Source organism: Rhipicephalus microplus, chromosome 1 (assembly GCF_043290135.1).
Source record: "Rhipicephalus microplus isolate Deutch F79 chromosome 1, USDA_Rmic, whole genome shotgun sequence".
Classification (NCBI taxonomy): Eukaryota; Metazoa; Arthropoda; class Arachnida; order Ixodida; family Ixodidae; genus Rhipicephalus; species Rhipicephalus microplus.
The window spans coordinates 188714237-188786325 of NC_134700.1; the positions used below are offsets into that span (position 1 = coordinate 188714237).

At 46.0% G+C, this 72089-nt stretch overlaps 2 protein-coding genes across 2 annotated transcripts in view; both read right to left on the reverse strand.

Annotated features, from left to right (window-relative positions):
• Positions 1-19441: 19441 nt before the first annotated feature.
• Positions 19442-39638, reverse strand: LOC119178133 (uncharacterized). Its single transcript, XM_037429295.2, has 5 exons — positions 39436-39638; positions 36512-36663; positions 25493-25560; positions 22214-22300; positions 19442-19869 (listed from the first exon to the last, which is right to left on the reverse strand). Exons 1-5 carry the CDS (start codon positions 39550-39552, stop codon positions 19733-19735), a joined length of 561 nt encoding a protein of 186 aa, XP_037285192.2. The 5' UTR covers positions 39553-39638; the 3' UTR covers positions 19442-19732.
• A 23631-nt stretch (positions 39639-63269) lies between these two features.
• LOC119178132 (uncharacterized) overlaps positions 63270-72089 on the reverse strand; it is a 15154-nt gene continuing 6334 nt past the window's right edge. The window contains exons 4-5 of the mRNA XM_037429294.2: positions 66345-66431; positions 63270-63502 (exon numbers count right to left, since the gene is read on the reverse strand). Coding sequence (XP_037285191.2) covers positions 63366-63502; positions 66345-66431 — 224 coding nt within the window. The 3' untranslated portion in view covers positions 63270-63365. The remainder of the gene's footprint in view (positions 63503-66344; positions 66432-72089) is intronic.

Here is a 72089-nt window from a genome sequence, read left to right on the forward strand (position 1 = left end):
CTTTTTGTAGACGCTGCCCGGTATCCCCGAAATAATAATATCAGTAATAATAGGGTTGTGCATGGCTCCTTCTTCGCAATGGTGGTCATAGACACAAAAGGGAAGACCTTGACCGCGGGCTCCGTAAGGACCAGATCGTCGGAGGCAGCGGAAGAATTGGCCATTGCACTGGCCGTAGTCAATGGTCGAAAAGTCGACAGATTAATAACCAGTAACTCCAAGATGGCCATTAGGAATTTCACAAAAGGATGAGTCTCCACCAAAGCAGCCAAAATCCTGAACCGCTGAGCAGAAGACTTCCGGAACAGCAAAATTATATCCAAATACCTCAAGTAGATCCCGGTGCACAGGGGGGAATTAAACATCGAAGACGCAACCATCCCTCAAAACCTCAACGAGAAGGCCCACCGAACCATGCGAGAACTAACTCACCACGACTCGGATAGCGACGGCCCGGCCCCCCGCACCTATCACAGAAGGGGGGACGACTCCGGTGGAGGCGATGGGTACGATAAAGATGATGACAATAATGAATATGCGATACAAGACGACAGGGACAGACTGGTCACGTATCATGACATATTGGCACATTATAAGTGACAACGAGAAGAATATCCGCCGCCACACAAACAGCTAGACAGATCTCAAGAAACAGATTGGCGAAGATTGCCAACCAGAACCTTTTCAAATCCAGTACACCTTAACAGATTAAATTCTAGACAATACCCGCAAACAAGCTGTACCCTCTGTTTGCACAAACATGCAGATATGGCACATATTCTATGGCAATGCACACAGGTCACAGTAATATACCGAGAGGACAATATAAAACCGGACCTTCTTGAGGAGCGTTGGCTAAGTGCGCTGACTAGCTCAGATCTGCACGACCAACTGTGGGCAATCCAGCGGGCCCGTACAGCGGTGGAAAGGCTACGCCTCACCGCACAAAACGTCGGGGTGGTCTGAGCCCGGGATGGTAACCCCGCTGGGTTTCCTTTTTTTTTCAAATAAAGCTTTTCCGTCCGTCCGTCACAAGAAGCCCATGGTGTAGCGCTTGCACGGCCTTCTTCTGCGATGATGAGTGCACTTTCTTCTCACCGCGGCGGATCACTTAACTTGTTTAGTGTATTAGAAAGGTATTGACTTTCTAGGTTATAATCCAGGCAGTCACACAGGACGTGTCGAATTGTCTCTTCATCTCTGTAGTGTGCACAGGTGGTGGTGTCGGCCAAACCTATGCGGAACGCACACGCAAGGGTAAACGCCACGCCCAACCATAGTCTGCACAAAACAGTAGCGTCACCTCGCTGAAGTTTTGTTGGAAGCCGTAAGCTTAACGTAGAATCAGGGGATCGTAATCTTGCATGCGTACAAAGAGGCTCATTTCAAAGCGACATGGAGAGTTGGCGAGCAAGCATGCGGAGCCTAGCAGTGTTCGTCCTAAAGAGAGGTATTGACTGGTCGTTGTGTTCTGTATGGGCTGAACAGGCAGCTTGATCAGCCCGTTCCCTACCAATAATTCCACAGTGGCCTGAACACCACTGAAATAAAGCGTGGTACCCTTCCTCTGTTGTATGGTGAGCATTTCTGCCGTCTCAAATACCAACTGCTCGTGCAGACCATGGCGTAGACTTGACAGAAGGGACTGCAGTGCCGCCTTGCAGTCGCAGAAGATCGTCCATGGTTGCGTGCTTTGGTCGTTAATGAAACACAGCACCAAGTGCTGCAAGTTCTGCCGCGGTTGATGTGGTTGCATGAACTGGCCTGAACTTGACGGTTGTGGCACACGTGCGTTGGAATAACGACTGCCGCTATTGAATAGGAATTGTCCCCTACCAGATATTTGTGCTCCTAAACGCACATGTGCGTATTTCATGAGGTCACCAATGTCATCACCTCTCCTGTCTGATGTTTAGGTTCAGCTCTAAATGGTGTCTGGCAGTCCGTTTGGCAGGACGGAGCCGTCGGTGTGGACGTGGGTGCAGTCTTGGTACTTCTCGTACAGCAGAAGTAAGGCAAGCTGCTTGAGGGCTGGGATTGACAAAACTCGTTTTATATGCGAAGCATTTCTTAGCGAAATTCAGTGACTTTGATCGTATCTATCTATCTATCTATCTATCTATCTATCTATCTATCTATCTATCTATCTATCTATCTATCTATCTATCAAATCTAGCTGCCTACGAGTTTTCGCTCTCCTGGCCGTTTCGATAATGTTATCGATTCCAAACTTGGTATGGCGTTACATGACTGTATGAAGAACATATTTCACTAATTATAACATGAAAATCATTACATGAGTGTCATGATTTACATTTTGTAGTCCTACGGCTCTTGCGGTGGTTTCGTTCACATGGCATGTTGCAAAACTAGTATGGTATGACATGATTGCGCGGCAAACACAAGCGACAGACCCTAACATAAAAATTATTACATGTGTGTCCTGTAACAACATGACTACATGCCATGCTCTTGATGCACTCGCGGCCGTTTTGCTAGCGTCACATCCCAAATTTGGTATTACAGTACGTGAATGGATGACGACGGTATCGGACTGGTGGAAACATAATAATCTCAAGATGCGTGTTATGTGAGAACATGGCTACATGCCATAATCAAGGCAACAGTACATTTCGACGTGACGCAGTGCGCCTGCTGAGTGGCATTGATTCCGTCACGTCACACCGGCGTTGCCACGCCTGGAGCGGGTCCTGCCATATTCTCGCAGGCGCGCGCTGTGCTGCGTTGCGTTGACGCATGCGCGTTTCAGCGCGTCCGGCATCCTTCCATCACGACAAGAGGGAGAAGCAGTGTTGTCTGGGTAAAGGCCATTTCACATGACACATAAAAAAGCAATTTTCAGGCTGCGAATTCGCTCGCAGCGAAAAATAGGGCAGTTCGCTCCCGCCGCAGCAGTCCTCGACGAGCTTCCAACATGTTGGAAATTTTCGCTGTGATCGCAGCGGCTGGAGCGATTTTTGGACAGGACCCGTCGAAATGGGGCTGGTCCAGGCCAAGCCGTCGAAATATAGTCGACGTGTTTGTTTTGGCAACACCTCCTAGATTTCCCGTGCCTGCCGGATTACCGGCGGTCACTTGGGAAGCGGCGGTCGTTGGAACTACTGTGGTAACGCCACTCAAGTAGGGATGTCTTCAAAGAAGTTATTGCGTTTTTAAAGCTTATATGCAACAAATATAACGTAAAAAAGTTTTAAAAAGGCGTAAACGTAATTATAATTAACCCTACGTAAGTGACGCCGTCATTCAGCAAACAACTTTTTTTATTACAAGGCATCCTTTGAAATTGGTAGCCAATGCCGAAATTGCCGATCTCAAAGGCCAAGTACATAGTTCCTTACCCCTACATAGGCAGCGCCGCCATAGATGACCGGCGTTTCGCGCTTATCCGGCAGACACAGGAAATCTAGGTGGCGTTAATTTTGGTAATGGTCGATGTCGTGCATTTTAAAATGAATTCAGACTGGGAAGTGTTCCTAAATGACGAAACAAGCAAGCCCTTCGTTACCGTTCACGGTAACTTCATGATATCATAATGCACATATTATTACATTACATTCGTGTCTGTCACAATGAGCGGTGTCAAGAACTTGCCGGTCCAGTCGCAGAGTGAAAATCGCGGACCGTGCGCGGTCCATGTGAAACGAAACCGCCATTAGCGACGGTTGCGAAAAGAGCGATTGAAGCGAACGGAACGATTTTTTTCGCTGCAATCGCGGCATGTGAAACAGCTTTAACGCATCGGCCCGAAATGCAGCATCTCGTATTTCGCGCCGGTTGCCCTCGGGCCGCGCCCACAGACGCTGGTCGCGCCTAGCTCCCCATATACCGAATTTGGTAATACGTTACGTCAATGGATGACGAAATAATTGACTGGTGCAAACTTGATAATCCTGACACACGTGTCATGTAAGAACTCGACAACATATACCACGCTCACAGCGTGCTCGCGGCCATTTCGCTAGCTCCAAATTTAATAAATTTGTTATCACGTGACGCGAATAGATGACGAAGGTAAACAACACATCTAAACATGATAATCATGACATGCAAGTCGTGTACGGCATCATATACCTCCACCTCGTAACATTGTGCTAATTTTAAGGTGACGTATCGACACTTCTCTTTCGTGTTTTGCATATGAATTACAAATGACGCCAATCAATGACGAAGGTATGTGACTGGTGCAAACATGATAATCATGAGATGCGTGTCATGTGAGAACATGACTATATTCCACAGTCAAGGGGCCATTACATTTGGACGTGACGCGGTGCGCGTTCTCGCCGGCGTTCATTTCGTCGCGTCACGCCGGCGATGCCACGGCAGGCGCCCATCTACTTGCCACATACTCGCAGGTGCGCGCCACGCTGCGTTGCTTTGACGCGTTTGACCGTACCCGGCGTGTCTCTGTCACGAAGAGAGGCAGACGCAGTGCTGTCTGGGTGTCATCGTCGGTGCGAAATGCAGCATGTTGAATTTCGCGCCTGGCGTCGGGCTAATGGGCGCTTGTCGCGTCTGGCGTCAGGCTAAAAAGTGTTCGCGTTTTTGTAGCATCGCAGTGCCCAGCTTGCGTGGGCGTCAACGTTACGTAGGAATATATTGGGCCCTTAATGATGCGCTCGATAGATAGATAGATAGATAGATAGATAGATAGATAGATAGATAGATAGATAGATAGATAGATAGATAGATAGATAGATAGATAGATAGATAGATAGATAGATAGATAGATAGATAGATAGATAGATAGATAGATAGATAGATAGATAGATAGATAGATAGATAGATAGATAGATAGATAGATAGATAGATAGATAGATAGATAGATAGATAGATAGATAGATAGATAGATAGATAGATAGATAGATAGATAAATAGATAGATAGATAGATAGATAGATAGATAGATAGATAGATAGATAGATAGATAGATAGATAGATAGATAGATAGATAGATAGATAGATAGATAGATAGATAGATAGATAGATAGATAGATAGATAGATAGATAGATAGATAGATAGATAGATAGATAGATAGATAGATAGATAGATAGGCTCACAGTCGCCAAAGTTCGCTAAGAAATTTAAAAAATCTCGAGCCCTAATTGTGTTCCGCATATTAGTATACCACCGCAGTTAAAATTCCTAGAATTATCGTCAATCCCAGGTCACTGTGCATTACAATAAACTGAACAGACAGATTCTTTAGTATGAGCATCAATTGATGGACCAATAATTTCGGTATTTCCAGAACTATACTACTTGGCAAGGATTAAGTACAGAAAATTTGCTTTTTCTGCCGATAGGTTGAAAAATATCACAGAATGGGCAGATTATCAGCTCCTAGAATATCCATGGACACCTCAGTGGAGTCAGCCGAAAAACAAAGTAGTTCTTATCTTGAAATTACGGTGACGTGTCTCCTTCTCCCCTTCCTAAACTTTTTATTACACAGAGCTGGTCTCCCGTTATCCCCCCTTTGTCCGTTCTGCAAATAATCGGAAACTATTCAACATTATTACTTTGTATTATGTCGTAACTTTGCAGTAATTAGAAAAAAGACTACTAGCTATCTCGATTGTTATTATAAAGGCATTCAGCAATGTGAGCAACCAATAATGCGAAAACCACACATTTGATATCACGACTCATTTAACTCCGTACCAAAGGTAACAGCTAAATTATGCGAGATAACAATGGAGGTATGACTGAGTGTGTACAACAAAAGCATTTGCGAGGGGACCACTTCACCATGAGTCATCATATTTTTAAGTATGGACTACGCGGCAGTAAAGCAACAGACCCATCTACGTATCTGAACACTCTGTTGATGATCCGGTGGGTGACGATGACTAATTGTGGCTGAGCTTTTTTTTTAACAAGTGCGCTTTCACACCACACGCGCATTGCAAAATTCACGTGGCATTACCAAGCCTACGCCTCCAACTTACAACGCTGGGTCTGTTAATGATACTTCTCGCCCTTTATAATGCCTGTAGAGAACGTTTCGCAATTGTGTGTCGGTGCAGTCCCGTGCGGCTCTCAACCTTGCTGTTTTGAATCAATAACAATGAAACGAACAGCGGTATCGGATACTAATAAAAACAGTAGCGTGCGTGCATTTTGCGTTTCGTGACCCCATAAAATGACCTCTTGGAGCACAGTATAAAGAAAGCATTCGTTTAAGAGCCCTAGTGGTAGCTATCACATGTCTTACGTAAAATTGGCCATGGGACATTTATTTTTACCGAAACAGTTTTGAGCACTGGCATGCCTCGATGCTAGAATATCTGACTGTCATGCAGAATGTTTATCTTCATTCCAGCTTGACCTTATCTCCACTGTTATTTTCTGCAACCATCACGATTGTCCGCTTGAAGGCAACGCCATGGACACCGGGATTTCCACGACACGGGCTCTTCAATGTGACCCCATCAGAAACAGGCCTGTGCTCGACTCGATGAATTGTACTCGTGTACGTTCAGGCGCTGATCACCAAGCTTACTGCAGGCACAAATGCGCTTCGCTCTAGAACACTTTCTGCCCCGCCATGGTGGTCTAGTAGCTAAGGTACTCGGCTGCTGACCCGCAGGTCGCGGGTTCAAATCCCGGCTGCGGCGGCTGCATTTCCGATGGAGGCGGAAATGTCGAGGCCCGTGTGCTCAGATTTGGGTGCACGTTAAAGAACCCCAGGTGGTCAAAATTTCCGGAGCCCTCCACTACGGCGTCTCTCATAATCATATGGTGGTTTTGGGACGTTAAGCCCCACAAATCAATCAAACATTAGAACACTTTCTGGCATATGCATCTTAAATGCATCTGGGGTGTCGTGTTTCAGTTGGTGCTTTGCTTTACATGTCGCGAGAGGCACATTGAGCATAAACACTGAAGATATCGCCAAGCAGCCAGAAAACAGTGAGCACACGCTTCCTCTGAAAAAGTGCATTATAAATTTTGCTGTCTTGCCTTAACGGGCAGCAATTTATAGCTTAAATGACTCATTTAGAACGATGTCAACTGTTTAATCACTCTCATTTCAAAATGTAATGACCTTACTCGCAGAGACAGCGACATGTACAGCAAAAGACCTTTTTTGTAACCTGTCATGTGTGCGTCAAAGTCATCACTCACTTTTCCGTGCACATGTTCTTGTCTTGCGTGCAGCTTTTGTCAACGTATCATTTATTGAACGGAAAACTTGCCATATCATTGAATGAGCCATCTTCTGAACTGCCAGCAAAATTAGTCCCGCGATTAATAGGGACTGCGCATCACGTTTTACCGTGTGAGGTGTTTGACGTGCATCTGAAACAAATGTTCTTTAAAGAACAACATCAGGCCAGACTCACACTATATCATCCACCTGAAAATATATCGATTAGATTCACCTCACCTGCGAACAATCGCCTACGGAAATTGAAGGCAATAATGGTGGACCTACTAAACTATGAACCGTTCAAATTATTGCAACGAATAATAACGTAGTGTGTAAAAACTGAGACACAGCAGAAGAGAAGGGGCAAAGAATCAAAGGGGCAAAGAGAAGTGCTGTAGCGCTCCTCTCTGCCCCCCTTTTTTTGTTCCGCATTTAAGTTTTTACGCGCCACGTTATTTTTAGTTATATATTAGCAACACTCTCAACTACATACACTTTCAATGACCCTGGCAACACAAACTAAAAACAACTTTTGTGGCTCATTTTTTCTTGATTATGGGAATTTTCACAAGGTTTTGCTCACATGTTTTGCATTGTATGTAGTTTCGTTTAGTCGAAAATAACACAGGTAAATAATTGTTTCTTGTTTCCTCTTCCTGTGTTGTTCTCAAAGGTATTAAAAAATGTTTTTGCTGTACACTTTTTCAGTGAGCCATTCCGCATTGTTCCTCGCACCATGTTGCTCTGATAATATTTTAATAGAGATCATAGTGCTGCGGTTTCTTTTTGATGGGTTACGTAGTGTACTTAGGCATCTTCCGGGCTTTTTCTATGTCTCCCAGAGCAGTTTGTAAAATTTTCGTGAATAAAGTTTGAAATAATGAATAAATGAGTTATACACAAAGAAATAAACGAATGAATAAGTCAATCAATCAATCAATCGATCAATGAATTCACCTTTTTTATATGCCTTGAACTTCCCGGAGCACATGCAACGTTCTGGTAACTGCTGGATTCTGTTAAGCATTGCAACTTTCCATGCCATGCTATTCACAGAAACCATGTGAAAATCACTACATTTGGCAACACCACTTGATAACCATTCCCTATGGTGAGCAGTTAAAGAGAGAACCACCGCATAAGTACATAAAAATATACTGCGATGCGAATACTTGCTGCCTACGCACGTGCGCATGCCTCCACGCACATCTCATCTACCATGGTGCTGCCTCTAGATTGTGATTTCAGTCCCGAGATTAGCTAGTACTTTGGGTAGGCTTATAATAACCATGAAAAATTCGGCACATCCCAACATACCTTGGTAATTGACGTTATGCGATGCAATCGGAAGGAAGGTGACCATATTTTGTAATTTTCTTATTTTGCGACACGTTATGATATGACCCTCAATATATGTATAGTGTTCCACGCACAGACATATGTCGAAGAGTTGCAGATCTTTATATAACCAGTTGTTGGCCCTTGCGCAATGATGCCTACTGGACCATAAGTAATAGCAACAAGGGAAGCGATAAGCTGATATGAAGTGCTGGGGCTCGCAAGGATGGGAGGCCTGGACACTGCTACATATATAAACTTCAGCGCATGGTAGCCAACTACAACTGACGTTGACCGGACGTGACGGTTATATCATAGGATTACACATGAAATGTTTATATAGTTGGACAGCCATCCCTGCAACGAACAGTATAATGTACTTGAAAAGTAGTTCTGAAACCTGGTGTGGCTCTGTGGTAGAGTGCTTGATTGCCCCGCACACGTTTACAATTTCTGTTGGGAGCTCATCTATCGTGCCATATGAATGAAAATTTTAAAGTGTCTAAATCTAATGTCTGAATTCGTACAGTGGATAAGATCCTCAAGTAAATTGGTTTACCGCCGAGTTTGTTCGAACAGCGCCAGGTTGTTTATTACCATATTCCCTAATGTTATACTGCTTTAGCAGGTTTTGTCTTTTTTGGTTATGTGGAAATTCATTAATATCGTCACAATCTAAAGACGGCACTCAGTTGCGGGAAGTCACCCGTCACGAACAACGGGCGAGAGTAAATGAAACACCCATCTGTAAGTCCCCGGGAAAGTTCCATTCATTGACTTGTCACATCACGCAAGTTGACAAAGTGTCACGTGCTTAGAAACACATGTTCATGTTTCACGTGTCACGTAAAAGAAGAAATAAACTGCCAGACCTGCAGCGCGGAACGCGCAGCACAGTCACAGCGAGAGTGGGGTGTGCTGCGCCAGCACAGTCACAGGTAAAACGGCCTACTACTACAAGCACACAGGCATGGTACCCGCCCTGCCATACTTAAATAAAATTTTTGTGTAGTGGGGAAGCGTCCACAATATCATTATTCTTCAGTCTTCTGAAGACGTGGTGCCCGCAACAAATTTGTATGGCATTATATACAATTCTTTCGTGCTGTGGCGGACGACAATAAAGAGTTATGCCTGATGCTTTTGAAATTGGTCGGGGCAATCAACGACCCACTCGTTATGTTATTGATTATTAGCACGTTTCGGGCTGAGAGAAGAAATCGAGGAAGAAGGGCGTGAGGGCACGTGAAGCTGGGACGTTCGGGGCTTTTCTGCTGGACCCCGTGCAGGGCTGTTCCGCTTCACAGGTCCCAACGTTCCTCGTTCTATCCTCAGGGTTGTGGTCAAGTAGCCGGCAGTTACTTCTATTTTATTATATCTACCTCTTGTTCCGCAACTGTTTTAGTGCATTGATAAGTGTAACTTTTTATTTCATGTCTGTTTCTTCTCCGGGCTAGAGGCCTGCCCTCTGGTCAGCTTCTGTTCTCCCTCAAGATCTTCCCCTGGAGTTTTTTCTCCGCAATGAAACCCGTAACGTTCCTGTCGCTTTGGTGCCGACCTCCGGTGGGTTCACCCGCATGAAAAATCCCAAGACAATTCAAACGGAACTTCGTGCGATCACTCCCCACTTTCTACTGAAAACAGAGGTCCGTCAGTTTGGTCGCGGGGGGATACCATGCTGCTCACCAGACAAGGCTTGCATCCAATACCTTCTGAAGTGCACTACTTTTGCATCACATCCACTGAGCTCTTTTATCCAACCTCATCTAGCTTGCTGCAAAGGATTGGTTCGGGAGGTAGACGCAAGCCTAAGCCCAGCAGAAGTCTTGGACATCTTTTCCCCAGCAGGTGTTCTGTTTACCGCTGTTCCAAACAGGAAAACAAACAGAAAGTTCCCACTGAAACTGTAATTGCCACATTCGCTGAGCAGATCGCCCTTTGGAGATCAAGGCATGGCCGCTTATCTATAAGGTCGAAGCTTTAGCTCCCCATCCGTTGCAATGTGCTAAATGCTGGCGCTTTGGGCCAGTACTAAAGGCTGTCAATCGGAGACTCGATGCCGCATATGCGGGGCCATATGCGGGGCTGGTCATAGTACTGCTGAGTGCCAATCAGACAATAAGACATGCTGTTTGTTCAAGGCAAATCACGCTGCAGACGATCCTAACTGCCCTGCAAGATCAAAGGAACTTCAGGTGATTGAAATCATTGAAAGGAGGCGATGCTCTCGTAGAGAAGCAATTGCAGAATTTCAAAGCAGAAATCAGGGTTATGCCGGCATAGCAGCTCGTCCAGCTCTTTCTATGGATGCATCACTTTCTCAGTCCATTTATGCTATGGTAGAAAAGGCCGTAGAAAAAGTATTAGAAACATTTTTACTCAATCTGTCCGACTCACTGAATAATATTATGGATTCACAGATGTCGGGCGCATCTGATCGAATAACTAAGCGTATCCAACCTTCTAGTGCCTCAATCAATAAACCTGCCGAACATCAGTCAGATGCCTCTATCGATAATGAGGCAATGCCTTCCAGATCTAACACAACTGAGCAGGAAGGTATATCTGATTCAGAAACAATAAGTAATCGGGATGTAGATATGGATGCTCGCCTTTTGAAACGCACCAGATCACCCACTAGCAAACTTAATATTTCTTCTCATCTAAGAACAAAAAAGAGTGTAAAGGAACCTAGGACTAAATCGGACTTCTTAAAAGACAGTATCTTAGATCAAGCAGTTGCTACAGCTTGCTTATATCATACGGTGCGTTAGAGTACTTCAGTGGAACTGCCATTCAATTCTCTCTGCAACTACAGACTTATTATACCTGATTTCTCAACAATCTCCAGACGTCATAATGTTACAAGAAACTTGACTGTCTACTGATCAAAACTTCTATCTAAACATTATCAGTGTTTTCGACTGGACAGAGACTCACGTGGTGGAGGATTAATGTTTTTCATTTCATCCAAAAGACGTCATAATGTTACAAGAAACTTGGCTGTCTACTGATCAAAACTTCTATCTAAAAAATTATCAGTGTTTTCGACTGGACAGAGACTCCCGTGGTGGAGGATTATTGTTTTTCATTTCGTCCAAAATTTGTCATAAATCACACTTAGTTTACCAACAAATATCCCACGCTTATGAAGTATTGGTTCAGGATATTCACTTTCCCGGATGCGCGCCACTATCTATAGTCAACAACTACTCTCCGGCTGGAATGAGGGATGAAAGAGCTTTTGTCGTGACTGTGAGTTTTTGCAGAAACAGTATACTATTTGCGGGAGACTTCAATTCCTATCACGTGTGATGGGGATTCTGCACTGATTCATCTAGAAAACGGTTGTGGGACTGGACTAATCGGAATAACCTTATTTGTTGGCATTCCAGAGTTCCGACATTCGTTCGATGTAATTCGAGGTCCGTCTTAGATTTGACATTGGCTCGCTCAAGTGTGACAATATCGTCTTGGACTGTTCTTGATACCACTACAAGTAGTGATCACTGTCCCCTGGTATTTGAAGTCAGCATTTCTTTAGTGACGGTAGATCGCCAGGTGCAAAGTTTGGTAAACTACTCTAAATTTAAAAAGAATTTACAGTCAACGCTGCGTTCCTTGCCCAATATTAAAGCAAATGTGAAAACTATGAGCCTTTGATCCACCCTAGAGTGTACAATTAAAAAATCACAGTTCACTATATCTTCAAGAAAGGAAAAATTCATATCTGCCTGGTGGAATCTGGATTGTGCCAGAGATTATAGACGCCGCAACGCTGCATGGAAAAAACTCCTTACCAACCAATGTCCGACTAATTGGAGAAATTATTTATTTGCTAAAGCTAGCTTTAAGAGAACAGTTTCATTAGCGAAAGAAGATTATAAAGAAAAACGGTATAGCTATCTATCCAAGAGCGGCAACAAGAAAGCTCTATTCAGATTTCTCTGTAATCGTAAAGCTATTACAGCACACGTAAATATTGCGTCAGTTATTTTTTCTCCAACGGAGTTGGAAGGTACATTAACTCAAGTTGCAATAGGATTGGAGAAGAGATTTACATCACAAATCAAAATAAAGTGTGCAAAACCGTGATTAGGAAATGATTTTATTGAAGTAAATAGGGATGAACTTGCGCACGTCGTTCGTATTCTGCCAAACGCAGGTCCTGGACCAGATGGCGTCACTTCAGAAATGTTAAAAATACTATTTGACATCTCTCCTGAAAACGTCCTTAACGTTGTCAACTATTCACTTGAAAATAGTTGGATACCTCCTGACTGAAGACTAGCAAAAATAATACCGCTTCTTAAAAAACAGGGACTAGGAATGCAGATAGGTAACAGTAGGCCAATCGCTTTAACATCACAGGTAGTTAATAGAAAGAATACTTTACATTAGAGTTATGAAGTTTATAACAGATAATACGATACTCAGTGCGTGCCAGATTGGATTTAGTCCAGGTTACTCTATAATATGGGCGCATGTTGATTTAGAGGCATGTGTAAAGCTTGCTCGCCACAGACGACAATATGCAGCCCTAGTAACCCTTGATTTAGCCAAGGCATATGACAGTGTTGAACATCTTATTCTTATCAATGCCCTAGAAGAGCTTACGTTTCCGCAGTACATAACAAATTGGATGTACGATTTTTTAAAAGACAGAAAATTTTATTGCTTCCAACGAGGTGTTTCCACACCGAAGTATAGCCAAACGAGAGGTGTTCCTCAAGGCTCTGTTCTATCGCCTGTGCTATTTAACATTTTGTTAAGTTCAATACCACTGAGTGATAAGGTACAAGTATATGTATATGCAGATGATATCGCGTTCTTTGGATCTGACAGCGATATTTATTTGCTTCATTCGACTTTACAGTGTTGTTTGGCAACATTATTCTTTATTCATCAGCAACTTTATTCATTAGAAACCTGGTTTCAGAAAATTCATATGAACCTGAACGTAACTAAAAGGGCTATAATAGTTTTTCCATTGGACGTACCAGTTACTATTTCTCTTTAGTACCATCAAGAAATAATTCCCCAGGTTAACTGTATTGAATATCTGGGTGTACTGTACGATCAAAAACTGAGCTGGCGTGACCACATTGAATATATTAAAATTAAGGCTACACGCGCTGTTGGGATGATAGGTAGGCTTGGCCGCCTCCGTTCCGGTCTTCGCAGAGATACGCTGATCATGATTTATCGCATGTACGTTCGTCCGATTCTTGAATTCGGATGTGTACTATTCTCTGGTGGACCAGCATACGAAATAAACCCCCTGATTCTCTTAGAGCGGGAAGCTCTTCGTAGTTGTTTAGGTGTGCCACAATTCACAGCTAACAATATTTTGTATCAAGAAGCTCGGATACCCACCCTTGCTTGCAGATTCCGTATTTTTAAAGTGAAAACCTATTTAAAATTTTCTGAATCCACTATAAGAAGGCGACAGTTTGTATTCTTTGCTGAGCCTGGTGTCTTTTTCAATGAGCATTGGTCCCGTGTATATAAACCCCAAGTGCTATAGATGCTTTAAATGTTAATATAAACATAAATTAATAGTAATATTAATAGTTATATTAATAAAATAAATAGAAACACTTATAGATGCTTTAAATGTTAATATATTCGAGATCACACCATCCGTCAAACCAATCGGCCAAGTGCAAATAGAATTTGACGATATCTTCCCCATGAACGCTAAACACTTGCCCTCTAAATATTTTATTAGTTTATTAGAACAACACCTGTCTCAATTAGGTACTAATATAGTAATTGCAACGGATGCATCTATGAGTGGCGAGAAGGCAGGTGTGGGTATTTTTTCTCTGTCATTATTCTGGTCATTTTCATTACGCCTCCCAGATTATACACCAATATTTGAAGCGGAATTAATGGCCGTTATACTAGCTATTCGTAAACTTCCTACGACTCATTCGACAGCTGTGATAGTATTCCGTGTGTTCATTTTTATCATCTTTGTTTGCATCAGCAGTACTAGAAACTTTTAAGTCATTAATCCCAGCAAATATTCGTCTAGTGCGAATGATATGGGTGCCAGGCCATCGTTGTATATTTATAAATGAGATGGCTGACATACTTACGCGAACATCTCTTGATCTTCAGATTGTGCCAATCATGTCTCCTACAGCTTATGTAACAGCAGCGAGGTTTAGAAAACTTTCCCTTCTTGAAGACTCATCAAAAATCACGATACCGAATCCAGATTTCTCGCACCTGCACTTCACATGGAATAATAAATAGTGTCCCACGCGTAAATCGGAAGTCTTGATAACAAAATTACGTTGCCGTGTACCACCTCTTAATTTCTACCTAAACAGGCCTGGTCTGGTGCCATACCCTCTGTGCTCAAGCTGTAATGAACCTGAACATATCGACCATTTTCTTATCACATGTCACCGTTTCAAAAATCAAAGAAAAAATTGCTTCGAAATTTTATTCAAAAAACTGGGAATATCACTTGATGCTCCCATAATTTTGTCTTTTGGGGCCGCTTCATAGGGACACAGTGACAGGAACATCTGCGGGGCTCTCTGCGAATTCCTATACAACACAAGAAGATCACCTTGCTGAGCCAGTGATCAGCTCTCGAATTTTACTAGCCACACTGCCACTTATTATTTAGCTGATACACTGCAATGATTCAACTTTTACAAAAATTTCATATAAGAATTACACCTCAGATATTCAACAAATTTATTATTTCTCTCCTCCCCCCCCCCCCATTTTTTCTTTTTTTCTTCTTTTTACATTGCGCCAAATCAATTTCACAGTCCAAACACAGTAATCATATTCCCCTAGTCTAGAAAACCTAAAGGTATTGACTTGCATTGATCAACGGCTTCTTGGCCAATCTCCCTTAGTGGGTGAGAGCCACAAAAGAAAGGAACAAGCAAGCTAGCAAGCAAATGGACGGCAGAGCGCTTCGAAGCTCATACTTAATAGAAGTGTGCTAGCCAAAAGCCTTTAATAGGGAGTTGAGTGTGATCGGGGTGACTGGAACGCCATCGTTTAAACATTTGGTGCCGAAAAACCGAGATTGAAAACCAACAACCTACGGACGGCTAACGGTCAACTGCACCGGCAGACCGACTGAAGCCGAAGGGGACGTCGCGGCGAGCATAGAACACGAAGATTTTAAGCAATGCAAGTGCTCTCCTCGCTAACGACTCTGCGACTTAAGAACAGCTCTATGCCGTGTATGTCAGGCTTAAATCGAACAACGACGAGCTTCATAATGTGAACGTTAATTTCGAGCGCCAAATTTCTCACCAAGAGTTAGAGGCTGAATATAGCACTGCCCTGGAGTATAAAGACAATGCTACTCACATTCTAGCGGAGCTTAGTAGCAGGAAAGATCGCATGCTACGGTCATCGATTACAGCCGAAAGAACGGTCGCTAAAACAGTCACAGCACCATTAGACGGAACTGAAGTTAGACTGCCTAAACTGACAATAGCGCTATTTTCTGGGAAACTGCGCAAGTGGACCAAATTTCGGAAACAACGAGATCAAAATGTTCACAAGAACATCCGCATAATGGCCACAGAGAAATTCTATTGCCTGCGACTCTATTTGAAACGAGAAGCTGCATTGATAGTAGCGGGCTTTCCGACGACTGAGAGCTGTACAACGATGCCATCACCGTGCAACAGAGGTACTTTGGTGACAAGACTCGCCTAGATCAAGGTTATTTTGCGAAGCTATAACGTGTTGAGCCCTGTTTGTTCGTCAAATAAAACCACAGCCCTGCGCAACTTGTACGACCAAGTTATTGACGATATCCGAGGTCTAGAGACTCTGGGTGGGCATAAGTTATCCCTTATTCTCGTATGTTCTTTGTGACATTTTCTGCATGCTTTTTCGCAGGACATAGTTGTGCAGTACTATCGATCACGTGCCGTCCATGCAGAACGTGACTCGAGAGGTGATGGTAGACCCATAGGACTGGATGGTGATTCCACACAGCTACGAGTTAAGTGATTCGGGAGAGCATGAAGGTCACTTCGCTCGATGCCGCGGCCGCTTTTACGAAATGAGCGCGCTGCTCAGAACTCTCCAACCGCGCCTCCCCGGGGATGCGTTCTACCGGTGAAGGGGATAACCGGGAAATTCTTACAACATATAACGAGCTCACTAAACATTTTTACCTGTCTAGAAGGATTTTCCTTCCACCTCACAAAAATCTAACCCGGCCCCAAGCACTTACATTAAGGCTTTTGCAAACGCGGATGTACCCTGACCTATACCCAAGTAATCTTTGTCCACATTGTGGGGAAATAGCTTCATTAGAACACATGCTCTGGCAGTGCACCAAATTCGCTCATATATCGAACATCACCTTTGCCAGATGGGAGGCGGCAATCCGCAGCTCATCCTTGGCAGATCAGCTCTGGGCTGTCCACCAAGCCCGCGAGGCGGCTGAGGAGCTTGGCATCTCAGTTCCCACGTGGGAGCTGCCCGCAAAACAGTGATCTGTGTTTTGGAGGACCAAATAAAAGTTTATCCAATCCAATCCAGTCACACACTATGAAGTAAGAATTGTGACAGTTGTGTCGCACTCGTCCTGCGTGTGTTTCGTGCCTCTTTTTTTCTGTTTTAGCAGCGTGGTTTAAGTGTCGAGCGGTCAGAGGAGTTAGTCCGCGCCCTTCCAGCGTGGGAACATTTCGTGCGCGCTTTCCGCTTGAGCTGCGTGCTCGAAGTGTCGAGCTCCTTGCCTTTTTTCGCATGATATTACAATTTCCTTGCTGTAGCGTTCGTTAGTTCACCCTTGTGGCAAAACAATTAACAATAACCACTCGCACTTGTGAAGACACCATTTACTTTCGTGTTATACTGATTTCTGGACATAGGAATCAGTAACAGATTTATTTATTCATTCTTTTTCTTATCTATAGCGATAGTGGTTACGGATACTGATGACGGCAGCTGCAGTGGCGGACAACTTGTGGTCTCATAACAGCTTTCATTTCTTTTGTTTCTTTATGTCTGTGTGGTAATAAGTGCAATACAATCAGGAACCTCCACAAACTAACCCCGATCCATTGCGCGAAGTGTCCACGGCTTCAAAAGAACGGCAATCTATTTAGCCAGACGCAGATGGCAGCTCTGGTTGTCACCTTTGTGTTGCCGTTGTCTTCTCATTGTCTACGTAATTCTGGGACACATCCTTTACAGCTTCTCTTTTCATCCACAAAATGTACGCGAGGGTTTCCTGTGGTTGTCTATTTTGCGACATAACTAGCCAACCAGAATTCTGTCATCTACCAAGCCCGCGATGCAGCTGTCAGTCTAAACCTGTCAGCTCCAACGTGGGAGCCCTGAACGCGTTCGCGCACTTCATGCAGGATAGCAATAAGATCATCGCACTGCGAAGCAGGATTTCGTGCCTTTGCTATGTCACACGTCCGTCGTAGCAGTCATTTGGCACTATGAGTGTGTGGATGCTACGACCACTTGTGTATTTGGAAAAAATGTCTAACAATTTAGAATACATGACGCCCTACTATGAGAGGACGTAAAGCCGTCCCAGTTGCCACTGAATAAGGCCAAGCACGGCAGACCAGTTGATTGGTCCTCAAGACCCTCCGGGTCCGCGCTACGAGAAACAATAATGGCGCTCCTATTCGCTTCATTTTATACTCTACACATACTTGAGTTTCTCGCTACAAAGCAATTTATGTTAAATAATGCTGAGTAAGACAGCTGATCAACTAGTGCAATATTATTGAATGAATTAGCATTTTTTCCTTTATTCAACCGTTACGTTTTCTTTTTCTTTGCGGAAAAATGAGGTAGCTGTGGAGTATGTGAAATATTTGAAGTTACAGCGCTTTATTGCGACATCTTGCACAGTTATTCTAAGTATACATCCTCCTTTTTCTCTTATTTTTGTGGGGGGGGGGGCGGGGGGGGGGGGTTGTGTTAAAGATGTAGTTGGTCAGCCTGACCACCGAAATGTATTGTCTCGTTTTTCTTATAATCTGTTCATGTGCATTTGACAAACGTCACTTCCGGAGTGGACGTTACTGATGGAATACATTTATATCTCTTCTCGCACTTCTATGATAAAAATGATGCCAGTGAAGTGCCACTGAAGCCCGGCACAAAAACATTTTCATTTTGAATGAATGATTTTGAACTTAGCGTCGATTGATACTTCGAGCTCCGTTTATGAGTTAAAAGAGGTTCTTTTTTTTTCTTTTTTTCGAATACGAACTCCGAATGTCTGTGGAAAAATGCCTGCCAAGCTCTTGTAGGAGCTCACCCAAATTTGTCCTAATGTATTAGAATTATTACACTAAGCCAAGGAGCTTAGGACTCGTGTGTGTACGCTTAGCATAGACGGCTTGTTCTGCAAGAAAGCTGGATGGCTTTTCAGTGCACAGTTCTCATCTGCGAAAATATAAATTTCCAATCTCGAAACCCCTAACTCCCTCCACCGAGTCGCTGTGTCTGAAAGGATTGCGTCATATCACCAAGTTTATTTGTATTACCAGGAGAGCTTGTTAAACACTTCCAAACAAAATATAAAAGCTGCGCTTTGAAGAAAGTAAAAAATGAACAAGGTATTCGAGCGCATTTCAATGAGAAGCATGTCCAGCTATGATACTGTCCAGTACTTAGAACTCCTTAAATATCATTGAGTACTTTTTACTAGTTTTTGTTATATATTGCATGAATTAGTAGTTCGAAATGTGCACGCTATGGTGGGACTACATCTGAGGCCTCTGTATAATATCACCCCGGATGAGGACGGCACACTCGATCCGAAGGCAAGTCGCTATCAGCAAAAAAATAAAGCTGCCGCCCAAGTGACCGCCGAATAGTCTTTCATATTTATCGTTTTCGATATAGAAACCTTGCGAATACTCCTATAGAAAGAGTACTTGCTATACAATAAAGTTCAAGAAAATGATTTTCTTTATTTTTCCAAGACCACACTGAAGCTACCAGTAAGCGTGAAACTAGCCAATGACGGAAGACTTTACTACAAAAAACACCGAGAGAGAGAAAGAAATGAAAGGCTTCGAGGTTAATCAGGTTAAATCTGTTTCGCTACTCTACATAGGGAAGGGGTAAAGAAGAAGGAAAGAATAGAGAAAAAAATGGAGGTAAATTCATACGCTAGCACGCTTAGCAGCGTGTACCACGCAAGCCCAGAACATAAAGCACTAATAAAGTGCAGAGGCGATACTAAAGATTGGAGATCAGAGGACCGCAGGATTCCTCATCGTATGCCGGATTCTGCATGTCACAGTTGTCCTCATAATAGTCGAGGCAATGTTGAGGTACGGCCTTCAAGTCTTTCGGGTTCATCCACAGGATGCACTCTGCGAAAATGGCAAAGAATAAGTGTCAGTGCACCTCTAATTGTCCTTCGAATTGAGAAATACCTGAATTTTTTTCTGCTGCTGCCAAGTGTTCAAAACAATTTATTTATTTATTTATTTATTTATTTATTTATTTATTTATTTATTTATTTATTAGCGCAACCTACATCGCCTAAGTGGGTTTTCGTAAGGGAGTGACGAAAAAAAAGCAGTATTACAGTCAAAGCAAGGACATGTTGGCGCCGTCGAAAATGGCATACGTTTGCGCAGCAGCTCCTGCACGTTCACAAAACGCACACATCTTGTAGTGACGAATAAAAAGCATTGGATAGAATATCAACAACGCATGCATCCAAATCATTGCATTCGCGAATGGCAAAAGGGAAAACAAAATTTGCAAAGGCACCAGTACGACAGCTTCAAATGCAGTGACCACTTTCTGATGTCGGGCAGTAGTTTTTACGTTTTAAAATTATTGGAGCGATAACGTTTTTCTGATAAGCCGAAAAATCTACGCATCTACACAATGAATCATAATGAGTGGGTGAAGCTACGAGTACCATATTAGTGAGTAACCTCTAGTTACCCGAACGTTCCCCATACAACGTATATTGAGTGTCCTAAAATGTCTATTGAAATGTACACTTATTTCGCCTTCACTCGTGTTGGGCAATTCAAGGAATAGTTAGAAATGTGCTGTAGTGAAGGAAATGCTTCGTAAGTGCATAAAAACCCGCCATCCTACCGGTTCTAACTAACAGGAGTAATTTCTTCGGGCAGTTAGTGCTCGCCGTGTTTCTTTGGGTTACAAATTTTGTTAAGGATTCCCAATATCTAGGCACATTTATTTGACATGAACTTGACGATACTCTTCTACATAGGTTACTTACGCCGGTAACAGTGATCTCCGGCCTTATAACTAGCCTATGTTTACGTTAAAGTCTGTTGCAAAACCTTGTTTCATGTCTCATATATAATTCGACTAAAACAACGGTTCTATATCATGACCACAACGGAAGACAATGCTTGTTCCTAAAGAGCTCCGCTTCTAAATTGAAATCGTGTTAGTGTAGCAGGCATGCGAGGAGGGCTCAGATATTTTACCAAGATCAGTTCTACGTATGGTGCCTCTGTGTCTTAATAATTTTCACTTCAGCCATTACTTCGTTACATCTGCCCTTGATCACGTTAGGTACCGTAGCTCGTCCCTTTTTTTTAAAATTTATCTATCGTGATGTTATGAATGATGTAAGACGAATTCGTCAGGAATCCCTTGAAGTGCACTAAAAGCTTCCTTTTTTTCTTGTGAACTTGTTATAAAGTACAAAACGCTCTTTAAAGACAACAGATGGCGCCTATTCTCATGTTGTCGACTACCGACCGAAAATGCACAATTACAGTTTCGCCAGAGTGACGAAGGAAAGACAACTAACATTCAGGCAACTCCTGACAAAGAACATGGCACTCTATTTGCAAGAAGTTTCGTCTTCGGGTGATGGCCTTATGTAACGCATAAAATGACAAAAATTGCTGCTCCACCTACCAATATGTTTCATGCAATCTAAAAAAACTCTTATGAGGTGAATTTCCAGCGCTTGAACGAAGAGAAAACCATTTTTATGTTGTCTACTTACGCATTGTTTCCGTTGCCTTACGCTATATTAGTTGGCGAAATTTGGATGTTCTCTGCTGTATGTTCAAAGGTTTCCCACATCGTTTACGTTATTCAGTAAGCACGCAGTTTTAGCCAACCATCAATAGCTAGGCTAAAGCGATGGATATGGTCATCACGTGATCGCGGCGCTCGCTCCAGTTGTCCACACTGTAACAGTATTGCGGTACTATAGAGTGCAGCTATGTGTCCTAAAGACATGAAATCAACGTACCACACCCTCACAAGACACCATCAGACGGAATAATTCTTGTCCACGTATCTATGCGTCCATGGCACACATCTATTCGATGGCTCTACATGGCTATCCATATGAGCAGGATCAATCGCCGTTTGCATGTTCGTATGGTTGCGTATAATATCGGCCTCACACCGTTTCAGCACGACAAAACAAATTTGTTTCTAGTGCACCGGCAAGCCATCGGGTAATTATTGCCCCACATATTGATTTCGTCATGGTGCCAATGACACAACCAGACGTTCTACTTCACACAATGTGATGATGGTGGCGTCGTGCCGGAGCGTGAATCGTTACTAACAGAGATACACAACTCAGTGCCACGTTGCAGAATTTCGCCACTGTAACATCACAGGAATTCGCCGTTCAAGACGGCTTGTAAAGATATTTTGAGAACGCTAGCAAGTAGATCTCGTTCAATTTTTGACACTTACCTTGAACATTTTTGTATGGGATTTCCAAGACAGTGCAATGTTCGTTGTCAGAGTAGATGAAATTGGCAATTTGCTCACTTCCGTCACCTGAAAAACAGGCCAATGAAGAGGCATCATTTATGAACGAAGAGCAGACAACGATAAGACACTCAATACATGGCGACCTGGTGAGAACTTGTGTACCAGACGTGCCGTCATTCAGGCTTTCCTTTGCACCGAGTAAACTATTTCAACAGGAAGAGGTTAAAAGCCAAATGAACTCACAAGAAGAACAGTATTTCATTTACACCCTTTATCTTTTTTGTTGAAGTACATGCAATGCCATGCCCTGCTCGACATGGTGGTTTAATGGTTATTGAAGTCTACTGCTGACTCGAAGGTCGCGTGATCGAATCCCGTCCTCGGCGCATTTTCCCAGAAAAAAAGCGCTGGAAGCCTATGCTCTTCATTTTTAATGCTAGTTAAACAACACTAGATAGTAAAAGTTTCCGCAGTCCTACAACATTGATTCCTCCACTATGAAGTTTCGCGACGTGAGACCTAAACATTTGTTTTTATTGAAGGGGCCCAAAAACACTTTTTCAAGTAACCATAGAATGGATTCACTAAAAGAGCTCATTGCCACACCAATTGAACACCACGGAAATTTTAGGAATCCATCCAGTACGAGTAGAGTTACAAATATTTGTCACACGCTGCAATCGCCTTCTCTCTTTTCTCGTCCCGGCGAAAGCACTGGAGGCTAAGCAGGTAGGGACGGCAGTGGCAACGAAAATGCATGACGCGCACCTCGGGACCTTGAGTGCTTTTTTAGGGGCGAAGCTCCTTATAGCGGCACCCGTTCGTCAGTCGTAGTCGTGGTCGTAGTGTGTAACCAGTCTTACGTTTTGACCTGCAAGGTGGTGCCGGTGGGAGATTTCTCCTGTGCGTTGTTGAACAATAAAAAATTCGTAGCGGGCGCGTTAACTAAAAGCCGAATTCTCCTGTATCTCATTCCCCATTAGCAGCCATTGGCATGTACATTTAGCACTATCTGACAAGAAAGGGTTGCTACGTTATACTCGCGGGGAGTAACCTCCTTGGTTTTAGAAAGGTTTAGTGAGCGTTGAGCCGCAGTGCCATGAATACAGTGAAGTAGTAGATGCCATGAACTCAAAGTGGTTAAAGGTAGGAAGTAGGTACGAAGCGCAAGCCGTAAGAAAGTAAAAGCCGAATTCCCCTGTCTCTCATTCCCCATTAGCAGCCATTGATATGTACATTGAGCGCTATCTGACAAGAAAGGGTTGCTATGTTATACTCGCTGGGCGTAACCTCCTTGGTTTTAGAAAGGTTTAGCGAGCGTTGAACCGCAGTGCCATGAATACAGTGAAGTAGTATATGCCGTTAACTCAAGGTGGTTAAAGGTGAGAAGTAGCTACGATGCGCGAGCCGTAAGAAAGTAAAAGCCGAATTCCCCTGTCTCTCATTCCCCATTAGCAGCCATTGATATGTACATTGAGCGCTATCTGACAAGAAAGGGTTGCTATGTTATACTCGCTGGGCGTAACCTCCTTGGTTTTAGAAAGGTTTAGCGAGCGTTGAACCGCAGTGCCATGAATACAGTGAAGTAGTATATGCCGTGAACTCAAGGTGGTTAAAGGTGGGAAGTAGGTACGAAGCGCAAGCCGTAAGAAAGTAAAAGCCGAATTCTCCTGTCTCTCATTCCCCATTAGCAGGCATTAGTATGTACATTGAGCACTATCCGACAAGAAAGGGTTGCTACGTTATACTCACCGGGTGTAACCTCCTTGGTTTTAGAAAGGTTTAGCGAGCGTTGGGCCGCAGTGCCATGAATGCAGTGAACTAGTATATACCATGAGCTCGAGGTGGTTAAAGGTGGGAAGTAGACACGAAGCGCAAGCCGTAAGAAAGTGTGCGTGTGCCACCTCTCGTTTAATCCTTGTAATGTCCGCTGGATGGCGGTGCATATGCGGAATATATGATGAAAAGATGCGAGATGGTAATACTTGGAGTGTTTAATAGATGGACGAATGGACACACAGACAGATGCATGGACGGACTCACGGATGACTGCACCGACGAATGAACGCATGGACGGACGCAGGAGCGGATGCATGGACGAACGCAGGGACCGACGCATAGATGGACGTGCGGATGCACGAACAGACGCACGCGCGGACCGGCGAATGGACGCACGGACGGTCATACAGACGGACGCATAGACGGACGGAAGCAAGAACGAATGGACGGACGGATGCTTCGCCCCACTCTCCATCATTCACTCCGTGGATATGTTGCCATTTTTTTTTCCTTCAAATACGCGGCTTTTTTTTTTGTGTGTGTACGTGATCGCGCACGTGAGAACAAGTCGCAGCCTCCCGCGGCGATTCCTGTAATTACTGGGAGCACCATGTTCTAATCAGCTAATGGCTGATATATGACCTATTACGAGCGGCTATTAAGCGTATTCCGTCATTTATCGAGAGAAGAGAAAGCATTTTAGATTACTTTGATAATTTATTGTGGATTCCAGGCTGCATGACGCGCTATATTATTTGGCTGGCTTGTTCTCGAGAGCCTCTATTACCAATGGGCAGTGTTTTCTGACCACGCTCAAAAAGTGTTGCGGGACCTTTTTAATTTTTGCATACGCTGAGCTTAGGTCTTGATATCCAGCAACGCATCAAGTTTGCCTCTTCTTTCTTTCTTTTTTGTCGCTACGCCTCCTTGTTTGTCTTCTTATCGAATTATTACACTTGTACTTTTTCTTTTTATGCAGTCCCAATGTGACTTTTTGAAAAGAAACATTTCATGTTAAATATAAATCGCGGTGGTAAAGCTGTACATCGCAGTTTTGATGTCGACGTTCTTATCCAACCTTATTTCTTCGTCGAAATTTAACTTTGAGCCTCATGTTCTTTTTCTGCAACAGACCAATCTTTCAGGGACACCTAGGACATTACCTGGATTCAATTATGAATAAAATTTTATTTGATTCAGTAAGTGGCTGTCTATACACAAGGCACCGGCCTTATCAGAGACTGAACAGCTTACTGCTGGGACAAAATTTGGAGAGCAAGTTTTTATTAACGTTGAGTCACCTAAAAACTTCGTCCACAATTTTTTTCATTGCACGTTTTCACCAGCATCCGCACTTCAGCCAGAATTCTACAGCGCAGTAACGTTCGTTAACTTGGTGCCCCCTGTAAGTGTTGTTCATCGAGTGGAGTAATAAAAATCATTACTTATTGTAATCGGTGCATATCACTGCACACTTACCGTCTTCTGGCGTGAAGACGGTCTTGTCCGGGCTAGGTCCTTCTCTCAGATCGAAGGTGACGTTTCGCCTAAAGAGAGTTGTTGTTAGACATTTGTTTTTATTGCTTTTCGTTTATCACAAAAATTGTCACGGAGCTTTCAGCTCAAAAAATTTTTTTCACATTGTCGTTTAGTAGCTGATGGCTTGCGCGCAATCACGTATGGGGGCCAAATCACAAATGAGAAGATCGTATGACCACAACATTCCTACGGAGACAGATTACCAGGCAAGCTGCATTCACTTTTCTGCTGTAGACATTTTTTTTAAAGAGCGAAGTAGGCGGTGACGTTCTTCCGAATTCTCCGCTTTTGCGCTGTCCTGCTTTCACTGCTGTATTCGCGTTACGGCGGCCGACACCTCTCCAGTTAGTTGGCTTTTCCTCTGGGGCATGAACCAAGTGCGCCGTCTAGACGTCTTACCTTTTTCGTTTTCTAGCATTTCTCTACGTCATACTAACGCAGCGCCACCTCAGGAAGACCTAGGCAAACGCCGCCACGCGAGTGCGCTACGCCAGCTTACTTAAGTGCAGCGCACTTTATGGGACTTGGCTCTCGTCTCATGTCCCTTTTAGTCATGATCACATTACCAAACTACGTCAAAACAGGCCGCTGCAGATCAGGTCCATTCAAAATTGCCGCAATTCTTTTTTCTGTTGAATAATTCAACACCGAACGGAGTTTCGGAGAGTTTTCGCGCGTGTTAAGCGCTTTCTCTTTTCTTTCGTCCCCACGAGCATGCCAGAAGCTACATAACAGAAGATGATAAGGGGAAAAGACGCTAAGTTACGAGTGTTTCGTGACCTCGACTACGAGTCTCTCTGCCTTTCTCTATCCCTATGGCTCTCCCTGGATACACTCTACCCCGCGGATCAATTACGGTGCACTCTAGTGTTGCTACAGTGTAATTTCAGCCCACGCCCCGAACGTTGACGCACCTTGTAACAAGAGGCTCATCTCATCTAAATGCCGTTCTCCAGCTATGAGAGCCCCGCCGCGGTGGTCTAGTGGCTATGGTACTCGGCTGCTGACCCGCAGGGCGCGGGTTCGAATCCCGGCTGCGGCGGCTGCATTTCCGATGGAGGCGGAAATGTTGTAGGCCCGTGTGCTCAGATTTGGGTGCACGTTAAAGAACCCCAGGTGGTCTAAATTTCCGGAGCCCTCCACTACGGCGTCTCTCATAATCATATAGTGGTTTTGGGACGTTAAACCCCACATATCAATCAATCCAGCTATGAGACAATACAGCAATCTGCTTCACGGTGACAAATCTGCCCTATGATGGCCCTCAGAAGAAAGGGAGAGTGAGTTTATGCATGAAAAAAGGGTGCTTAAAAAAGTGTCAACTTCACACTTCGCTTGTGATATTTCTTCGGTGCGCACCACTGCAGGGTTTCCATGAGCGGTTCACTGTGACGTCTGCTTTCAGCTTTAAATGTTCTTTCACCAAGCAAGATGGCATATTCAGGATCCAGTCATTATTCGCTTAACGCCACTAAACTATTATCTCGTGACATAACGTCCCACATTTGTCTTGCAGTAACAGCAATATCTACAAAAACTTTTCGTTTTCACACTGTTTGTGTAGATTTAGATAATACATCATATATGTCGGATTCAAGTTTCTTCAATGCTTTATTTTTTATCAATCAAGATGGCTGCAAGGATCAAAGGCTTGCTAGCTTGACAAGGGTCCCCACCACCACACACACTTCAGACAGAGTTTGGCAAACTTTATAACATCCCACTGAAATACTAGCCACAACGGTAATAAAACAAACGCAAAAACAATCATTAAACTCAGTCGAGGCAATGTACGAATAAAAATATTTACATATATATTCATATTTGAGGTTTCACTCATAAGCATGCAGGTACAGAACGAAAGGTAGGGAGGTCAACCAGTCAAGGATAACCGGTTTACTACTCTACAGGTGAGAAAGTGACGGGGAAGATTAAATGAAAGAGAGCAAAATAAAAGAAGAACACGGGGATAGCACACCACAAAGCACATGAACAACACGTGGTCAGTAAGAGTCCAATTATCTGGCGTGAAACGCGGCATCACTCTCCAGTAGGGTGAATTGTTAGACGAGTTGGTTCATTCTTACGGTAGCTTTTAGAGCGAATTAAAGACTAGAAACAGACAAGCGCAAACTATCAACTGATTTTATACGAAAGTCATATACATACATATATGTGAACAAAGTCACGGTCACGAGTCACATTAAAGAAAATTGGCAGATCCCACATACAGTGGGAATCGATGATATGCGAAGCACGAATGAGAAATGTTGAATGTCACTTTAAAATGAGCACAACGTTTCCAGGTGGAGGTAAAGTATGCCGTACATGACTTCCGTGTCATGATTGTCATGTTTGAATGTGTGGTTTACCTTCGCCATCTATTCACGTCACGTGATACCAAACTTAGTATATGTGGAGCTAGCGAAACGACCGTGAACACGCTATGAGCGTGGTATGTAGTCATGTTCTTACATGACACGCGAGCCAGGATTATCATGTTTGCACCAGTCGTCATCTATTGACGTCACGTAACACCAAACTTGGTATATGTGGAGTTAGCAAAATGGCCGCGAGCGCATCATGAAGGGCCCAATATACTCCAATGTAGCGTTGACACGCGCGCACGCTGGGCTAGGCAACGCTACTTTTGCAAAACGCGAGCACTCAGTAGTCTGGGTTTCAGCGCGCGCGTGAGACGCATGTCACGTCGGCTCCGTCGGAAATCGATGAATGTTGTGGACTTTTGGCAAATATCCACCAGAAACTGGTTTCAGCGTTTCGGCGAAGCCATCAGGAACCTCTGGATACCTATTTTATCCAAGTAGGCCCATTTTCCGCCAATCTACGACTGGTTGAACACCACGCGACGCCCGAGCCCGGCTAAGCCTAACGCCGACGAGGCTTACGCCCGGGCTCCCCAGCCATGGCAGCGTCCACGAAGATAGGCTACGACCCCAGCACGATGCAGTGGGTTGACATCGAGGTGGCAGAAACCCGGGAAGACCCCATACCAAGTGAAGACGAATATTTTCAGATCATGGTTCGCCAACTGCAAGAAAAGCTCGCTAAAATGAAGCCCCGAGGCTCGACGGCCGCCGCCCAGCCACAGGCTCGCAAAACTGGATCAACACTCGCAGCTTGCGTTGAGTCCCCGCGGCAGCTGGAGACGTGGAAGCCAACACACACGCCTCGAATCCGGTCGGACGAGTTGGTTATTGTGCTTAAACCAAAAATAACCATGGATCTGCACGCTGCGTTCGGCCCAGGCGGGATTGGCACAGCAGTGCAACGCTTCACCGGCAGCACCACGAATGCTGGTATCTCCGTGTGGCCGGTGTGGGACCAAAACATCGTTGTTGTAGGTGTGAAAACGGAAAGCCTGGCCTCGAAGCTCATCGGGGACATCACGCTGACGATCGGGGACCGCCAGGTACCATTTCAAGGACATTTGAAATCAGCCGGAGAAACCTGCAAGGGTGTCGTCCCCATCGCAGACAATGAAACTTCGGAATCCCTTCGACGCAAGCTCGAGTGGATCGACGGCGAAATTTTGTATGTGCGGAAACTCGGAACATCCAATGTTGCAGTGGTGACCTTCAAAGGACGCCGCGTTCCAAGATTCATTCACTACTGCTGGGAAAACGTGCCAGTGCGCTACTACAAGAAAACAGTTCCGGCATGTTACCGGTGTGGAACGGTGGGCCACAGACCGGATGCGTGCCCCAATCCGGACAATCAGCGGTGCATTCACTGTGGTGCGAAAGTGGAACTCACTCTGGAGGGCCCAGCGAAGCACGACTGTCAGCCCGAGTGCCTTATATGCGGTGAAAACCATTTCACCGGCTCAGCGCAGTGCATCAGAAAATTCCGGAAGGCATGGAAGCCCACTCTAACACAGCGGCAACACGGACTAAAGAACAAGCAAGAAGAGCCCTCAGCAGCTGTCAGGACTGACGAAAAAGCGAAGCGTATGCATAACAAGCCCAAGCCGATCAAAGCCCCAGCCGGACAGAAGTCGAGGCCGTCTACCTTCGGCGCCGAGTATTTCCCGTCACTGGCAAACCCGCCCAAACAGGTGAGTGATTGGGTAGGGGTCTCCTCTCAGTCTCCCACCACCACCACTGCTTCCCCCTCCAATCCTGAAATTTTAAAACAATTGGAAGCCATGAAAAAACGCATTGAAACTCTGGAACGCGAAAATCGGACGCTGAAGGCGTCGCATGCTGCTACTCCTCCACCACCGTCGGAACCGGTGGCTATGCACACCTCCGACTGCTCGGACGATGAGCAGGACACTCAGTCAGACGTATCAGGTAACACTAGTGTGTCTAAAACTGTAGTAGGTGCTTCGAACGACATAGAAGGTCGACTAAGCAGACTAGAGGCTAAACTTGAGGAGCAGAGCAAAATGATCCTAGAACAAACCAAGCTTACAGTACAAGACATTATTCTGCAGCAGCTGAACCTATCAGTTCAAGCCGCTATGCAAGACCTCAAGCAAAGCGTTTTGCCAATTCTCACAGCCAGTGTACTACAAACCATTCAAAATTGGCTCACACCCCAATTGGACGAACTCAAAACTAGCATTAAGACAACATAACAACCCCGACGCAAAATTGTTCATCGTAACCTGGCGAATTCTGAATCCGAGAGCAACATAGCCCAGTCGTTAACAAACCAAACTGAGCCCCCCACGCCTCTCCAGGCTCCCACGCTGGCTGCAGTGGCGAAAATGACACCTCCTTAATAATAAATTTATAATGGCAGGCAATGCTAAACAGAATAATAAAAGCTCCAAACAACAGCAACTCGATATTTTCCAGTGGAACTGCAGGGGGTTTAAATATAGGAAAAAGAGGGCCACTCTTAACCTTTTCCTGCAGAATCAATATTTTACCCCTGTAGTTTTGGCGCTACAAGAAACCTGCTTACAGGCGAAATTGCCTGGTTACAACTCATTTCAGGGAAGTGCGTCCACCTGTGTTCTCGTACACAAGGAGTATACCTCTTGTCAGATAGACCTTGATCTGTCAGAGGCGCATGAATACACAATGGTCAAAGTCCTTCTCAATAAAAGACGAGATCCTAGCTTGTACATTCTAAATGTATGCAGTTCTCCAAAATCTAGGCAATGTGTCTTCAACGAAATGTTTTATAAAGCGATTAAGGAAGCATATAAGAACACTCTGGTGATTTTGGGTGACTTTAACGCTGCCAGCTATCATTGCAGTTACATCCGCGAAGTCCCCAAGGGACGTAAATTGGCAGAACTCATATCCACTCTTCGTCTATCGCTTCTCACAGATCCAATGAAACCCACTAGAATCGGGAATTCTGTAAACCGAGATACTTGCCCGGATCTATCACTGACTAAGAACATTTCCTACGCAACATGGGAAAACTTAGAAGAAACACTCGGCAGTGATCACTCTCTCCTAAGAATCACACTCTCCGGCAACATAGGCCATAGAACATGGAGCCAAGCTAAGCTGACAGATTGGACAGCCTTCCGCTCACAGGTGATCCCCTCTGTGCCAGGGGCGGGAGGATATACGGGATGGGCAAAACAGCTCCTTGCAGCCAATTCCAAGTGTCTTAAAACTATAAAGACAACGGAAGACACCCCCGCCGTCGATAAGTACCTGCTCAACCTTTGGGACGCCCGCAGAAGCTTAACTAAACGTTGGCGGAAAAACAAATTCAACCGCAAGCTTAAACTTAGAATAGCAAAGTTGAGTAAGCAAGCGGATGAATATGCTGCACAACTGAACGAATCCAATGGGATAGAACGGTGCAATGTTGTAGCTAAAGAAATGAATACAAGGAAAGCATGGTGCCTTTTTCGAACTCGCGTGGACCCCGCCCAAACCCGAGGAGAAGCGCAAAAGCAGCTCCGTCGAGCCGTGCACAGTTTTCAGGGAACCAACTCCCAGCTGGCTGATGATTTGTGTGCTAGATACCTATGTCGCACCACGGATCCCAACAGGAACGCATATGAATACGCAGGTAGAGAAAACAGTCAGCTCGAGGCCCCTTTTGAAATGTGCGATCTGAAAGCAGCACTGAAAAAAATGCGCAGGGCACTGCCCCGGGCCGAGACCTGATCACGGTAAAACTGTTAGCAAATCTGTGAGACGATTCTTATCGGCATCTATTGCAGTACATTAACGCGATCTGGGATGGCCAACCACTGCCAACTGAATGGAAAACAGCAGTTGTCACATTCATCCCCAAACCAGGCAAGCAAATCAGCATGGACAACCTCAGACCTATATCATTAACTTCATGTGCCGGCAAATTGATGGAAACAGTGGTTAGAGAACGTCTCGCCACGTACCTCGAGAGCAAGGGGCATTTCGCAGATTCCATGTTTGGATTTAGGCCACACCTGTCTGCGCAAGATATCCTCTTGCAACTAAAACGAGACATTATCCAACCCATTCCCTCGACGCACAACAACAGAGTGATCCTTGCACTAGACCTTAAAGGCGCATTCGACAACGTTAAACATGAAAGCATCCTAAAAACTTGAGTAGTGTCCATTGCGGTAAGAAAATATTTGCCTACATCAGAGACTTCCTCTCTGAGAGACTGGCGTTCATTCGCATAGATGACAAGGAACATGGACCATTCAAAATGGGGACGCGGGGAACCCCGCAAGGAGCTGTCCTGTCTCCGCTGCTATTCAACATTGCCATGATGAAGCTCCCGCAAGCATCGGCAGTAGTGGAAGGAATATATCATGCAATATACGCCGATGATATAACAATCTGGACGAATCGGGGCAGTTTAGGAGAAACTGAAGACCGCTTGCAGCAGGCCGCCTCCATTGTGGAGGACTATGTGGCCCAGTGTGGGTTGCAGTGCGCTCCACCCAAATCTGAATTCCTGCATATCAGAGAAAATATTAAAGATAGGACGACCCTGAACTTGATGGTATCAGGATTAACAATACGAAAGGTTTCAGAACTACGAATCCTTGGCCTTCTGATTCACAACAGAACAAAAAACAGCACCACGCTAGACAAGCTACGGAAAATTGGAGAACAGGTAGGGCACATGATCCGCCGAGTGTCAAACAAGCGCGGGGGGCTACGAGGAAGGGACGCGATTCGGCTCGCCAATGCTTTTGTAACTAGCAGGATTCTATATTCAATGCCGTACTTACGAATGATTAAACACGCGAGAACAGAGTCGATGCTATTCTTAGGAAAGTAATTAAGCGCGCACTTGATTTACCCATCAGCACTTCAAATCAGAAACTCTCCGCATTGGGAGTCTTTAACTCTATACAAGAGCTCCAAGAAGCCCACCTCACAAATCAATATACGCGTCTTACGCAGACGCCCCCCGAGGGCGCCTACTGGACCGCCTCTTGATCCGGCACGAATGCGAAATCGAAAACGCTGAGCGTATTACTGAACTTTGGAGAACAAAACTCTGGGTGTCCCCGCTTCCCCGCAATATGACCAGGGAGGCTCACCAGGGTAGAAGGCAAGCGCGCGCGGAGGCACTTGAACAACGGCTTGGCTCCCGTAATGGGGTCTATTACGTCGATGTGGCCGGGCCGTCACCTAGGGTATACTACATGGCGGCGGTAATACATCAAGGAACGCAGGTGGACGGCCTCACTTTCAAAGCCACAAGCTGAAGTAAGGCGGAGGAGGTGGCCATTGCACTGGCAGTATCCCATGCAAACTCAAAACAAATAGTTACAGACTCTCGAAGAGCCTGCGAGAGCTATCTTGCAGAAGAAATCTCTCCATTGGCTAATAGACTTTTAAAATTCAGCATCAGGAACCGCGATCCTACCCCAAAACGTCTTATATGGACTCCGGGACATCAGGAACTACAGGGTAACGAGGCTGCACATGCAGCGGCCCGCGTACTTACTTCCCAAGAAACTCCCCGTTCCCCTGATAGACCTGAACGTCCCACACCTTTAACACGGTTTCGTGAAATCAAAGAATACTACATTGAGCAACGCCGCTTGTATCCCTCACCAGTGAAGGGACTCTCGAAAACGGAGGAGCGCATCCTGCGGCGCCTACAGACAAATACGCTGCTCTGTCCAGCCATACTCAAATATTACGACCCAAAAACAAGTGGGCAGTGCCAGTACTGTGGGGAAGTGGCAAACACTTACTATATGGTCTGGGCCTGCCAAATGAACCTAAAATTAACCCCTTTCCCAACCCCACCAAAGTGGACTGGGAGACGACCCTACTCAATAGCTCCACACTAGAGGAACAGCGAACTCTAGTCCAGTGGGCTCGGGTGGCGGCCTCGACTAATGACGTCCCGGACTAGGGATGTCAACCAGCCCGGTGGGGATAAGGGCTATCTGGCACAGCCAGCATCAATAAAGGTTTTTTCCTCCTCCTCCTCCAGTAGTCTAACACCTGGTGCCACCGGCGCGACCAGCGTCCGTCAGCGCGGCCCGACGAAAGTGGCACGAAATGCGACATGCTGCATTTTGCGCCGATGCGTTAAACAGACAACACGGCGTCTCCCTCTTTTTTTTTTTGATGGAGGGACGCTGGACACGCTGAAACGCGCATGAGTCAAAGCATGAGCCTGGCATCATGAGCCTGGCATGTAGTCATGTTGTTACATGACACGCATCTCACATTTATCATGTTTGCACCAATATCATTCATTCACGTCCCGTAATACCAAGTTTGGTATAAGTGAAGCTAGTGAAACGCCCGCGAGCTCATCATTACCTAGTCATGTTGTTACATAATACGGATGTCATGATTACCATGTTAGTGTCTGTCACTTGTGTTCGCCATGCAATCATATCATACCATACCAGTTTTGAAACATGCCATGTGAACTAAAGCAACACAAGAGCTGCAGAACAATGGAATGTAAATCATTACATTCATGACATCCATGTCAGGATTTTCATGTTATGACTTGTCAGATATGTTTTTCACACAGTCATGTTATGCCATACTAAGATTGGTATCGATACCGTTATCAAAACGGCCAGGAGAGCTAGAGGTCGTAGGCAGCTAGATAAATAGATAGATAGATAGATAGATAGATAGATAGATAGATAGATAGATAGATAGATAGATAGATAGATAGATAGATAGATAGATAGATAGATAGATAGATAGATAGATAGATAAATAGATAGATAGATAGACAGAGACAGACAGATAGATAGATAGATAGATAGATAGATAGATAGATAGATAGATAGATAGATAGATAGATAGATAGATAGATAGATAGATAGATAGATAGATAGATAGATAGATAGATAGATAGATAGATAGATAGATAGATAGATAGATAGACAGATAGATAGACAGATAGATAGATAGATAGATAGATAGATAGATAGATAGATAGATAGATAGATAGATAGATAGATAGATAGATAGATAGATAGATAGATAGATAGATAGATAGATAGATAGATAGATAGATAGATAGATAGATAGATAGATAGATAGATAGATAGATAGATAGATAGATACGCGCAAATTTGCCAAAGTTTGCTAAGCATTTAAAGAAACATTCTATTAGTGGCAAATGCTCAAATAATCTAACTCAGTAGCATGTATTGTGAGAGAGGGCCACGCTCCCCACTTCTCACGCGATCTGTCAATGAAATATGCTTCCTCAATTTCTCGTTCACTTTTGCCCTTTCAATCTTGAGAGCACCTTAGTTCCTGAATCCATGGGTGCGCACCCATACTCCCTGCAATGTAAAGAAAGATTAGAACACGGTGTCCTTCCCATTGAAGCCTTATGATCTAATAATCTATTGTTCAAAGACCAATTCATCTGCCCTACATAGCATTTTTCACAAGATAATGGTGTATCATAAACCGTCTTTTTTGCCACACTCGACCAATTGATCCCGCTGCTTGATGTCACACACGTCCTCCAGCTCGCTTTGTCCTGATAACATCTTACCCACAGCCTCATAAATATGGCGAAGCTTGTCTGCAGCAGAAAAAAAAAACACACTATGTCTTGACCAGTCACGAACTTTTTTAACTTATGGGAAACTTTGTCAGCATACTGAATGCTTACAAGACGTGCCCCTTCGTTCCAACTTCATCTTTTGCAAGATCTCTTCGTTTAAGATCCCTAATTGCCGTTCTGGAAACCAAGACTACCGGAGCCTCTCAATTTGCCATGCTAAACTCTCATGCAAGATGTGGACACGAATTTTTGGGTGACGCTTCCAGACAGGTCATCACAACCCCGTATTTTTTACTATTTTAGAAATTCCCGAACAAAATGTGATGATAGGTTTGGCAATACGGGGCGGTACATTCAACATACGTGGCTTCCATCAAAAAATATGTTCAGATCTAAGAACTGTATGTAACCATTGTCGGGAACCTCACAGGCATACTTCAGCCCCGACTCTTACTCTTTGAACACCTTCAAAACATTGATTCTAGTGCTCACACACCGACAGTCTTCAACAAAAAACGTGTAATTGTCCACGTATTTCACCATCACTGAGTCCAACGCAGTCTTCAGGCCATGGTCAACCACACTCAGAAAGATTTCACTCAAAACTGGCATGACCCTCAACCCACTGCAGATTCCCGAGCTCTTAGTGTAAAAGCACCTCTTCAAACCAATAGCAGTTGAGTACACCAGCAGGAGCTCAAGGAAGGTATTCGTAGATGCGCCGCACCTGTCCTGGAATCTTTGTTCATCATCATCTTCTTGAATGCAATTTCTGAAGCCCAGCAGACGTTTGTCATGTGGAAACGCATAGAAGAAGTCTTCCACATCCACACTGAAACCTGACAGTACTTTCGCGGATCCATCAGAAACCATGCCACTTCCTTTCAATTCTTCACTAGGACAGGGTCCACTACCTAAATCCCGACTGTTTAAAAGCTGCTGGGAAATGTTCCGGTAGGAAAACAATTGAGTCATACAAGCTAACACAAGGACTCGATTGGAGCTCACCTTTCATGACCGTTGACCGCTGGCAGAAGCCACGTGTATGTGGCCTTATGGCCTTCTTCGTCAAAGTTTGACCTCACCGTCGTTAGGCAGTCGAGGTCTCCGTCATTGTCTGTGTCGAACATGGCGACAGCAACAGGGAAATTCCTGAACATCTGCAATACGCCACGTCATTAAATTCTAGTGTACACTAATGTCTTGTCGAATATCAAATCATTCAAGCCCGAGTTCTCAGAGTCAGGCGTCTCCGGAAAAACCAGAAAATCATTTCTATGCCAGAATATATGGGGGGGGGATTTGGAAAGAGAGCACATTATGTTCACGCCTCTGGTGTATATATATATATATATATATATATATATATATATATATATATAATAAGGGAAACAAGTGTATACTTAAGGGCTCGTTTTTCGTGTTTACACAATATTAATGAAATCTAACAGACAATAATGCCAAAGAAAGTATAGGGGAAGTTATTAGGCCAATTTTAATATAAATGAGAAGAAAAAAAAGTGGGTGAAAAGAACTCGCCGTGGGCAGGATCCGAACCTGCGACCTTCGAATAACGCGTTCAATGCTCTACCACTGAGCTACCACGACAGCCTTCCCCCCAGCCACTTTATTGGGTATCTATGTCAATTTAAACGTGGGAGTGTCAGTCAGCGCCACTAGTAGCCATGGCGGCGAGTGTGGCACACTCTTTATAAGCCTGTTAGGCGTCACGTAGCACGTGAACTTATTACTAACTGGCAGCTGACCAATAGTCCCTCGTATACAACCTAAAGGCACCAAGTCTGCCAGTACGAGACCCTCGTTAATGAATAAGGGAAACAAGTGTATACATAAGGGCTCGTTTTCTGTGTTTACACAATATTAATGAGATCTTACAGACAATAATGCCAAGAAAAGTATAGGAGAAGTTATTAGGCCAATTGTAATGTAAACTAGAAGAAAGAAAGGTGGGTGAAAAGATAACTCGTCGTGGGCCGGATCTGAACCTGCGACCTTCAAATAACGCGTTCGATGCTCTACCACTGAGCTACCACGACAGCCATCCCACAGCCACTTTATTGGGTATCTATGTCAATTTAAATGTGGGAGTGTCAGTCAGCGCCACTCGTAGCCATGGCAGCGAGTGTGGCACACTCTATATAAGCCTGTTAGGCGTCACGTAGCACGTGAACTTATTACTAACTGGCAGTTGACCAATAGCCCCTCGTATACAATCTAAAGACACCAAGTCTGCTTCGGGCCACGCCGACGGACGCTGGTCGCGCCTGGTGTCAGACTATAGAGTGCTCGCGTTTTGCTAACGTAGCGTCGGTGTGGCCAGCGTGCCCGCGCGTCAACGCTATCTTGGAGCATATTGGGCTCTTCATGATGCGCTCGCGGCCGTCTTGCTAGCTCCACATATACCAAATTTGGTCTTATGTTACGACAATGGATGATGAAATATCCTGGTGCAAACATGATAAACCTGACATGCATGTCATGTAAGAACATGACAACATACTACGCTCATAGCGTGCTCACGGCTGTTTCGCAAGCTCAACATATACTAAATTTGGTATCACGTGCCGTGAATAAATGACGAACGTAAACGGCACATCCAAACATGATTATCATGACACCAAAGTCATGTACGGCATCATTTACGTCCAACTCGTAAAGTTGTGCTGGTTTAAAAGTGACATAACAACATTCCTCATTCATTTTCCGCATATCATCGATTCCCACTGTACGTGGGATCTGCCATTTTCCATTCATCCATCTATCTATCTATCTATCTATGTATCTATCTATCTATCTACCTATCTATCTATCTATCTATCTATCTATCTATCTATCTATCTATCTATCTATCTATCTATCTATCTATCTGTCTGTCTGTCTGTCTGTCTGTCTGTCTATCTGCCTGTCTGTCTGTCTGTCTGTCAATCGATCAATCGATCAATCGATCTAGCCGCCTACGCCTGGGCGCTCCCGCCCCCCTTAATATTCGGTAAGCCAAAATTACTATGAGAGGGTAAGATGGTTTGACCAAAAATGACTCACTGGTCATGACATGAATGATGTCATAATCCCGTCGCGTAGGTCGTCAAGCCCTTTCGCACCAGACGTGGGGCACATACCCGTGGACAAGTACGGGCCACAAGTATGCGGGTTTGTGTAATAGGTAATGACATTTATATTTACTCAGGAATGGCGAGGACAGACATTGGTAATAATAACGCGTGAGTGTCAAGCAAAAGCTTACATTGGTAGCGTTGACCCGACTAATTCAAAGAATATCATGGTTTCAGCGGTAATTAAACACCAGCCTTCTAGGTGACAATCACGTATTCCACCAAAGAGCCGCGCCAAGCCTTGTAACTACTTTCAAATAGACCCTAAAGTTCCTGAAACATCAATGATGGTTGCAGTGCTGGCTATCCAAGTTTACAAACATTACATATGTGCTCATATGATACAGACGTTATGTCAGGTTAACGTTCATTGTAGTTAAGCGCCATTCGCTAAAGATAATTTATGTAGCGGTGTCAAGAGCTACCACCTTGTAAGTGTCAAGGGCACCGGCGCTTTATATCAGCTAACCACTTCGGGCGCTGAGAATGTCTATGATGCTTTTGGCATCGTTAGGCAACTGTAAACAACTGGTTATATGAAACATATGCGACAACTGGTTGCATGAAACATATGTGTCTGTGCGGGCATTTGTGCATATATATAGAGCACTACTTCGTAACGTACCGCTCAATAAAGAAATTACAACACAGTCACTTTCCATTCGCATGCTTAGCATTACATGGATTCACAGAGCACGTGCGATCTGCTGACATTTTTTTTTTCTTTTTTTGTAAACCTTTTTGAAAAGTATGAGCACCACTTGGACTCAGAACACCAGTCAACCAGGGTGTAAATACCTTGAAGGCATCTGTGACGTTGTGCTGTAGACGATGCTTGGCTTCACCCTGTGCTAGGGGAGCGTCTAGCCACAGCACGACGCCGACGACCAAGAGGGAAGGAATGGCAGCACGCATGTCTCCACTGAAAGCTCGTCGCCAACGTTCGCTACTCGGTGAGCGAAGCTCGGCTTACGAGATAACGGCAACAGCTTTTTGAGAGAAACGTTGTACGTTTATATATCTCAAAGTCAAATCCTATGATGAGAAAAACGGGATCGTCAGGTCGTATCCATTAGAATCAAGTGTTTGACGTTTGTGTCATTTCATCATTCACTACTGTCAAAAAACTACGAAAAAAGATTCTCTCTTAAGGAGCAGCTCTAATCGCCCTTGGGAAGATGTGCGAATAAATGGAACATGACAGCTTGGCAGTTTGATACTACAGCGCACTTTGTGCTCTGACGCAGATAATTATGGTCTCCGAAATAGATTTTACAACCGCTTCAAATGATTGGCGCGGTGTAGCATCCCTACATTACGACGGTCTCCAACGACATCTCATCTCTTCATGTGAGTGACACAAACAACACACTCTAAGGCCTCCATTTTCTGTTGTTCTTTGGCAAGCTTGGTAGCGTTTCACTCCAACGGGGCGAAAATAATTGGACGCCACTATCCAATTTTCATTTCGCGCCAGCGACAAAAAAATAATCGCACCTGTGTACCCACAAAAGAAATTGCCCGCAGCTTCCCTCGGGGGAACACTGAGGAGGATGCGGAGCATATAATTGGTTAACGGGGTGTTAAAGTGCGACTTACTTGGGTCGATGGCTGAATTGGTTAACGTGGTTGTGAAATGGGGTGTTAAATTGCGACTTACTTGGGTCGATGGCTAAATTGGTTAACGTGGTTGTAGGAGGGGGTGTTAAATGAGTGAACACGTACACACGTATGCGAAAGGGCGGCGCTGGTCGAAGGGACGTCGATCATTGTGTTTGTGGATTCGTTGGAATTCATTTCACCGCGACCTTGGACGTCGACGCGCCGTACAAACCAACCGACGAGCGGCAACTGAGCGAGCGAGCGCCGACCTTGAGTATATATATACAGCGCGACGGCGCATGCACTGTCAGCGTCGAATGTTCGAGAAGGGGGAGAAGCGCAACGGCGCATGCGCGCGCGTCAGCTGCCGATGTTCTCGAAGCGTGACGGCGCATGCGCGCTACATTATACAGCTAGCGAATGTTCGTGAAGAGGAGAAGCGCACGCGGTGTGTAGAGGAGGAAGGGTGCACAGATGGTGGAGGAGTGAAGCGCGCGCGGTGTGTAGAGGAGGAAGGGATGCACAGATGGTGGAAGAAGGAGGAGGAAGCTTGCGGACGGCGCCGCACTACAAGCCTCGAGTATTAGATGCTCCGCATCTAAAAATCATTTCGTTTTAACCTTTCCAATTTACTTTCAGGTTTGTTGCGGTATTGCGGTTTCACACAGAGGAACGCATATTACGGCAATCATCCCGCACATGCGCCTACTTTTATCATTGCGATAGCAATTATATGGACACTCTCGGCTGGATTTTGCTACCGGCGTAGGCGTCGAAGTCATGCGCCGTATATGTATGTGTATCTATATATATGAAAACGTTAGAAAGATAAAATTAAGCAAAAACTTCTAGATCCCACGTACACTGGGATTCGATGATATGCGAAGCACGAACGTGAAATGTATGTCACTTTAAAATCAGTACAATGTTATGAGGTGGAGGTAAATGATGCCGTACAAGACTCCCGTGTCATGATTGTCATGTTCGGATGTGTCGTTCACCTTCGTCATCTATTCGCTTCACGTGATACCAGATTTAGTCTACGTGGAGCTAGCGAAACGGCCGCGAGCACGTATGAGCGGGGTATGTTGTGATCTTCTTACATGGCACGCGTGTCAGGATTATTATGTTTCCACCAGTCATATATTTCGTCATCCATCTTCTTATATGACACGCGTGTCAGGAATATCATGTTTCAACCAGTCATATATTTTGTCATCCATTGACGTCACGTAACACCAAATTTGGTATATGTGGAGCAAGCAAAACAGCCGTAGGTGCCTCATTAAGGGCCCAATATGCACTAATGTAGCGTTAACGTGCGCGCACGCCTAGCACAGCGACGGTATGTTAGCAAAACTCGAGCACTCTATAGTGTTACGCCAGGCGCGACCAGCGTCCGTCGGCGCGGCCCGCCTGCAACCGGCGCGAAATGCGACATGCTGCATTTCGCGCCGACGCGTTACCCAAAATACTCCGTCTCCCTCTTTTCGTGACGGAGGAACACCGGACGCGCTGAAACGCCCACGCGTCAAAAGAACGCAGCGCGGCGCGTGCCTGCAGTATATGGCAGGACCGGTGCTTGCGTGGCAACGCCGGCGTGACGTGACAAAATGAACAGCGGCAAACACGAGCACCGTGTCACGTCGAAATCTACTGGCTCTTTGACTGTGGCATGTAGTCCTGTTCTCACAAGACACGCCTCTCATGATTATCTTGTTTGCACCAGTCACAAACCTTCGTCATCCATTCGCGTTACGTAATACCAAATTTGGTATAAGTGAGGCTAGCGAAACTGCCGCGAGCGCTTCATCAGTCTCGCATGTAGTCATGTTGTTACATGACACGCATGTCGTGATTATCATGCTTGGATGTGTCATTTCCTTATGTCGTCCGTTCTCGTCACGTAATGCCCAGTTTGGTACATGGGAATCTAGCGAAACAGCCGCGAGCGCATCATGAGTGTAGCATGTAACCATGTTGTTACATGACACGCATCTCCTGTTTATCATGTTTGCACCAGTACCATACCTTCATCATCCATTCACGTCCCGCAATACCAAATTTGACATATGTGAAGCTAGCGAAACGGCTGGGAGAGCATCATGACGGGTCCAATATACTGCGACGTAACTTTGACGCGCGCAAACTGGGCGCAGCGACACTACGCTAGCAAAACGCGAACACTTCATAGTCCAACGCCAGATTCACCAGGGTCTTTCGGCGCGGACCGGCGGCAAACGGCGCGAAATGCGACATGCTGCATTTCGCGCAGACAACGTTACCCAGAATGCACGGCGTCTGCCTAGCTTCGTGATGGAAGGACGCCGCGCGTGCTCAAACGCGCATGCGTCAAAGCAAAGCAGTGCGGCGCGTGCCTGCGAGTATATGCCAGGCAGATCGGTGCCTGGCGTGGCATCGCCGGCATTACGCGACGAAACGAACGCAGGAGCACACGCGCACCGGATCACGTCGAAGTGTATTTGCTCCTTGAGTGTTTCATCTAGTCATGTTGATACATGACACGCATCTCATTATTATCACGTTTGCACCAGTCACACACATTTGTCATCCATTCGCATCACGTGACGCCGAATTTTGTATATGTTAAGCTAGCGAGACAGCTGCGAGCGCATCATGAGCGTGGTGTTTAGTCATGTTGTTACATGACACGCATGCCATGTTTATTATGTTTGCACCAGTATCATACCTTCGGCATCTATTGACGTCCCGCAATACCGATTTTGGTATAAGTGATCTAACGAAACGCCCGCAAGTGCATGATGAGCATGGCATGTAGTGATGTTGTTACACGACACGCATGACATTATTTTTCATGTTAGGGTCTGTCGCTTGTGTTCGCCATGCAGTCATGCCATGCCATACAAGTTGTGAAAAATGCCATGTGAACGAAACCACTGCAAGAGCTGCAGCACCCGGAAATATGAATCATGACATTCATGACATACATATTATGATTTTCATGTTATGACTAGTGAAATATGTTCTTCATACAGTCTTATTATGTCATACCAACTTTGGTATTGATACCATTATTGAAATGGGCGTGCGAGCTAAAAGTCCTAGATAGATAGATAGATAGATAGATAGATAGATAGATAGATAGATAGATAGATAGATAGATAGATAGATAGATAGATAGATAGATAGATAGATAGATAGATAGATAGATAGATAGATAGATAGATAGATAGATAGATAGATAGATAGATAGATAGATAGATAGATAGATAGATAGATAGATAGATACGCTCAATGTCGCCGAAGTTCGCTTTTTAAACACTCCGGTGCGTGGAATCCAACAAGGGGCCTCCACGTTGTGAATGTGAGGCGTTAACCACCGAGCCACCAAAAAGTACCTCCTTTAACGGCCAAATGGCAAGCCATTTATATCTACCACTTACCGCTGTCGGTGGCCATTTTGGGGGAGAGGGGGAAACTATCGTGTTTTCAACAATGTTACAAAGGTGGTGCAATTAGTTCGGCCGCTATCATCTTTCATGCGTACTTTGGCCCGTGAAGAGGAGGTGAGGGGACGACCTCTCGTGCGCCCTTTGGCGTTTGGCTTGCACTGGAACGATTCTGTTGTAGTTACGGGGCGCACAAAGGTCATTGCACAGCCTCTGTTTAGGGCACGCTTTTCAGACACAGCGAAGTAACAACTGAGACGCTTATTCGCATTCATCTGTACGTCTGTGTACGTTTCGTGCCTCATTGTGCTCGAGAAACGCGGGGAACGTTTCGATCTGCTTGCTTATCTGCGTGTAACCTTCCAACTTGTTGCTTATGCGTTGATTGCTTCGCCTTTAAGGCAAAGCTGTGACTTTTTAAATGCGAAGCATTTCTTAGCGAACTTCGGCGACCCTTAGCGTATACGTCTATCTAGCCGCCTACGACTTCTGGCTCTCCTGGCTGTTTCAATAATGGTAGTAATACCAAACTCGGTATGGCATAACATGACTGCATGACGAGCATATTTATCTAGTCCTAACATGAAAATCAAGACCTATATGACATTAATGTCATTATTTACATTTAATGGTCTTGCTGCCCTTGCGGTGGTTTCCTTCACAACCACCGCAACCACCGGGTTGCAGTAGGAGCGTTCCCAGGACGCAAGCTGGAAGCAGTCATGAGGCAAGCGAGCGCAAAACTCAAAACTACAGCTGATAGACGAAACCTCGTGGTAATTTCAGGCGGTTTAAACGATGTCTTAAATAAAGATACAGCAGGACAAGCAACTACACTGGCGAAAGGCGTCGATGACATGCGCGCCACTTCTCCTCAGGTACAGGTAGCGATATACACGATACCGGAGGTACCGGTGCGTCATAGCAACCTCCAAAGAGCGGTTGTCAACGCAAACCAAGAGATATGGCGGATGAGTCGAGAGAAAGGCTTTGAGGTGGTGGAAATAAACAGAGAGGTGCATAGGTGGGGTGGTTTTCAATGAGACAGAATTCACTTCGATGGGTGGCTAGGTCATGAGGTGCGTTGGCGAATTGCAGGACGCGCAGTAGCTTTTTTGGGGGGCAAGCGGGCCCTTCGGGGTGCAGAATAGCTAGTAACGAGGAAAACAACCAGGGAGACTCTTTGACAGGTGGTATGGACAGGTACGAGTCCAAAGTGGCTCGAGTACCTAGGATAGGTAGAGTCCGGGGCAGAAATAGACGTAGCCACGAGCGCCGAGCCAATTCAACCATAGGGTATATCTACATGCAGGGTGGTAGAAACAGGCTGAAGCGGGAAGAGAAGAACAGCAGCTAAGGGAGCAGAGGTTGATGGTATACGGTTTTGTAGAAACACATCTCAGGGACATGGAACACCCTCCTAACAATGCGGACTACGCATGGGAATATTGTAATAGAACAGAAGGCAGCAGAAAGGGGGGCTGGTATTGGGGCATTCATTCATAAAAGTACAGACTAGCAAAGGGTCAAGCAGTAGTGCAAGAAAAATTTATGCCTAAAAGGGAAAGTGGCAGGGCCAATGACACTCCTTGCTCGCCCATTACTTTGAACCCAGCAACCCAGAATACTTGCGGCGGTCACCTCACGTACTTTGACACCATCAATGTGTATGTCGACGCTTCCGTTACTTTTGTATCTTTTTCCATGTACCCTGATAATTTCAGATTTTTCTGGGGCACAGCTGAGCCCACTTGCCTTCGCAAAGTTTTCAACTGCTGTTGCAGCCTCTTGAAGTGTCTGCTCTTTGTTAGCAAGAGATCCGCGCGTTGCCCATAGGTGATATCATCCGCATAGAGGGTGTATCCTAACTGCGGAACTTCATCCAGAGCTCGCGTGAGTCCTAACATGGCGATATGAAAGAGCAGGGGAGAGAGGATGGCTCCTAGAGGGGTACCTTTGTTTTGCATCTCAAAAGCGTCTGATGTGACTTGTGCTATGCTTATCGAAGCCTGCCTTTCTGTGAGGAATGCCTTGATGTAATTGTAGGTGTTTGTCCCACATCCGATGTTGTTTAATTCTGTTAGGATGGCTTTATGCGAGATATTGTCGAATGCTCCTTTTACATCAAGGGCTAGTATTAGATGTTCTCCTCCTGTAGGAATATAGTTCACAACTTCCTCTTGTAATAGGAGAAATGTTTCTTGTGTGGAGAGGCCATTGCGGAAACCCAGGATAGTGGCTGGAAAAAGGCCGTTGTTCCCTATAAAGTTTTGGAGCCGATTATGAATAACCCTTTCGAAAAGCTTTCCCATGCATGAAATCAAAGATATGGGCCTGAGTGCCTGCAGCGACGGCTTGTTCCCGGGTTTCGGTATCATAATAATTTGGCTACTTTCCATTCCTCGGGCGTCTTCCCTTTGAGCCAATAGTTGTCATTAAAATGGTTTGTCAGTGCCTCTATAACCTTATCGCTGAGGTTCCTTATCATTGCATTTGTGATTTGATCTGAACCAAGGGCAGAATTTCTCTTGGCTGCTTGGGCAGCCGCAAAGACCTCTTCCTTGGTGATTGTGGCGTCGAGTCTCTCGTTTGTCGCACCAGTGTACTGCATTTCAATACTGCAACTATCGGTATTCTCGCCTATGTATCTGTCCTTAGGTGCTTGTATTAACTTCTCCTCTGTGCCCGGAAAATCATGCATTATTCGTTGTAGTGTTCTGTTCGTGGCCGATTTTGATTTTTCTGGGTCAAGCATGTTCTTCAGGCTGGCCCAAGTTTTTGCAGTTCTCAGATTGTCCTGTAGTGAACTGCAGAACTGGATCCATCCCTCAGTTGCAATTTTGTTAGCGTATTTATGTGCCTCCTCTCCTAAAGCAGCGATTCTGCGGAGAAGGTTCCGGTTCAGTCGCTGGTTTTTTCACCTTTTCAGCATACGGCGCCTGCTCTCCCGTAGGTGGAGCAGGTGCCTGTCGACTGCAGGAGTCTCTGCTGTTCTTGCGATACGTTTAGATGTTTGTTTGTGAACTAAGAATATATACTCTGACCATTCCCCAATCGACTCCGGTACAAAGTCGGGTGGGGGATCGCGTCGTCTGTACCTTCCCCAGTAAGTGATCACCGCGTCTCCTATTACCCTACGTAGTTTTGGAGTTGACAGGGAAATGCTGATTATGTAGTGATCGCTGCCGAGATTCTCTTCCAGGTTTGCCCAGTTAGGGTCGTTAATATTACATGTGAATGTCAGATCTGGGAACGTACGTGTCTCGACTTACGCTGTTACCCAGCCTCGTAGGTGTTGTGGGGAGAGTAATTAGGCTCAATCCTAGTTTGGATACGGCATGTTCGAGACGCCTTCCTTTAGGGGAATCTCTCGAATAATCCCAGGTGGTGCTGGGTGCGTTAAAATTGCCCAATACCACCAGTCGATCTCTCGCCCCTGCAATGCCGACGACATCTTTAAGCACTGATTGATATGTGCGGTTTAACGTCCCAAAACCACCATATGATTATGAAAGACGCCGTAGTGGAGGGCTCCGGAAATTTCGACCACCTGGGGTTCTTTAACGTGCACCCAAATATGAGCACACGGCCCTACAACATTTCCGCCTCCATCGGAAATGCAGCCGCCGCAGCCGGGATTTGAACCCGCAACCTGCGGGTCAGTAGCCGAGTACCTTAGCCACTAGACCACCGCGGCGGGGCAACATCTTTAAGCAGTGCACCAAAGTCCTCGTGTTTATTTTTGGAAGGGCTGTATATAATTAATATTACCGTTTTCCCTTTGCCTCTCTTCAGAGGAAGGAGGGTGATTATCTGATGATTTATCCGCAAACTTTCTATGTGCTCAACCTTTGCTGCAATACTTTTGCTGACCAGCGAGGCTACGCGGGATAATTTGGATCTTGTAAACAATAACATCCCTGCAGTTTTACCATGTTGGGTCCAACCTCCTGCAGGCATATTACGTCTGGCTGAATTGGTACCGAGTTCATGTAATTTTGGAGTGCTGCGGCGCGCTTGTGAAAAGTGCGACAGTTCCACTGCCAAATCTCTAAATGTTCTACACTTTTTATATTATTTTTGGCCATGCTGCATGGTCGTATCCATGCTGTCACGGCCCGCTTTGGATGGTTTTTCAATAACTGGGGCCGACAAACAGCATTCGGTTAGTGCCCTCTGCAAGCTTCTCACAGCATCGGTAACATACTGCCTGTGAATTTTTAGTTCTTCTACAAAAAACGTTTTCATTTCCGCCATAAAATCAGCTAGAAGTTTATGTAATGTAGCTATGCTATCCCTGTTTGCTTGAACCTGCGTCTGCACTTGCTTTACTAGTTCACTGCTTTCTGATTGAGCAGCCAACGAGTTTTCGTCTATCGTTTTTTCGCTCGTTTCTGCGCTGTCCATCATGTCAGCTGGACGCTCTCGCGCCTCTTTATTGCCCTCGGTGGGGTTGCCTACCGACCCTGGGTTTTGTATTTTCTTAATTGCATTTTCTCATTTGCTTTCCATTGGCGAGATGGCCAGTTTATACTCTTCCCGCTCCGCAACCATTTGATTTCTAAGCTGTTTAATTTCTTGTGTTAATCTTTTGTTCTCCTCTAGAATTTTCCTATACTGGGAGCTATCATTTACCGGAACATTGGGAGGCACTAGACTCGCCCAGCTCACCTTGTTTGGTTGGTTGTTTTGTACGTCCTCCGTACTAAGGCCAGTGGTTGCTGCTGCTGTTTCTTTTTTCCTGGCATGGGCGGAGCTTGTTTCCCAGCGGCTGCTCGGTGTTTTCTTCAAGTTTGGCTTGCCAGGGGTCTCCGCAAGCTTGCTGATGTTTCGCTGTTGCGGGGTCTTTGATGTTGATCTCGATCTTGATCATGATCTAGAGCTGGATCTAGATGTCTGCCGCTTTTGGAGCGTCGCTTCCTCTCGGTCTGCGCTGAACCAACGAGTAGGTTTCTGCTGGTGTTGCTCAAGTTGCGGCAAATCCTTCTCGGCGTAGGTACACTCTGTTTGTCTTTGAGGCATCTCCACTCGTGATTTTCGGGGAGCCACATTTTTCAGTTTCTTTCTGCACGATTTGTCTCCTGTAGCGTGCTCTTTACCGTATATGGCGCACTTCAAGGCACATTCGTGTCCTTGGGTAGGATCACACGTTCCACACTTGGAGCACACGTTGGTGTTCGGCGTCAGGCACACATTGGTTCGGTGTCCAGTTGATCGACAAATCTTGCAAACCTGTACCGTAGGCTTGTATGGATTTTTTGTACCCATAAAATAGACGCACCTGGGGAGCACGTCACCCGTAAAAGTTGCTATTGCTGACTTCGAAAAGCCCAGCATCCTGGCTCTCTCCATCTTCACCCCTTGTGTACGTATTCGTAGGTTTGCCATCAGGTCGGCCTGAGTGGTTCCAGGCGGTAGTCCGTGAACGATGCCTCGCAGCACGTCTGCTGGGTCGGCCACGTACGCATTGAAGGGGTGAATCCATCCTCTGATTTTCAATTGCTTGATTTCTCTCAGCCGGCGCGCCACTTGTTCGTGTGGCGTGGACAATATTATGATGTTCGACTCGGGTTGGACCCGCAGCAAAAAACTTTCTCCTCCAAAGCTGTTCCGGCAGGCCTCTATCACTGCCATAGAGAGCTCGGATCCAAATAGATTTTTCACTGTGAGGCCCTTGTGCGGTCTCAGGATAGCCTTTATGTCTTCCTTTGGAAGGGGCGTCGGACCTCGGCGTTTTTTGCGCTGGAACTCCCGCTTGACTTGGCTGTCCAGTGCTGCGTCGACAGGCGGACGGGCTGCTGACTTTTCGTTTTTAGATGCGGAGCATCTTATACTCGCGCCTTGTAGTGCGCCGTCCGCCCCGCTTCTCGAACATTCGACAGCTGACGCGCGCGCATGCGCCGTCGCGCCGTCGCCCACTCTTCCACCATCTGTGCATCCCTTCCTCCTCTACACACCGCGCGCGCTTCACTCCTCCACCATCTGTGCACCCTTCCTCCTCTACACACCGCGTTCGACATCTACAATTCTTCTGATTCTCCAGTGGACGCGCATGTGGCGTCGCGCTTCGAGAACATTCAACAGCTGACAGTGCATGCGCCGTCGTGCTGTATATATACTCAAGTTCGGCGCTCGCTCGCTCAGTTGCCGCTCGTCGGTTGGTTTGTACGGCGCGTCGACGTCCAAGGTCGCGGTGAAATGAATTCCAACGAATCCACAAACACAATGATCGACGTCCCTTCGACCAGCGCCGCCCTTTCGCATACGTGTGTACGTGTTCACTCATTTAACACCCCCTCCTACAACCACGTTAACCAATTTAGCCATCGACCCAAGTAAGTCGCAATTTAACACCCCATTTCACAACCACGTTAACCAATTTAGCCATCGACCCAAGTAAGTCGCACTTTAACACCCCGTTAACCAATTATATGGTCCGCATCCTCCTCAGTGTTCCCCCGAGGGAAGCTGCGGGCAATTTTTTCTTCTCTAGTTCCTTCTCGGGTTCTTTCTGGCTTTGTTTATGTTTCTTTTTTCTTCTGTGGGAAAGGACGGTGTGCCAGCCGTCCCCCGTCCAAATAAGAGCCAGACCCGCGTCGTCATCGTTCTTGTTATCGAGAGACGCGGCACTGGGCGCTCGCGCGTCGTTACTTGGTTCCTCATTTGACGGGACGCTACTCGCGTCGTTCGGTTGATTCTCCGACACCAGAAATGCGCCGGGAGGGTCTTCGTCGACGTCCATCTAGACGAAGAATTTCTAGGCATCCTTATGCATGCATGCTCAGTAAATAAAGGAGAATGGGCCGACCTCCGTTTTACCCTGCACAAGGCGTATAGTCCGAAAGGGAAGTTAAATGGCACTCACCATCGACTTCTAACTCGGTCAGAAAATGTCGGAGAAATTCGGTCGAATGGTGTTGAGCCAGTCGACGCACACACACCCGTCGCCACACCCCGCAAGGTTTAGCGTCCCAGCGCCGCCGACCGAAACCGGTGATACGGTGAGCTGCGTTCGTGCACGTCGGGTCTTCCAATGTTGGTTGTTTCTCGTGAAGCTGGTTCAGGTCCCAGACTTTGGCGTCCTTCGAATCCTCGCAACTCGACGAAAAAAATTACGCACATTTCAAGTAGACCTGAATATAATTTCCGCATGAAAGCGTTTCAAAAGCGGAGAGCGATGAGAGCACGTCCTCACCGCCCTACGCCACCTAGCGGAATTCTCTACTTCCAGAGTTCTCGGCGTACGTAACATAGAGAAATAAAGGTATGTACGTAATCCAAGCAAGGCTCTCGATTAGTGGGGGGGGGGCGCTGCGAGCACTTGATAGTCACGGACGCACTCCACATCGCCTCCGTAGATTTTCTGCTATTTCTGCGGACATCCACCCTGGTACCCCGGAAACTTGTGTTTATCGTCACCGCCAAGTTCTCCGCCCTTCGTCCAGGTGGGCCCAGTTTTGACAACTTGAGGGACGTCCTTCACTCCCGGCTATAACGCCGCCTCGCTAGGGGCTCTCAGTCCGGCGATGGCGGCCGCTAACGTGGTTACCGGCTATGATCCTACCTCAAGCAAAGTACTGTCCATGGAGATTTCATCCTCCGAAAATACTATGCCATCAGAAGACGAATACCTCGACGACATGGTGAGACTGTGGCAACGCAAGCAAGCGAAATCGATGTCTGTGTCTCTACAACAACGAGACGCCACTGCTGGCCGCCATTCCCCAGCTGGGCAAGGAACGCTAGCGCGCCATACCTCCAGTGGTGCCCCTACCTCTGCTCCCTCCTCGCAGCCAGCGAAGCAACGCAAGTGGTGTCCCCGTGAGACTCCTCGCCTCTCTCGCGATGACTATAACGTAGTAGTGAAACCTCGCGTTCCCTGCAAGCCACGCACATTCGTCCCGGCCAATCGCGTGGGCGCGGCCATCCGCAACTACCTCGGCGACTGGACCACCACGCAAATTCAAGTGTGGCTGATCTGGGAACAAAGCATCTCCGTCTGTAGCACCACCATTTTGCCTATGGCACAGCGACTCCTCGGAGACTGCCTGCTGCAAGTGGTGTATCAGCAGCTGCCGGTTCGAGGCCACGCCAAGGCACCAGGGAATACGTGCAAGGGCGTCATCAACATAAACCCTGCTGAAAGCCCGGAAAAGATCAAGTCAGAACTGCATTGGCCTCGAGGTACTATTCTCGCGGTCCGCAAACTCGGAGATTCCGTGGCGGCGGTGGTGACTTTCGAGGGCACGAAGTTGCCCCGCTTCTTCTACCACTGCGTGGTGACGTATATCCGCGCCTTCAAGAAAACGGTCCCTGTTTGCATCAAGTGCGGTACCATCGGTCATCGACCACCGCAGTGTCCTCACCCCGCTCCCACCCAGTGTGCCAAATGTGGGACCCCCGCACCTGCAGGTCTTAGTTCCCACGACTGCCACCCCAAGTGCCTCCTCTGCCATGACGCCCACGAGACTGGGACCAGTGGTTGCACGGCAAAATAGCGGAAACGCAAGCAGCCCTCAACATCTCCTCGAGAGTCCACCTCAACTTTGTCACAACCAGACAGCGGCACCAACCTTCATCAGTCGGCTCCACCGTTCCACGCCGATACTCAGGCATTCCCACCGCTCGACGCATAAGCGGCGGTACCTCAGGTGAGCAGTTAGGCAGGGAATGCTGCTTCTAAGCCTCTCTCACCCCCTTCTGTCGATCCTCCTTCTCCGAAACTTGCGGCCCTTCGCCAGCACGTTGCGGCGCTTCAAAGGCAAAGTTCTCTTTTAACTAAACAACTTGAACTCTTAAATAAGCAACTTCAACCCCAACAACAGTGTACTGCAAGGACATCCGGTATTGCCTCCTCTGTCCAGGTGGCTCCGCCAGCTACGTCCAAGCTTTGTCCTCGCGCTAAGTCCACTCCCATTAAACCACCGGTTCAAGCAGCCATGTGTACTCCAGCACACCGAACCGGTGCCGCATCTACTCCAGAAGCTCTTGAGGCTCCTGGGGTACCTTAGGTTCTCTTGCCCGCTAACCTAATTCTCCCCAGCGAGGAGCGCACCCCGTGCATAGAGGAACGCGTTACGCGCGTCGAAGCTTCAATTAATCCCCTCCTCACTAGCTTCTCTGTCCAATGCATAGTAGTAGAGGTTACTCAGGCTATTGAAGCCTTGGCGATCACTCAGTTTCAACCCAAGGCATCGCGTTCCCGCTCCTGCTCGGTGAGCAGTGAAGGTGCAGCTCAACGGCGTCATCGTAAAATGGCTGCCACCAACCCACCATCGGACAATACGGCCTCCGTGCCCCTCCCTGCCTCTGAGGATTCCGAGCGGGACGTGGAGAACCAAATCTAAAACCTAAGACAGTCACGATGGCTACCAACCGTACGTCCTGTCCAAATATTGCGTCTAAATTCGATATCATACAGTGGAACCCAGGAGGCTTCGGGAACAGGCGAAAGCGTTCACATCTTTTCCTTTCCCTCAGCTCACTTGGCTCTCAGCCGGCCGTCTTGGCGCTCCAAGAATCTGGCCCTGCTCCATCCCTTTCTGGATACTGCTCCTATGTAGGCGGCACCACCACATGCCTCCTCGTGCATAAAGCTTAAACGGCGATACAGATTGACCTCGTTCTGGATCTTCCTTACAACTACTGCATGATATCAGTGCTGTCTCAGTGGAGGGGCCAACTATCGATACATATCTTAAACGTGTACTGTCCCTCTCACCTTGCTTGGGCTTCGTTTGCACATCTCTTCCATCGGGCGCTGCGCATAGCGGCCCGACAGCCACTGGTGATTGTCGGGGACTTTAATGCCCCCAGCCTCCCTGTGGTTACAACTACGAGAAGGCCCGGGGCAGAAAGCTCAAGGAGCTCATTTCCTCGCTGAGCCTCACGCTCCTTACCGATCCGGCACAACCCACACGTTCCGGCCACTCGGTCACGCGAGACACATGCCCCGACCTCCCCTCACCCGTCACAGCCGCGATGCTACATGGGAAAATTTAGGCGAAACCCTAGGCAGCGATCAATTTTACTCCGCATTTCGTTCACACCACGGCAGAAAATGCGCCAACACTGGGGCCAAGCCCGTCTCATCGACTGGACTCAGTTCAGAATGCAACCATTCCCCGCTGCCCTCTCCTCGACCGAATATGCAGCGTGGGCATCATACGCCCTCCATATGAAACAAACGAAGACTCGCACCGTTGCAACCTCTAATTTGACTCCTGCAATCGATCCACACCTCCTACATCTTTGGCACGCTCGCTGCGGACTCGTAAGGCACTGGAAACGCCACAAACTCAATCGGAAGCTTCGCGCTCGCATTGAGGCGCTCACTGCAGAGGCGGCCGCACACTCTGCACAACTTTCCGATGCTAACTGGGCAAACACCTGTTTGAAGGCTGCAAACCAGATGAGCTCTAAACGTGCGTGGCGACTCTTTCGAAGCGTTCTCGATCCCTCCACCACCAGGGGAGAAACGCAACGCCAGCTCAGCCGTGCTCTACATGCCTTTCAGGGAATTACGGATAAACTCGCGCGAGAACTTTGTGAACGCTACATCTGCCGCACAATTGATCCCGCAGGCCCAGCATAGACGTATTCCGGCGCCCCTAACATCGACCTCGAAGCCCCATACACGCTTTCCGATTTACGATTTGCACTCATGAAAATGCGACGGGGCACGGCCCCTCACAGTATCGCTCAGTATCACAGTATCGCTCCTGGCAAATCTTCCCGACCAAGCACACCTCTCGTTACTCCACCTTATAAATTCGATATGGGACGGCTCTCCGCTTCCAACAGAATGGACCACATCGGTCGTGATATTCATACCCAAATCGGCAAAGTCCGTTAGTATCGAGGCACTGAGACCCATCTCACTTACGTCTTGTGCAGGCAAACTCACGGAAACCATGGTTCACGAACGCCTTTCTGCCTACCTAGAGGCCAGGAGGACCTTTGCCGACACGATGTTTGGCTTTCGCCCTCATCTGTCGGCGCAGGACGCCCTGCTTCAGCTTCAACACGATATCATAGAGCCGACTACTATGCGCCATAACGATAAAGCCATATTCGCTCTTGATCTCCGCGGGGCGTTCGACAACGTCAAACACAGCACTATACTCACTAACCTGCCTACCACAAACTACGGGCAGAAGACTTTCAACTACATTCGCGCCTTTCTATCACATCGCACCACCTTTATTCACCTCAATTCTACCGAACACGGCCTGTACTTATTAGGCACGTGGGGTACACCTCAAGAGGCAATTTTGTCTCCTCTGCTTTTTAACCTAGTGATGATGAAACTCCCCTCTCTTCTAAGCGAGGTCGAGGGAATACAACACGCACTATATGCGGATGATATCACAATCTGGACCAACACCGGCTCCTTAGCGCAAATCAAAGAACGCCTGCAAAAGGCTGCCCTTCTGGTGGACACCTACGCTGGTTCATGCGGCCTGGAGTGCTCTCCAGCTAAATCGGCCCTTCTTTCAGTCTCTCCGCTACCGCTGCCTCAAATTTTTTCTTGCTTCCGGGCCTGTCCCGTCAGTTAAAAGTATTCGGATTCTTGCCCTTCCCCTCACATCGTCTTTGGATTCCAAGGGCACAATAGCAGGCCTCAGACGCACCAGCAAACAGGTAAGCTGCATGATACGGCGGGTATCTACCATGCCCGGTGGCCTCCGCGGGTCTCAATCCCTCCGATTGGCCCACGCGTTTGTGACCAGTCGCGTCCTCTACGCCTCGCCTTACCTTTACCTGCGTCGTCGACACGAGCACCAGCTGGACGTCCTTCTTCGTTTAGTATACAAACGCGCTCTCGACCTACCTTATGCAACTTCCAACAGCCTATTCTGGGGGTACACAACACCTTTGCAGAGATGCGCGAAGCTCATCGCGTTAACCAAATCAATCGGCTGTCGCAGACGCCTTCAGGGTGGCGCCTTCTACACAGACTTGGCCTTAACCCGATATCTGACCAAGACCCTCTGCAGCCGGTACCAGAGATCTGGCGTCAAAAGCTATGGGTGGAACCTATACCGCCTAATATGAACCCCGAACTCCACCCCGGCCGTAGACTAGCACGCACCGCGGCCCTTCATACGTGACACTCCGATCGTCCTGGTGTTTTCTACGTAGACGTTCGGGTCCCCCCCCTCGGGTCACTTCACGGCGGCCGTGATTACAGAGGGCAAACACGTCGATGGCCTCTCCTTTCGAGCAGACACAGTAACGCACGCTGAAGAGGTTGCCATAGATTTGGCCGCCTCACACCCTGCCTCACGCACCGTCCTGGCGGACTCACGCTCGGCCTGTTCTCAGAACCTTCAGGGTGCCATTGCCCTGCTGGCGGCTCACCTACTTCAGGCAGCCTCTTGGTGCTTTAACCCTCATCCCATTCGTATAGTCTGGACCCCAGGCCACACGGGCCTGCCCGGCAACGAGGCGGCAAATGCCGCTGCCCGCGCTTCTCCTGTCCGGGCCGTTGCCCCTCTATGTCCCGAGACGGAATCTGGCAACACCAACCTGACGCGCTTTCGCGAAATTTTGGCTTATTACCGGGCTTCGCGCCGCCACTACCCAGACCCCGCACGAGGTCTGGAGAAAATGGACGAACGACTGTTACGCCGCCTGCAGACGAACACCTTTATCAGTCCGGCGGTCGCCAAGCACTTTTTGCCGGAAATCAATGGCACCTGCTCGACCTGTCATGTCCTAGCCGACACTTATCATGTCGTAGCATCGTGCCCAGTTAATCCAACCACTTTCTCATCCCCGTTCCCTATCCCAACTAGAGAGGCTTGGGAGGAGCACCTGCTCGGCTGCTCTACCTTGGCTGCACAACGCTCCTTGGTGGAGGGCGCACGAGCAGCTTCCAGCTCCACTGGCGTCCCGGAATAGGGTCTGGCCACTCTAGCACTCCGATGCGCCACGTCGGCGCATTCTAGTAAACTTTTTCTGACATAAATGTTTTTTACCACCACCATCGTTGAGCGCGTCTTCGTTAATGCCATCAAGCTTCGTCGTGCGGCACGGGTAGTTTTCGATTTGAGTCGATGCGAGCCACCGCCGACGCCTGTGCCACCATGTTGGATTTGCGACCGGCTGGATTGGCCACGTGGTTTGTTCTAGCGCAGCTAATGCTGTGAAGCGGAAACCGCATCCGGTTTCCCGTGGCGGGAAAATCACGCTCGGACTGATTTTTGCGCACCTGCTGCGCGGCGTCGTTTTCCGGCCGCTCGGGTGGCGGAACGAGCCAGTATCCGGTGAGTTTCGCCGGTTTCGCTCTCTTCGAGGCCAAGTGTGAACGCGCCTTTACGGAGAGTTTTGCCGGTTTCACTCTCTTCGAGGCAAAGTGTGAACGCGTCCTAAGGAGAGGTAGTAAACGCGGAGCCGACCCATGAGATTGAAGGAACTAGAATAACAAGGGGGGTTGGGGGTGGAGCACAATCATCAAGCATTCTCGAATCACGAATTGTAATCTGCCACTAACCCTCAAGAGGGAGGTATATAACAGCTTCATCTTGCCGGTACTTATCTACACAGCAGAAACGTGGAGGCACAAACAAGGTTCAGTTCAAATAAGGAAGACACAGCGAGCGATAGAAAGGAAAATGACCGGTGTAAGCTTAAGGAACAAAAAGAGAGTAAAGTGGGTCAGGGAACCAACCGGAGCTAAGGACATCATAGTTGATATCAAGAATTAGAAATGGAGATTGGCTGGGCACGTAGTGCGTAGGTAGGATAACCACTGGTCATTAAGGGTAGCTGACTTGATTCCCAGAGAAGGCGAACGAGTGACAGAAAGCTAGGTGGACCAATGAGATAAAAAGAATTTGCAGGTATAACGTGGTGGAAGAAAGCAGAAGAGTTGGTTGATTGGCGGAACATAGGGAGGCCTTTGCTCTGCAGTGGGTGTAGTCACGGTGATTTTTATTATTATTATTATTATTATTATTATTATTATTATTATTGTTGTTGTTGTTGTTGTTGTTGTTGTATTGTTGTTGTTGTTGTTGTTGTTGTTGTTGTTGTTGTTGTTGTTATTGTTGTTGTTGTTGTTGTTGTTGTTGTTGTTGTTGTTGTTGTTGTTGTTGTTGTTGTTGTTGTTGTTGTTGTTGTTGTTGTTGTTGTTGTTGTTGTTGTTGTTGTTGTTGTTGTTGTTGTTGTTGTTGTTGTTGTTGTTGTTGTTGTTGTTGTTGTTGTTAAGATGATATGTCTACTCCTACAATACATCTGTCACGTCGGGGGTTAAGATCAACTTTAGTTGGTCCAAAGTTGACTGACCTTCAATAAGTCAAGGAAGGGCGCGAACCGACATTGGTAATTTTAATTCGAGAGCTTTCAGAAAATCGACACAGCATCTGCACGAAGTGAAATACGACAGGTGTGCGTTCTTAAGTACATAGCGTCTACGCTGAAGTCACCAACTTGTATAAAGAACGGACAGGTGGACGGATGGACGCACAGGCGGATGAACAGATCGACAGATATACGGACAGATGAGTGGAATATTAGATGTACGAACGCACGGGTGGACGGCACGCGTGATTATGTATTGTATTGTGCTGTCGTATAGTTTATTACACATAAACTCGGTTGTTTATACATATTTTTTCGTTTTTTGTTCTGCAGGTGTTCCGTTTCAGTTTGAGTTTCGTGGGCCGTGATGAAGGCCAACTAGGTAGGCCCTAAGGAGATTCTCCTCTAAAATCTTGCATCGACAGCGTTGCCCAACGAACGCATAAAATCAATATCATGATCCTAGCAGTAATTAAATGCCAGCATTCTGCGTGGCATTTAAGTATTCTCAACACAGAGTCATGCCAGGTCTTGAAACTGCTTTTCAATGTTCGTGAAACGTCAGTTGTGATTTTAGTGCTAGATATTGAATCTTTTCAGGACATACGTACTCCTATCAGACAGCCGTCACGTCTGGTTAACCATGAGTATAATGAAGCACCATCCACTTAAGCTCATTTATCTAGCAGTATCCAGGGCCATCGTCCTCGCCTGCACAAACGCGAAGATGACGGCCCTGGATATTGCTATCACCTTACCGCTTCTGGTGTTGATAATACCCGTGTTTCTGTTTGCATCGTTATGGAACAGTACACCTGCGATTGTTTAACTTATTCACACAAAGGGAATAAGTGAGCTGCTTCATATATCTGTGGGTAAAACATTTGTACATCTCATTCGCGTCATTTCGTAATGTTTCGCTCAATGAAAAAAATAGAACGCAGTCACCTTGCAGGGTTGCCAATAGTGGCTACTTTCTGCCGAATTGGAGAATTGAACAGGCCCGTGGTGACGTATAATTAAGAATGGCGACAAGGCAATTTTTCGGCAATTTTCAGCTTAGCACTCGACCGAGTTATGCATTCTGTAGACGCTGTCTTCAAAACGAATGGATAACAACGTTGTTTTTTTTTCTATTTTTTCTAGTTCAAGAATTATTGTTAGAAGGAGCACATTATGCGGAATTCAGTACGTCAGTACGACACCTAGATTCCGGAGGCACTGGCGCACTGGTGCGTTCGCCAGCAACCTCGCAAAATTTGGGTCAGCGTACTGCTTTATGGGCCACGAGGCGGAGGTTTTTTTAAGTTCCGCTTTTCAAATGGCTAGATGATGGTTAGGCCGCGTGGTTTAACCACAGCTCCAACTGTAATGAATTGCTTGTCTATTTCTTCAACTCTGCAGTACCCCCTAATGTGGTATGTGGAGTTTATTTATATATATTTATTTGAAGATACTGCTAGCCTCACATCTGAGGATGTTTCAGGAAAGGGGGCATCTTCAAGTAGGCGTGTACGTAGGTAAGGTTGAATCAGACAATGCATATGTTCTCTACAATAACTATACAAGGGCTACTAAATGATGGCAGTAATAAACAACATATTAGAATGGAGATACATATTCTAAGTAGGCACTAATATAAGTTAGGTTCGACTAGACAGTACAGAACCACTAGGCAATAAATGACACAATCACTACAAAAATTACAATATGACATCCAACACACTCAGTGTAAGGCCCGACAAGTACATTATAATTCATGAGTAGCGCAATTTCCCGGCGGTAAAAAAGATACTGCGAAGTGAAACATATTATTATTGTGTAACGCACAAGTCTTGCTTGGAGATGATAACTATAAAGCATCGCCTGATATCTTGGAGATAAAAGCTTCGAGTGATGTACACTTGATAGCATCGTTTGTTAGGCCATTCCAATCTCGAATTGCTTGCGGGAAAAAAGAATACCTGAAAATGTCGTTGTGAAACCTGTATTCAGCTAAGTGCTTGGTATGTTTAGTTCGGGAACATACCAGTTTATATTTGTTATTAACATACTTTGCTGGCAGGTGAAGTCTGATTTTTTGGGCAGCCTTCACAAACTGCTCAAAGAAAAATGTGTACCCAAATATCACCGCACAAAAGCGTAGTGGGGACATTGTGACAGTTACGCCGTATTCACAATTTTATTTTCATTGTTTCTTAATTAAGTCATAAACTATCCGAAGCATGATTCTATCGCAATGACATTCTTTAAATATGCAGGAAGGCTAAGCACACCGTCTAATGCATGTTGCACTGAGTGCAACACTCTGTATTCGCTACAACTGAAACCATCACAAACGTTTGTTATCAGGTGCTAGCATTCAGAGATGCTGCTGGTGCAGGCATGCCCGTTCTCAGTCCTCCCATGGGAAAGCGGCCGGTGCGACTCCAAGCCGACTAATCCCCCCATGGTGTAGCGGGTGATGCAACCGGCATCAGAAAAATGTCATTATAATTGAGGTTTAAGGATGCGACTGTGCTCCACGTTGCTATACAAACTTAGCGATTTGATAGGCACGCCCCACGTATGTAGAGGCGACTTTTTTGGCGAACTAAAAAAATATGTCGATTTCTGGTGACTTTTCACTCGTCCTATGGCGAATTTCACTCAGAGGCAACTCTGTCACCTTTCCTCCGTATGCTTCTCAGAATATAACATTGATTCCTAAGGTACACGCGATCTGCTGAATTTCTTCCTCTTTCTCTCTATTGTTTCCCAATTTTCCATTTTAAATGCAAAGCATTTCTTAGCGAACTTCGGCGACTTTGACCGTATCTATCTATCTATCTATCTATCTATCTATCTATCTATCTATCTATCTATCTATCTATCTATCTATCTGTCTATTTATCTATCTATCTATCTATCTATCTATCTATCTGTATATCTACGACATTTAGCTCTCCTTGCCGTTCCACTACTGGTATCTATACCAAAATTGGAATCGCATAACATGACTTTAAGACGAGCTTAAGTGATTAATCATCACATGAAAGTCATGGCATGTATCTCATGAATGTCATTATTTACATTTGATGGTCATGCTGCTCTTGCGGTGATTTTATCACATATTTCGAAACTGGTATGGTATGACATGAGTGCAATGCGAGCATAAGTAACAGACCTTAACGTGGAAATCATCATATGCATGTCATGCGAGTCATGACTACACGCCACGCTCATGGTGCCCTCGTGGTCGTTTCGCTAGCTTCACATTTACCAAGTTTGGTATTACGGGACGCGAATGGATGACGAAAGTATATGACTTGTGCAAACATGATAATCGTGAAATGCGTACCAGGTGAGAGCATGTCTACATGCCACGCTCATGATGTACTTGCAGCCGTTTCGCTAGCTTCACATATACCAAACTTGCGATGGAGGCAAAAATGTTGTAAGCCCGTGTGCTCAGATTTGGGTGCCCGTTAAAGAACCCCAGGTGGTCGAAATTTTTGGAGCTCTCCACTACGGCGTCTCTCATAATCATATGGTGGTTTTGGGACGTTAAACCCCACATGTCAATCAATCATTATACCAAACTTGCTATCACGGGACGTGAATGGATGATGAAGGTATGTGACTTGTGTAAACATGATAGTCATGTGATGCGTATCATGTAAAACAGGACTAAGGCTACGCTTATAGCGCGCTCGCGGCCGTTTCGCTAGCTCCACGTATACCACGTTTGATATTAAGAGACGGGAAGAGATCGCAAACGTAAATGACACGTCCAAATATGATAATCATGATGCGCGTGTCATGTAAAACATGACTACGTGCACGCTCATAGTGTGCTCGGGGCCACTTCCCTAGCTACACATATACCGGCATTACGTGACTTGAATGAACGATGATCAGAAATGGTGGACACAAACATCATAATCATCACATGGAAGTCATGTACGGCACAATTTACGTCCGCTCGTAATATTGTGCTGATTTTCAATCGACATATAAACTTTCTTTATTAGTGCTTCTCATATCATTGGTTCCCACGGTACGTGGGATCTGCCAATCCTTTTTTTTAATTTGCTCTTTGGTGGTGCTACAAAAATCACCACCGCCGGTACCCTAATCGCTACCCTGACCCTAATTGAGTAGCACAGAGAGAGCTGTCCGCAAGCGTATGTGCATAGGCTACATTTTAGAGCACCCCTTTACGTAGGTGTCGAGTCATGGGTTTTCTGAAAAGTTTGAAAGCTTGTCCCGCTAGTTCACACTGAAGTTCAAGTACCTAAGTTAGTTCACGCACTTAGGGACAGCATCAACAATCGCTGCTCCAGCTGAAGTCACCGATGCTTATAAGGGAGGTATTGTAAACAACCCTCTCTGTCTAAGAACAAGAAAGAGCTGCAGATGCGCCTTGGTGATTGTATAAGCGCCTAGGTATTATATTATTGGCAGCACAAATAATTGGTTTACTTGCTGTGCTGTCGTCTGGTAAAAGCCAACGCCTATAGTCCAAGGCAGCCCCACGTTTGAGGAGGGACTTCGCTTTGCGCAACACGAAAGTAATTTCAGGGAGCAAAGGTACACATTGATCGATGATTACGCCCAGGTGGTGGTATTACTGTAGCCGTTGCATTAGTGCCTCTTTGACTCGTGATTCAACGAACTAAATCTTTGACGAGCTTGTTGCCCAGGGTGGCAAGCAGTCATGGCTGACATACCAGGAGAAATCTGTACACCCTCTTCTACCAAGTATTACTGAGTTGCATACAGCTCTCTCAGCAATATCTCAAGAAGAAGTGGATCATGGTGTGAAGAGCAGCTAACCATAATGCGATATTATTAGCATAAAATGCCATGCCGACTGGAAGCTCCGTTTTTGGAGGCGATCGGCATGAAAGGTCAGCTACAACGTTGTCGAACAAAAGCGGCGACCAAGAAACACTGACTTGCGAGACGCCAAGATTAACAGCTTGATGTACACTTGTTATATCTTTAACGCACCCTTATTCTGCATCCCGATGGAAAATCTCGCACAAAATGCAGCAGACGACCTGAAATTTTCGCATTCAAAACTGCACAAATATTCGCCCTATATGAGACCGAGTTGAAGGCTTGCTGTGTGTCATGGAACACAAAGTACCCAGAGTGCCTATGTGCTCGGGCAGGTTCAATCGGTGATTTATGAGTGCAATGCTGGCGAGCTCTCAACGCTGGTAATGAAATCCCCTCTTGACTTCATGGAAGAAAGTGAGCTTCTGGTACTGCCCCAAAAGGCAGAGTTATAATTACTGAAAAGTTGGACTGGAAAAGAAAGTTTTATTTTTTCAACAACACATTGAAACAAGTCAGACCTTGGTACTCGCTGATACCTTAAAACAAAGTTCACAGGACATGCTATAGGTTGGCTGTCACAGCAGCGCAGCTCTCTTGATCGTAAACCGGATTGTCGACGTCACAGTTGTCCTCGAAATGGTCGACACAGTTTTGAGGCACGTTGTTCAGGGCTTCCCGGGTTACCCACAAGATGCACTCTGCGGCGAAGGCAAAAGAATGAGAGGCATTACGGATGTAATTTCACTATCAAGTGAGATAAACCCGCACTTTTCCCAGCCAACTTAGCAGGTGTCCAGCAGTGACCACTTCCAGATGAAATGCATGACTTTCTGATTTCAGGATACAGTCATTACAAAAACGTTCTCTTCGATATATTGTCCCTCGTTCCAAAATAATTTCAAATGATCACGTACCTTCCATAAACACAACAAACAAATATTTAGAAAAAAAAACGTGCAGGTGAGGGCACTTAGATATCCTAAGAACGTCAGTGCCGCGTACTTCTTTTGCGTCTTCGTATTACGGCGTAAGGTGCCATAATTGATACATTCATTTGGAATCCTTTTATTTCATTTATTGTGATTATTTAATACCTTTGAACTTTGTTCAATATGAATTATAGAACTGGTTGAAACACTTCTATTTTCTTTCATGTTTATAAGGAGAGAGAGAAAATAATCTTTCATTTGAGTAAATTCAGTGTGCACCCAAGATGTGTGGCCTTCTTATTCCAGGTAGCCGCGGGCCTTCGCCATCTCCCGCGCCCGTTTAACCTCGCTTCGCTGATATTTCCGGCCTGGGTCCGATAACTTGGCCTAATGCATGCCTATGGTCATGCATTAAACAACATCACAAAATCTTATGATCTGAGAGTTGAACGCTTTTGTTGCGCTTCTGTGCATGACCTCACTATGCACAATTCTGCTCTTGTTCATCTTTCATTTCATCGTTCCTTTAGAATGCAGACTGAATGCCTCCGATCAACATCCCTGCCATTCCGTCTATGGTTATTTTATTTTGCGTTTCATGGTATTTAATGAAATCAGGAACAAAATCTTAGTTCCACAGCTGTCTTGGCATGACGAGTAATTAACGAGTGGGATCTTTAGCTCAAATATACTACGCTAAAATGTTAAACATTGGCAGAAGTACTCGGAGATGAATGAAAGGTAAACGTGTCATTTTGTGAACTAGAAGGGAGCGCGTAATTTTTTTGTAAACTTTGTGATCACGTATCTGGTCAAGAACTTCAAATATCTGCTCTCTCATTTGCTGTGCTCCGAAAGGTGCAGTCGGCATTTGCATGGTTTCTGCTCGGTGTTGTAAGAAAACCTTCGGAGAGTCCGAGAAAATAACAAGCTTTTCTTTGCCTTTGTATGCCTCATACTCAATATCTTATAGACATATTTGTTGGCTAACACGCGCTTTTATATGTAGAATTTTAAATGGTCTTGCAATTATTTCACAGAAGTTCCAATGTCCCTTATGCATTCACGTCTAACGACTGGAAAGCGGAAGCCATCTGTTTCGTTTCCTCTTCAGACTGTCGTGCTGCTGTCTACCGTAGTCTTTCTGCGCCCAACGCAGTTTTTCATGGCTTTGTCGCCAGAAGGAGTGGAAAGCCTTCGGCACCTAACGTGCTACTGTCGTGGGTCCGTGATCGACTTTGCTTTGAACAAGTGATAATGTCACATTATCAGGTCATTTTTCGCATTTTATGAGATATTTAGGATTTTTGCCTTTATAAAAATGGCTGCCGCAAGTCCCCAATGCTCGCGCTTGTTGTGCATACAAGAAAACCATCTTGCACTCCAGAATCAGCTTTGTTGTACCGGAGGAATGCTATTTTCTGTCATCTACCGGAACTTCACGACACATGCTTGCGGTAAACATGCTACACTCTAGGACCGAACACTTTCTAGCTACGTGTACACTCTGCTAAGCATGCATGTGCAGTGTCAATTTTTATGGAAGATAACACAGGAATGCATAGCCTGCGTGCTCCTGTGGCTGCTGGCAGCGCGATCAAGTTGAAGAGAGAGCAACCACAGCCTCTTTTCGTGTCATCTGACGGTGCGCAAAGCTACGTCATTCATTGCTTATATGAATCAGCGGCAAGATAGCACACCATCCCTCTTCAAGGTGATTACCGGCTTCTTGCGTTATCCACCTTGAGAGAGGGGGGGATGGTATCTTGCCGCTGGTTTTATATCAGCATTGAATGGTTGCTTTGTTCGCTACGAGATGATGCAAAAAGAGGCTGCGGTTGCTCTCGCTTCCATTTGAACGCTCTGCCAGCAGCTGCCAGAGCGCGTAGGCCACGCGTTCCCGTGTTCCCTTTCATAAAAATTCACACTGCACATATACGTGCAAGGCATCAATTTATACATGCGGCTATTCTTACATAGAGAAAACAAGTGGCTTCTATGCATGTTTATGGTAGCGCATTACCGGCGTCCAAGCACGTATATATTACCGTAAAAAAATGGTTTCTAGTGCACCGGCAAGGTATTAAGAAATTGTTGTCCTACATATTTCTAGCATCACTGCGTCAATGAAACAAACCGACTTTCTACTTTTTTTCAACATAGTGATGGTGGAAGTTTTTTGGTGCACACATTCTAAGTCGATCCTTGTACAATTATTAAAGAACAGAATAAATTAGTTTCGCGTTAGAGCCTTTGAATGCTGTAACATCACACCACCCCGCCATGGTGGTCTAGTGGCTAAGGTACTCGGTTGCTGACTCGCAGGTCGCGGGCTCGAATCCCGGCTGCGGCAGCTGCATTTCCGAACAAGGTGCAAATGTTGTAGGCCCGTGTGCTCAGATTTGGGTGCACGTTAAAGAACCCCACGTGGTCTAAATTTCCGGAGCCTTCCACTACGGCGACTCTCATAATTATATGGTGCTTTTGGGACGTTAAACCCCACATATCAATCAAATCAGCTGTAACGTCACACCAGTTGGCCGTTAGAAATGCATTTTAGAGAAGCTTTACGAACACACTTTGGCTGATCTCGTTGAACTTTGCAACTTACCTTGTTCGTTCTTGTATGGGATTTCCAAAACAGTACATGTCTTGTAGTCAGTGTAGATGAAATTGGCAACCTTGTCACTTCCATCACCTGACACACAGAGCGAAGGGAAACAGCATTTTGAAACTAAGTGCCCACGACATTGAGTCACGAAATATATGACAACTTTGTAAGAATTTCTACAACAAATCTACCTCATATGAGCTCGTATGGACTAGAGAAAAATATAAAGCAGGAAGATGCGAACTAAGTAACATCACGGGAACATGAGAATCCTAATCAAACTTTCTAATATTTTAGGTCATGTTGCCTATGCTACCTGGGCGTACTTGGGTCTGGTGTAGAGCATCATGTGTTATATAAAGTTTGGCTCTTGATTTATTTGTAGTCACTGTGCCTTTGAGTTTGTCTTCTCACCAATTCAGTGTATACTTACACTTTCCTCAGATTTTAAACAGTAGCCTTATAACATTGCCGCAAACAGAACTCACACGATACAAATAGCTTCCATCGCTGACCTTCTACTCTATTTTCTTGTTAGTGGCGATGTTTCAAACTCTTGCGCGTTCTCGCTGTGAAATCAACCTTGCTTCATGTACTTCTTTTGTCCAATTTATCCTTCAGGCCAGCTGTTAGATTTATTCAGTGAAAGATGGATGCGTGCACGCAAATAATTTAAGGGATGAATACGGGACATTCTGTGTAGCCTTTCGACATCACTGAATTTGACTGCAGTGCACTTGAAGAAGTTCAATTGAACTAAAAGACAACGTGCGTACAGCAGCGACTCAACCTGCAATCATCGAATAACGCAGCCTATTCCCTACTAATCAAGCTACGGCAGTGATAGTACGCTTACTCGGGCACATCTGTACATTTAAACCTGATATTATCAATCAGCATCGCTCGCATCTATGACGGCAAGTGTGGAACACTTTTTTCTAGCCTGCTGGTGTGACGTAGCACGTCATATCTTTAAGAGCTGGCAGCTGACTAAAAACCCCTTGCAACACAGCGACTGTATCAACTCCAATAGAATGAGACCCGCGAATGCATGAAAGGCGAATTTAGGAGCTCTTTTTATATATAAACAACCGCAATCAGTGCCAGCAGACAATGCCTATAAATGAATAGTCAGACATAAATTCTCACGTTTAATTGAGTCGCGCCCACCTGTAGATACTCTACAGTTCGGTGCTACTGCAGAACGATTAGGCGAGGAATATGTTAACCAGCATTTCTCAATGTAGAACTCTCACAAACGAGTGTTTTTTACATTCTGCATCTTCAGCTTACGCCCCGAAACAGCTAGAGCAATTTTAACAAACAGCATTTTTCTTCAGCTCAAAGGCATAAAACAGTTCTTTCTTGTAATTAGGGAAGTGATTCTCTTGTGGAACACATATTTCGGTCTGTGCTGTATTTTCTGCGTTCCACAGCGCAACAGCGGTGTCTCCAGCCCCCTACATCGCGGTAATGGATGTACAATCCCCGGAGATCCCGCCCGGTACCAGTTCATCCACGGGCATTGCTTCAAGAAAGCGTGGTAATCCATCTAGTGAGAGCGAGGACACCGAGTCGTACTCTGCATCAGACTACGAGTCCTCGGAAGACGGCTTCGAACCTGTGCTCTACCGCAAGGTCAAACGAAGAATCATGAACGCATCATCGGCATCAAGTACAGCCACTGTGAGGACAGCGCCTCAGCGATGGCCTCACTCCATTCTGTTTGTGCCGCAGACTACTACTGCCAATCTACGCTTCCTCAACAGGCAAGCACTGTCCTTGTACCTTGAAAAAATTGTGCCTAACGAGATTAAGGACATCAGGATAAACACGAGGAAGAATATTTTGGCAATCGACGTGAGGAACCCAAGTGCACTGAACATGCTACAGCAAGTGTCGGAGCTGGGAAACATCAAAGTCCGATCCATCATACCAGCGAATGGTGACACCGTAACAGAAGTTATCTATGACATAGACACTGAAATCACCAATGAAGATTTTCCTGTACTGATAAAACCAGTGAGCGAAAACAACGTCATTGTGCATGCTGGTCGCCTAGGCAACTCTCGTTGTGTGCGAATAACATTCAAGGGTGACTGTCTTCCCTCTTAAGTGAAGGTTGGCCATTTCCGTCACCAGGTTCACCCATTTATTCCGAAGCCTATGCAGTGTTTCAAGTGCCAGAAGATTGGCCACGTGCAGGGCGTTTGCAGAAATTCCGCAGTGTGCCCCCTATGCGCTGAACACCACTCAGAAGACGACTGTAATGCAACTACGTTGAAATGCCTCAACTGCCAAGGCGCTCACAGTGCTTCCTCCAAGGACTGTCCTCAGATTAAAAAAGAGATTTATATTCTAAGGCAAATGGTGCGAGACAACTCGACTCGCAGAGAAGCTGCGCAAAAAGTAAGGCGAAGGCGCCGCCATCGTCGAAGGTCCTCACGAAGGACAGTGCAAAATCTGACGACAAAGTCAGAAACTCAGGTGAAATCGACAGGCGCGACTCCTAGCACGGCAAACATCTGCGCTGAAAGAGAAGATGCCGGAAGATCTCTCTCTCCAAAGGAATGGCCACTCCTTCAGCCTAGACGATCTGTTGAGCCTCAACAGATGCCGCCTACATGACCTGTTGAGCCTCAACACAAGCTGCCTCAAGAACAAGCACAAAATGCTGCAACAGCCGGGAAGCCAGATCATCGCGTGATGGTGATGCTAAGATCATTAGTGGACACCATTCGCATGTTGTTAAACGACATGAATACACCGTCAGCCAAAAGTGCCCTTCAAGTACTGGACGCGCTTAGCCCAGTGCTAGCAGCCCTAGAGTAGACCATGGCTAACCCACCACTGTCTTTCAGGGATGAGGTTCGTAAAGCAGCAATACTGCAGTGGAACGCCAGGGGACTGAGATCGCGCATTGGTGACTTTCGTGAATTTGTGTACGTCAATATGTTTCCCGTAATCGTCATCTGTGAGCCTAACTTATCGAGTGCAATACGACTCTCGGGATACGAACCTTTTATGTCGTCTACTGTTAGTGAAAGCAGCAAGGTTCTGGTGTACATTTGCCGATACCTCACTTACATCTTTCAACCTGTACCACCTCATGACGGAAACCAATACGTATGCTTAAGAGTGAAAAAGAGGAGGCTCAACATCACGGTGGTTGGCGCATACCTATCACCATCAAGCCGTTTCGATCAAAAAAGACTACGAGACATCCTAGCGTTAACTCCTGACCCGTGTGTTATCATCGGGGATTTTAACGCTCATCATACATTATGGGGAAGTCAGAATACCAACATGAAGGGCAGAAGCTTGGTGTCTTTTGCCTCCGACAACCAACTTCGGTTACTGAACGACGGCAGTCCTACATTTTTACGTGGCTCCACATACAGTAGCTGTCTCGACTTGGCTTTTGTTTCGCGAAGCCTAGTGAAACATACTGAATGGTTCACGGATATAGAAACGCATGGGAGTGATCACATTCCAACATACGTCAAGATCAGAGGATTGTCGCCTCCTAAAGTGCGCGCCATGGTTAAAAGAGTGGACTGGAAAAAATTTCAGTCTTGTATGGAAGACTAATGCCAAGAACACATATCCGATTTACAAGAGGCCATCCACAGCACTGTAAAAGAGAGTGTGTGTACGATCCCATGTCTTGCAAGATTCATGGACATCGACATAGAGCTGGAGCGGCTTCGAGCCTTGCGACGACGAGCTGAAAGAAGGTACCGGCGCACGAAGGACATAAAAGATTTACGGACTGCTAGACGTATGCAGAAGAAGATCAAACGCCGGTTGGACAAGCTAGCATTCCAACGCTGGATTACTTTCTGCGAGCCACTCGACCCTCGTAAGCCTTTATCGCACATATGGACGACGGTTAGAGGTTTGCGGTCATCGCCCATTCAGAAGTCACCATTCAAGGCCTTAGCCCTTCACCAAAATCGACCAGATGTGGACGTTGCTGAAGAGTTCTGTGCCGGATTATCGGGGCAAACTACAGCCATCAGCAGCTCACCACTTTCGAGCAGTTGTCCGCCACCACGTGATTCCTCTATGGACTTCCCGTTCACCATTCAGGAGCTCAAAGCAGCACTCGCTTCATGCAAACGTACCTCTGCACCAGGACCTGACGGAATCTCCTACAGAGCCCTGTGTCATCTGGGTGAGCGCGCGAGAATAGCTCTACTTCAGCTATATAATGATTGTTGGCTAGAGGGCACTGTCTCCTTAAGTTGGAAAACTAGTCGTCTAGTACCATTACTGAAACCTGGCAAATCACCATTGGTACTCTCCTCCTATCGCCCGATCGCATTGGCCAGTTGCGTGGGTAAAGTGATGGAGAGAATGATTCTCGGCCGACTCGAGTGGTACTTGGAGTATCATCAGATCTACCCAAATGCCATGGCTGGCTTTCGACGTGGTCGATCATTGATCGATAACGTCATCGACCTAGTCACGTACGTTGAACACGAGAAAGGCCATAAGCGTCTTTGCGCCTCTCTGTTCCTTGACGTCAAAGGAGCCTATGATAACGTGACACATGAATCCGTCCTTGCCGCACTAGAAGAGATTGGATTGTGTGGCCGAATGTTTAAGTGGATACGCAGTTATCTTCAAATGCGATCCTATTTCGTGAGTACAGAGACTGGGAACACGTCTACACATTTCAGTTGTCGTGGCGTCCCTCAGGGTGGTGTACTGAGCCCCGTGCTATTCAATATAACACTAATCGCTCTCCATACGCACCTACCAAACAATATTTATCTATCAACATACGCTGATGACATCTGCATATGGACATCTGCAGTAACTCACCTGCAGTTACGAGCGAGAATACAGAGAGCTTCTACTTCAACTGCTTTGTATCTACGCAATCGCGGCCTGGAAATTTCCTCCGGAAAGTGCGCTCTTCTGGCATTTACGCGCAAACCCATGTCGAATTACAGAGTGTCAATTAACGGTCAAAATATACCATATCGTCGATGTCACAAATTTCTGGGTGTCATAGTCGACAGAGACTTATCATGGAGCCCTCATGTGTCGTATTTGAAAAAGCTATTGACAGGCATATGCCATCTTTTCAAGTTTCTCGCTGGAAAGACTTGGGCAATGCAGCCTAATGCTATGTTACGACTGTACAGGGTGCTTTTCCTTGGCTTTTTACGATACAGTCTGCCTGCATTATCAAACGCCAGTAAAACAAGTCGACGCATGATACAAAGCGTTCAGGCACAGGCGCTTCGAATATGTCTAGGTCTGCCTCAGGGTGCCTCAACAATGGCAACTATAGCTATAGCCAAAGACCACCTCGTGCAGACCCATATTGAAATTGAAGCTTTGAGCATACACATAAGGCATGTGGGCCGGAATCCCCATCACCACCTAGCCACTCTACCAGTGGATAGACCTCATACTTCCTTTTGTCGAACAATAACTACACATGGTGACTCCCTACCAACTGGTTTTACGCCCGCGGCGAGACCTTCAATTCCTCCATGGTGCCTCAAACAGCCAGTCATCTACCTGACAATACCCGGCATCCAGAAAAAAGGTGATTTCTCAATACCAGCCCTCAAGCAGCTCGCATTACTTCTGCTTTACGAGAAGTACCAAGACTGCACCCACGTCTACACCGACGGCTCCGTCCTGACAAACAGCTCAACTGCGGCGGTCGTTATTCCGACGCACGCCACAACCATCTAATTCAGGACAGCTCATGCAACCACAACA

Excerpts from the sequence above, each read along its gene's own strand:
- LOC119178133 (XM_037429295.2), bottom strand. The coding sequence starts at position 39,552 with ATGCGTGCTGCCATTCCTTCCCTCTTGGTCGTCGGCGTCGTGCTGTGG. Across the intron at positions 36,664-39,435 it reads ACGTCACAGATGCCTTCAAG|ATGTTCAGGAATTTCCCTGT; the intron begins GTATTTACACCC and ends GGCGTATTGCAG. Across the intron at positions 25,561-36,511 it reads GCGGTCAACGGTCATGAAAG|GCGAAACGTCACCTTCGATC; the intron begins GTGAGCTCCAAT and ends AACTCTCTTTAG.